This window comes from Gossypium arboreum, chromosome 11, assembly GCF_025698485.1.
Source record: "Gossypium arboreum isolate Shixiya-1 chromosome 11, ASM2569848v2, whole genome shotgun sequence".
NCBI classification, from domain to species: Eukaryota; Viridiplantae; Streptophyta; class Magnoliopsida; order Malvales; family Malvaceae; genus Gossypium; species Gossypium arboreum.
Window position 1 is genome coordinate 11,333,591 of NC_069080.1, and position 54,329 is coordinate 11,387,919.

A 54,329-nucleotide genomic window follows, 5' to 3' on the forward strand; every position below is an offset into this window, starting at 1 on the left:
TTTGTGGCATAGCCACCAAAACGCTTCCTCCATAATATAACCCATGTCCCCATGCTACAGATATATAATCATGGCATACATCATACAGAATCAGATCGTCATGCTTTTCAGTCAAAATTAACCCTAGGGGTATAACGGTAATTTTACACCTAGGGGTATAACAGTAATTTTCCATACATAGGGGTATTATAGTAATTTAGCTACTTTTAGCGTTTTCATGCATATCCTAACTATTTACGTACTATCGAACACTTATCACAAGATACTTATCGAATTGGGCCGTTGGCCCATGAACCCGATCTTTGGCCCATTAAGCCCAAATTATCAAAATGTACGAAATCGCGCGTCATTGCAGTTTATTACTTTAGATTACCAAATATACAAACCCAACTATCTTACGAGCATTCGACTTTCAAGAAATTCCCAAAATACCGACTTTTCGGCATTTCGCTTTTCGCTTTTGCCAATCTAGTCTATGAGAGGGTGTCGATTACACACTTTTGCGACGATATCTTCGATTTGAGATCCACACACGAACCGCCTACAATTGGATTACTAACACGTTAATCTAACTATTCAAATACAAACTACGATTAACCCCTTACAATATTCGCCAACCACACCTACAGATCATAGTAAGCTTATAAGAAATCAATAAGCAACTCATTAACAAATTTTTGTCAATGTTTACCACATAATCATAATTTCACTGCAAGCTGTCTTCCTGAGCAACAGTCACTAAATTATTTATAACTGGAGATACGAAACTCCAAATCAAGTGTCGTTAATTTTCCCTGAAAATAGACTCATATATCTTTTATCCATAAAATTTTCAGAATTTTTGGTATGGCCAATCAATACCAGATTTTTCTTAAAGTTTCCCCTGTTTCACTGTTTGACTAATCTGACCACTCTTCATTACGAATCAAATTTCTCACTGTACAGAATTCAAAATATGTTCTCGTTTATTCCATTTGAAACTAGACTCATTAAGATTTAATTACATAATTTATGCAGCTTCTAACTCAACTCCTACAATTTATGGTGATTTTCCAAAGTCACGTTACTGCTGCTGTCCCAAGCAGATTTATTACCAAATCACTCTTTCACACATACCTTGCAAGCATGTTATTTAAACATGTATATCACCAATCAATCATCACATATCTATGATTTTACTTAAGTATAATCTCCATTTCATCATTTTAAAGCATAACATGTTAGCTGATTTTTCCCTTTAACATCTAAGGCACATGCATGCTCATTTGTTTGGCTCAACTTCACCTATCTTCCATTTTTCATCAAAAGAACATGAAACAACAACCATTTCCTTCATTTTAATTCATGACTAAATGCTCACAACACAACTAAAATCAAAATATACTTCAAGAGTTAAGGTAGAATCAAGAAGAACTTATGAACCTCAAAATAGAAGCAAGGTACCAAGAACTTACCTTCAATTTTCCTCCTCCTAATGACCGAATACTCAAGAGCTTTCTCCTCTCCTTTCTCTTCTCTAACTTTCAGCCATGATGAACAAAGATGGACAAAACTTTGTTCTTTTCACCCATTTTTCTTTTAATAAAACTTCATATTTCATCCATTTAATTCTTTAATACAAAAGACATGAAATTCTTATCATGAAACATTTACCTAACCCATTATCATGAAACATTTACCTAACCCATTATCATGGAACATTTACCTAACCTATTATCAATTTGTATCAATTTGTACCATAAATTATGGATATCAAGTGTACATTTTGTCTACAACAACATGATGGCTGGCCACTTCATGTAAATGGGAGGTTTGTCATGCAAATCCTCCTATTTTGCACTCCTATTTATTTGGCCACTTCAATTTAGCCTATAGCATTTTCAAACATTTTCACATAGGTCCTATTTCATAATTTCACCCCCTTTTTCTTATGGAACAAAAATTAACTAAAATTGTCGGGTTCTATCTTAAGTTTGGGCTTTCTAGAGGCCCACTAACATAATTAAACCTATGCCAACATTCACAGAATTCCCGAAAATTAGGGCGTTACATACGTGGAAACCCTTTCGGGAAAAAACCACGGGTAGAGGAGAAGAAAATTCACTATGTCGAAAAATTGAATCAATACAAGAGGAATAGACTATGTCTATTTATAGGTTTGTAAAGCCATATTCTAGTAGGATTGAAACACCTTATCCTAATCAATATAAAATAGATGAAGTTTAATAATGTTTAAAAAACCTTATTCTAAAATAAAATAAAAGAAGTCTAGTTCTATATGGATTTTACTTTTATTTTATTTTCCATCGTATTTTATTTAAATAAGAATTTGGGTCACTTAATTCTAACAGTGCTAATAATCAGAGAGTGCGCTAAGGATTCCTTAATAGCATGCCACTAATATCCTAGTAGTTCTAAACTCGTCTACTTGGGCAAATTATATAATGCACACATATCACTTTTACACTTTTCGTATAATGTTTTTACATACTTTACAATTTAATCCTTACACCAATAATTCAGTATACTTATATCTTCACTATCTTTAATACATGTAATATATTTCTAAATTCATTATTCATTCATAATTCACTAATAATCCTTATCATGTATTTCACATATCACTTCTATATATTTTGTAATTTAGTCCTTAACACAAAATTTCATGTAGCAAGATATTTTACTTTTAATAACACATATAACATAATTAAATACTTATTAATATTCCAAAATCCACTACAACATCAATGTTCCTCATTCTAAGTGTTATGCACTTCACTTTTCTATTTCTAATATAAAATTTTCCAAATTTACGATTTAACCCTTAATTTCCACAACTTAGGAAATAATTGTAGTTTGGATTACAAAATTCATATATTCTTTTATTTTCCACCATATGCTTTATTATCAATATTTCCTTGTAAACTTTTATAACTTTCCAATTTAATCACTTTTTTTTTAAAAAATTCACTATTCACTATTAAAAATTTTCTTTCACATCTCACTTAATTTACATAATTAATTCCACTATCTCATTTTCCACATCAAATTTCTATGTATTTCACTTGTAATATTTCCACCACATATATTTCTCAAGTCTTTCAATTTAGTTCTTGTTTCCATAAAATTTCACATTTTCCTTAATTTCACTTATCTAATATTTTGTATATTTTTGCTAACACATAACCCAATTATTATACTTTTATTTTAATTTCCTCCTTCACTTAAGAAATTATTTCACACTATAAATATTTTTACTTAATTACCACTTACTTTACAAAAATCACATTTTAATCCTTAAATAACAAAAAAGTGGGTACTTACCTCTTTTCTATCAAAATCTCTTGTTTTTCTCTTCTCCTACCACTTAATTCACTTACTCAACTTCTCTCTTCATCAACATGTCAAAAACACAATATTTCCTCATGAAAATATTTACTTTAACACCATTTTTATGTTATTCTATCACTACTAAGCTTAAAAATAACATAAAACCTTAACATCCATACCTTATTCTCTTGAAACCAAACTTTAGCTTGGCTTTCTCTCTCCTCCAACTTCTATTTTCTTGAATCTAACTTGATATTCTAGCTCCCCATAGTCTCCTTAATATTTTTCTCTCTTGATGGCTATGGAAATTATTTTGATTTCTAAGTGAAAATGGTGTAAAAAAAGACCAAATTGTAAAGAAAAGAGAAAAAATTTCTTTCTTTCTTCTTCTCACGTTAGAACCATGGAAAGATGAAGAGAATTCTTCATCTTTCTTTCCCTGTATGCTAAATAAAAATTAATATAATATAAATAAATGTCAAATCAAAATATTAATAAACTAATATTTTTTATTTAATTAATCTAAAATATCACCAACATCATCATTACTCTTAAAAATTATCTTCCTTGCTAAATGATCATTTTGACCTTTATGATCCTTCAAAATTCCTTCATTGAATCACCACTCATTTTAGTAAAATTATGATTGAACCCCTTATACTTTTTCCACTTATTCAATTTGGTTTTAATTCATCCATTTTCCTTAGTTTCTAGATCCTTCCACCCTTAAAATATTTGCACTATTGTCTTTCAACTTTTCTATATTTACACTTCAACCCTTCAAATTTTGAGTATTTACTCTTAGGCCACAAAATTTTTCGCACTTTTTTAATTTAGTCCTTTCTTGAATTAATATATCATAATATACTTCCTAAATAGATTTTGTTGACATAACTCAAAATTTCCTTTTTTGTCAAATTATTTCCTTATTTTACTATATCAAAGATAATATCTCACTTTCTTACTGTAAGAACTTTCGGGGTGTTACATGGAAGGAGATGACCACAAGTGACATCAACCAGTGCTTAAGAAGGTAGTTTTCAGAAAGATGCCCCCTTTTACTATACGTTTGTTTACATTAAGTACAATTTCTTTTTTATAGATGATGTAGAGTAAAGAGAACAGTATTATCATTACACTAATTATGCATTAACCTTAATTTATTCAACTGCTTTCATTCTAAAGTTGACACTGAATCTGATTTACGGTCATTTATTAATAAAATAGTTAGATTCTTAATTCCTTTATCAACAGCATGATTTTTCTATAGCCATTTGTGTTTCAAATTAAAATAATGGGCAGGCTCTATTATGCAATTATTTTTAGGATTTAGGTAATTTTTTATGAGAGGACATAAAATTTAAATAATTTTATACTTCTTCATAAATTTTTATATGATTAATATTTTTTATGGTCAATCCAAAAATTTACATACATAATAAGTACAAATATTGTAACACCTTACATTCGATCTGATCCGATCGTCAGATTCGAATGTGATGCCACATTATGTTGCTAAGGCAACTCAGACTGTCTCATTATATAATCACAAAATTTACTTCATAATTATTAATCAATTCAATTTAAACACCAATCATATTTATACATATGTATTCATAATGTTTAAGATTCAAATTTATTATTTTACGAAGTTATGAGTGTCAAATTTAGTGTTAGGACTCGACTCCAAAACTCAATTGTCAACTTTCAATTTTGTGTCTCAAAACAAGAGTCTTCATGTCTTGAGACAAACCTTTTTTTTATTTTTTCAAAATTTTAGCTTCAATATCGACATGTCTCGAGATACTAGAAGTTGTTTCTTGAGGCAAGGTCCCTTATATCTCGAGACCAACCTCCCCTGTTTTCTATTTTAACTACGGGATTTGAACGTCTCGAGACAGAGGCCACTCTATCTTGGAACATAAATGAGGTTGTCCCAAGACTAGTTTAATAAGTTTCGAGACATCAAACTCTAGATTGAATAATAAGGGAAATTTTATTCTCATAATCTCAAAACTTGTTCTTTCTATCTCGAGATTGAATAAAAAATTCACATAAAAGCACACATTTTAAAACCTTCAAACCATTCTTATTTATACCTAAAACTTACCCAAAATTTCACCAATATTTAATCATCCATGTGCACATGCCAACACAATTAAGCATTATAATATCATAGCAATCCATGCATCAATGCCTGACTAAATCATTTGCATAACCAACCTCATATCAACTAACAAAATTATCTACTAATCACAAAATGATATTCAACTTTATAAACCTTATATATCAAATAGCCAATATACCACATTACCAACCAAAAAAAAAACAAGTTGAAAACCAAGCTATACATATACAAACACACAAAGCAAGCAACAAGTTGATTTTTGAATTGAGCTATTGACTTGATGTATAACTTCTATTTTACGATAACTCTCGTCCGAGAGGTATGCACAGAAACAAATATTATCATACGCCTAGTATTGGATACTCAGTGATATTAATATAATTCAAATTCAATGTAATAAAATTAAGCTAGGCCAAATATACGAAGTAAACATCAAATACATTTACATTATCTTAACTCGTCACAAAGTCAATAATCACATAATTTCAAAACTTTCTCCTTCAATACTTGTATGAATGTCTCTTAGTTTCATATATTGATATACTTAATATTCTGATGTCTTTCATTATCATTTTTAATATTTATTCTTTTCAGCCCCTATTAACCAACAATAGACAATAGAACTAATACTTGGATCTATATAACAATTAAGTCCATGACTCTTTGGGCATTAAGACTATTTTATTCAGCCATCCCCAGTTGCCCAACAATGATGACTTTTAGTATTTGTTCGGACTATTTTATTTTGCCATCTTGGATTACCTGACAATGATGACTTTTGATATTTGTCCATAATCCTCTAAGAATTGGAGCTAATAAATCACTAATAACGATGACCTTATGACATGCCAACTATACTCAAACTACGTCTAACATCGTTTAACGGGGCTTTATCACATGTAACCATCATCGTAATACATATCATCACAATTAAGTATCAATATATGATATTTATCGTCAAACACATATATGTGTATATATATATCTTCTATGTCAAATATATATATAACACAATTTGAATAAACGTAATATTAAATTCATTATCTCAAGCTTTAAGGTGATATACAGTTACCTCGATACATATTTCGAACTTGTTTATATTAACTAGCTACGCAATGAATTAAAAAACATAAACTGCAGTAGCTATTGGACGCTCGCCTTTTTTTCTCTTTTCGCCTTTGATGTTCCGATGTCATCTTTCGTTATGTTCGATAATACAGTTTCAAAACGATATCAATTTCTCAATCTGTAACACCCCTAACCCGTATCCGCCATCGAAATAGGGTTTCAGAGCATTACTAAAATTTACAGATCACTTAAAAAAAATTCAATTAAATACTTACAGATTCAATGCATCATATAAATAAATATATTACCATTCAATCAACAGCTTGGCACTTGTCTAAGCATCAAACAACAACATTCTTAGTATACTAGTACATATTTCAAATAAATTCAACATTGATATACTTAATTTCTCGACATGTCACACTTGAGTTTTAATAATTGTTTTACTTACATAATTTCCTTGTTTCAACATATTAAAGATAATCATATATGTACATGTCATGAAACATATCATTCTCTTACTATTTCTTCATAAGTATATATCATTCATTTCATTATATCAATATTTTATGCTCCATCATTTCCATATATTTTATGTATATTTATTAGGTAATAGTTTATATCAAACTTAACATAAATTATATTCCATGTACTTATACTTATTTCGTTTATCTATCTTCGAATTATTTCATACAACTATTTTGTACATATATTTCCATATGACCAGTTCTTGTAAACATTTCACACAACCATTTCATATAACCATTCGTCATCTGATACATATTACCTGAATATTCCTGAATATCAATTGTTCAATAGATGTCATAGCGTCTCCCATCCACGGTCTTATTTATCTTTGACATGATGCCATAGTGTCTTTCAACTATGGTCTTACTCATTTTCTGTCAGGTTGCCATGGTATCTTTCAACCATGGTCTTATTCATCCCCGTCATGTTGCCATGGTATCTTTCCACCATGGTCTTATTCTTTTCATGTCACATTGCCATGGTATCTTTCAACCATGGTCTTACACATTTCATTTTAGAAAGCACACTCCCGCGAACCTCATCCTTACAATAGGATTACTAGTCCAAGCTAAATCCCCTGTAATATAAACTCATAGAGTATTGTCGAGATTACCAGTCCAGGCTAAATCCCCTGCAATGACAATTACTCTAATGAGCTTGGATCTGAATTACCAGTCCAGGCTAAATTCAGACCTTAATTCGGATTACCCTTCCGGGCTAAATCCATTTTCCACATATTCTTTGGGTGAGCTATATCAGAATAGGATCACCCATCCGGGCTTGATCCTTTTTACCGTCAATTCCTTTTCCAATGAGCCATCAAATTCCATTCCATTCAATCGGGATTTATTTTCAATTTATATCGAGTATTATCAATATTTCATCAATTATCATGAATTGAACATTCAAATCATATTTTCATTACATAACCACATATTTCAAGTATTTAAAAATACAATTCAAGTTACACAAACTTACCTCATTGCTTGTTTGTGTTTATAATTTCATTAATCCCATATCTTTTCTTTTCCACGATCAAGTCTCTTATTTGAGTTGTTCGGATCTTTATAAATAAATTTGATCATCATTTTCATTCATTTCATATCCTAATGCATTTAATTAATGCTCTAGGCAAAATTATCATTTTGCCCCATAAACTTTTATTTAATGACGATTTCATCCTTAGGGCCAGAAATAAAATTCTTGCAATTTAATCCTTATTTCCAGCTATTATTCTCATACATATTGATAACAGCCCATGAATTCTATAAAATATCAGAATTTTTCATAATTTCAACACTTTTTAATTTAATCCCTAAAACATGTTTTTCCCCGATCTTGAACTAAATTAATAATTTCATTCAATTTTGTAATTTAAATAATAAAATAATCCATTTCATACAATTTGGTCATTTCTGAAATTTTTACAAAATTACCCATAAAGTTTTACTTTTATTCAATTTAGTCCCTGAGCCTAAAACATGCAAATTAGCCATGCTAGATGAATATTCATACATATTTTCCTCCTCCTCCTCTCCATTCCACATCCTTAAATTTATATAATATGCTTATAAGTAACATTATCTATAATCTTTATTATTTACTTTTATGAATATTCAAGTTCTCTATCTGTGTCATAGTCACTAAATTATTTATATCTGGAGCTATAGAACTCCAAATTAAGATCTGCTAATTTTTCCTGAAACTAGACTCATATACATTCTTACCATAAATTTTTTAGAATTTTTGGTTTAGCCAATAAGTATAGCTTATTCTTTAAAGTTACCCCTGTTCTGCTGTTTGATAGTTCTGACCCTTCTTCTCTAAAAATTAATTATCTCCTCATACAGAATTCGAATGATGTTCCTGTTTATTTCTCTTTAAAATAGACTCATTCAGAATTCTAAACATATAAATTTAAGCCCCTAATTATTTTTATCCAATTTTTTATGATTTTCCAAAGTTAGAATAGGGGAACCCGAAATCATTCTGACCTTGTCTCACAAAATTTATTATATCTCATGATTTATAATTTCATTGCTTACATAATTTCTTCTATAAGAAACTAGACTCAATAAGCTTTAATTTCATATTTCATTCATCCTATAATTCGATCCGAAAATCTCTACAGTAATATATTATCCTTGATATAATAAAATAAGGAAAAAAAGTGACAAAAAGGGAAGTTTTAAGTTATGACAACATTGGGAAGTAAATTATGATATCTTGATTCAGGAAAGGACTAAATTGTAAAAGTAAGAAAACTTCTTTTCTTCTTCTTCTCTCACGTTGGTTTGCATGGGAAAGGAAATATGATGATAATTCTTCATCTTTCCTTCCTTTTATACTAAATAAATAATAATAAAATAAAATAATAATACTAAAATATCTTATTAAAATATTAATCAAATAATATTTATCTAAAAATATCAACATCATCATCATTACTTTCTAGATTTCTCTCTCTTCTAATGGACCATTTTACCCCTCATCATCTTTTAAAATTACATCCTTGAGTCATCATTTAATTTGGTAAAATTACAATTTAGTCCCCCATAGTTCTTCACCTATTCAATTTGGTCCTAATTCATCCATTTTCCTTAGTTTCTAGATCATTCCACCTTTAAAATATTTACACTATTGGTCCTTCAACTTTTCATATTTACACTTTAAACCCTTAAGTCTTGAGTATTTACTCTTAGGTAACAAAACTTTTCTCACTTTTATAATTTAGTCCTTTCCTAATCAAGATATCATAATTTACTTCCCAATGTTGTCATAACTCAAAACTTCCCTTTTGTCACTTTATTTCCTTATTTTATTATATCAAGGATAATATATTAATGAAGAGATTTTAGGGTATTACACAATCAAATTTCGATATTAACAATAATTAAATATTAATGTATTTTATTTATTTTAATCCTTATAAGCCTTAATATTTGAAATTCTCATATCTCCGATATTTAGTATTAAATCAAAATTTGATTTCATATTCTTTTAGAAACCTTATACTTTTAATCTATAGCATAATTTCTTAACAACTTCCAATTTATAACATAGATTTTCAACAACTTTCTATCAATTCAGTTTAGTCCCTAATAACATTACCATAATTTCCATCACAAACACCAAGTTTTAACCTAATTACAACTTCACCACTTTAATTCTATCATGTTCTTTTCAAAACTAAACTAATCCAACTAAGTATAACATGTTTTCAAGTTTCAAAATAACTAAGATTCATTAATGGCAATTCGATAAAAACTCAACAATTGAAAAATCCATCACTTGGGTTAGCTAGACCAAATTCAACTAATCAAGAATTCATAAAAATTCAAATGAAAATTCATATCTATCTTATGTAATTGAAACGGAAAGGTTGAGAAAACAAAGAGAGATGAAATGTTTGTGTTTACATTCTCTCTCATTGTCATATATATATATATATATATATATATATATATATACTAACTTTTATAACTTCCTCATTAAATTTTTTCTATGGTTCGATTTAGCAAATTCAGTTTGAAATTGACTTTTTTAATACTAACGAAAATTGGGTCATTATAAATATCTTGATAAATTCAATGATTGAATTATTAAAATATTAAGCTATATAAAAATTACTAAAAAAAAAGTAAAACCACTTAATTTTTAAGTTGATGTAAGTCAGCTTAATTTAGATTTATATAATATAATGCATCAATGCATCAAACGGTATTTCATAAAGCAATTTATGCAAATTAATCTCAACTATGGGACTGGGAAGTCCAGCTAATGTGATATATGGCCAACAAATTTGCTCCACCAATTAAGCTTTGGTAAACGTATGAATTTTGAGATTGATTTGTGGCACACTTATTAAATTGTGGGCCTCAAGCTTCCACAAAAGGGGGTCACCTCCGTCAACCACCAACAGGGCATTGTGTCAGTCCCACATCCGCCCAGCCAAGCCGAGGACGTTAACAAAGAAGGGAGAAACTCGGAAATTTATAAAAATGAAGGACCAGTTCACAAAAATCCCCACACCTATATATGGCTCTTGGTATTAAAAGAAGCTGATCGTTTTAAACTACACAATTCATTTCAGTTCAAGTGCAATGCTCAGTTAGGGGGTCAAGTAAATTGCAAATTAGACCACATGGGAGAGGAAAAGTTGCCATGTGATTGAATGGCAACAATTAATGGAAATATCTGTAGTTTACAACAGTATGAGCACGCCAGGGGTATATATGTCTTAGTTTTCTCTGCAGTTTAATACTAAGTTCCTTTGCCTCTTTTCTAGGCAGAAGTCACATATTGTTACAGAAGAAGTTGAAGCTAAGTTGAGGAGTGGAGTAATGAGTAGAAAGAATTTTGGAAGTGAAAATGGCGTTGGCCGCTTCCGTGTAGTGAACTCCATCCCAGCTTATGAACTTGGATCCTTCATGGCAGACAGTGTAACCAGTTCGGCCACAATTGATGTTGGCGTTGTAGTTGTATGGCGGCCCCCCATTGCCACAACATGCCATTAATGGACTTTCAAAGCCTGTCAGTCAAAACGGTTCAATCAACTTGAGACTAAAATTCCCGACTACAAGTAACATGAAACAGAAGCGGTGAGAAGTGAGAGCATACCGTAATTAGAGGCATTGGCAATGAGATCATACTTGATGGAATATATGTCGACATAGACAATGGTGACATTAATCAGTTCACGTCTCAGTTGTTCACATAAGACACGCAATTGTGCGTTAAATGTTTTCGCAGCATTGTTGAGAGGCTGAAGGCAGCCATGCTCATCAAGTTCAGTGGCGTTTCGGGCAAGCAAAGCAAGTTTTTGGGGCAAACATCCGAGTGGGCCAGTGTTGTGTACCCAGAATTTCTTCCCTCCCTTCTCATATATATTCTGCAATTAAGATTACACAGAAGAATAAAATAAACATCTTAGGTAGACACATGAAACAGGACAAACCAATCTGATTTCCGCGAGGACTCACCCAAATAGCATTTTTGATTTCAGTGATGAAAGAAGGGATTCTCTCAATGACTTGTGAATAGGTAAGGTTATCAAATGATGCAGCTAAATCATTCTGTCCAATATCAATTGTATAAAGTGCATTTTCGAAGTCCTCGTTACCAACCAAATCTTTGTAACCTGACTCGAGAGACCAAAAAAAGAAACATATTGTTAGGTGAATTATCTTATAAATAGAGTTGTAAATAAGTAGCTAATTTTCATGGTTCATGTAAGAATATACCGTTCAACATGAGTGCCGGGGAGCGAGAGCGGAATCGAAGAAACTGAGAAACTTGGACGAACAAACTAAAAGGGACATATCTAGGCAGAGTGGCTGACCCAATAATTGCAAAGTTGACGCCGTTTGTAAAATTTGGTCCCAAAGAATTCAGATATGGAGTCAAATAATCAGTATTCAAGCTTTCACCTGCACAAATATTCAGCATCCAGGTCAACATAGAGCAAGCAATTTCTGACCTTGGTTTCCAAAATGATCCATTTCCAGACAAATAATTGTCCGTCGGTGGAGACCCAAAAAATCTAAATTTCCTGGAAACAGTGAGCTAAAGATTGGGCTGTCTATCTTTTTCGATAGTCGGATTTTGAAGATAACAAGCCCATTTTCCAGAATCAAATTATGGGTTTATCAGCCCAACTGATTTGGGGAAGAAATCCATCTAAAAGAAAAGGTTTCATCATAGATACAAGTAACAAGGCACCAAGTAGAAGTGATGTGGCACTGTGCCCTTCCTACCGGTAATGCTCAAGGCAGAAAGGTGGCCAAATGCAGAGTTAGCAGATAAGCATAAAAACAAAAGCTATTTGTCTTATTATATATGAAATACTGCGAACTTTTTGTCACGAGGAAAGCTTGTTTGTATGCAAAAAAATAGCAATTTATGAGTTTTCTATATGTTTCATGCATTTTCTGTCACGAGTTTCCATACATCTCTAAGTATATGTTGATCTTTGGTTTTGAGATAAAAGAAGGACCGATTTATTGTTGAAGATGTATAGAGCGAAAAAAGGCAAACGTGAACTTACAGAGGAAATCAATCATCAATCGGCCATCGGATAAACGACGAGCTGGTTGATGGAAATAGGTACGGCCGTTGGGAGGTGCAAAGTTGAGTCCTACACCATCTGCATAGCCACCGGTGTCAGAGTTAGAGTCGCCAAAGTTGAAGATAATGGGGGTTTTGGTACACTGGCAGTGGACTGAATGGGGAAGTAGCGGGAGATAGAGGAAAAGAATCATATAAAGTGTGAAAAAGGGAACCAGAGGATAACGTCCTACCTTTACGACTCCCATATCTAGCTTGCTTGCGTTTTCTTTGACTTCAATCATAAATGATGGCCTTGTTATACACACACACTCTCTCTCTCTCTCTCTCTCTCTCTCTATAGTGGGGAAAATTACAACTAGCAAGGGAGATTTAATCTCATCCACCCGGCATTTATTCTAAGGGGAAAAAAGAAATCGAAATCTATTGTCTTTTCGCAAGAGATATTGACTGATGGTTTCAGAAAACATATTTGGAATATACGAGCCTATGTTATATAATGAAGTACAAAAAAAAGGAACCCCAAAGACCATTTATGGAATGAAAACCTAATTTGAAAAGATATGCAGTATGGTCCAAGTGGATGGGCCTAGGAAATTTATGTGATGAATTCCAGGCCATAAAACCAGAGAAGTCATAGTACTTTGCACCAGCATATACAGCTGCTGTGATGCATGACATACAATTATCAAGTGGGATTAGTCATTTCCATTACAGGTTTGTGGCACTAACTTTTTTGTTGTTTAGACAGAAGCAGCTTGATGGATGAATTGACAGAACCAAAGGCGGAGTGGTAAGTGGAGATTATAAAATGTCGGTCACAATAGGTAAATCTGATGTAATACATGCATAAGCAGTGTCAGAACAAACTGCTAAACAATAAAAAAGATGTTAAGGTTTTTGGTTTTATTGGCATTTTTCCTTTCCGAGTGTTTTAATAATACAGGGAACGTGACAAGAATAATGATGATTTCGAAGAACCTGGTAGCTTGTGTCCACTTACCATTATCCGCTGAACTGGAATTGATTCTTATCTTCACAATGTCACTGTCCAGTGGATTCTCTGCTAGTAATAATGGCACCGTTCAAGTTTTACAGGGATTTTAGACCCATATTTTTAGCAAGAAACTTTTACAGGCTGAGAAAACAGGCTCAACCTGCTTCTTTACTGCTCAAGTAAATTGACTCAAAAATCGAAATAACAAAATTCTTCAAGCCCTGATACAGGGTGTGAACAGAGATGGAGTCCCAGAAGTACAATGGATAAAACCACAACTAATACACACACACCATTGCTATTATTAGGAGTGAAGTATTACAATGGCATAACATTGTATAGTTACATCCAAATCCAATGTGTACATTATCTCCACACGATGGAAGTGCAGGAAGCTGTTGAATCATCAGCGCTAATTCAGTAAACTGCAGCTCAATTGGCCATCTACTACCGATAGCTTCTCAGCTTTTGTAACTGCATCTAATGGAAGAGGAGCAAAGCTTCGAGATGGGCCATAGAAGTGCGGGAAGCTGTTGGAACTATCTACAACTTCATATATCAATCCATCTCCAAGCTGCAGATGTTAAAAAAAGAGCTCATACACATCAAGAAGTTGAGGTGACTAACAGACGCTCAATGCTTGCGAATGCAGTGTTTGTATATCATTATGTCACTGATTCAAGGACAGGGAAATAACAAGGCCTGTAACATTCCTCAATATATGGAAACTTGGTTACAGATTTTATTTCTTTAGGTACGAAATAACAAAGGTGTTATGATTAGAAGATGAATGGATTTTTAACCCATGTTTTAAGCAGAACTCCCATCATTTCCAGAAATGAACAATTAAACCAACCTTCCTACTTTTGCTTCCTTGATAACTAAAATTGTAAAGTTCATTTTAAGGTTTTGCACATCTCTCAATTCCAGACCAAACATCAAGGTATACATATGCCGTGCATAGAGTCAAGTACCTATGAATTTTAGATGTTCATTTCAGCTTGATTTCTAACATCAATTAGCAAAGACAAGAGTAAGATCTGAAGGACTCTTTGTCAAAAAACATGTAGATGTTTTATTTCACCTTCTTAGCATCAATTTGAAGAAGGTACAAATCCAGCTTGACGTTGGAGAAAAAATTCTGCAGTGTCGGCTTCACCTGCAATAATTGTAACCAAACACAAACATGATTCACTGTCATGTATCAAGAAACGATTAGAAAATAAAGTACTGGAGGGAGAGAGGGAGACCTGATGAAGGGAGCTGAGGTGAATGAAACCAGAGGATTTGTCTAAGTCACCGCCAAAAACAGATCCATTCTTTTGCAATGCTTCCCATTCCTCAGCAGTGCTAATTCTGTAGACGAATTCTTCCCCTTGACCTGCGGCCATTGTTTACGCTCAGCAATAGATAATTGTGATAACTGTGTTGTAGCGACTAGGCTTAATAGTATTATTAATTAGCTTGGACGTGTATCCTTATGGGCTTTTTATCTAAATCAAGCTCCGCAGTCCATATATATAAATAAAAGGCTCTTAACTCCAGGCTTTACCTTCTAGCGTTAGTTCGTTCAGCGCCTTCGATTCCAATAGAGATAGAGAGAGAGGAGGAGATCTTCGCTTCTCTCCGTCGTTCTGCTCCATTTGATAACCGCTTGCAGTTCTCTCAGGCAACTTTATCTCTCTTCTTATAAGTCAATTTTGATTTTGATTTTACTCTAGTTTAGCTCTCTCTCTCTCTCTCTCTCTCTCTCTCTCTCTCTCTCTCTCTCTCTCTTCAGATCTGCTTTTTACATTTTGACTTCACTTCTGTTTCAAGATTGTGTTATCTATTGAAATTCTCAATTCCATCCGTAATTTCATCCCATCTAAGTCTCGGAAGCGTCGTATGTTCATTAAATTGCTATGATCTGCATTTTCCGGATTGAATTCTTCTCGAAACATTTTGGATTTAGATTTTTACTGGTTGATATGGATCAATTCATCTCTGCTTGGTTTCCGATTGTTCCTTGAAAGATCTTATGTTTGTTTTGATTTAAGACCGTTGGATTTTTTTTGAAAAAAAAATCAAATTCTATTGATGGTTATAGGAATTGATATGTGGATTTTAGTGCTTGACAGACGTGAAAAATGGGGTTGTCTTTCACAAAGCTATTCAGCCGACTTTTCGCCAAGAAGGAGATGCGTATACTGATGGTTGGGCTTGATGCTGCTGGTAAAACCACCATTCTTTATAAGCTTAAGTTGGGAGAGATTGTCACTACCATTCCTACCATCGGTAAAGTAGCTTTTTTCACTTTTGAAGTTCGACATTTGTTATTCAAATGAATTTTGTTTCAACATCGTGATACTTATATTATAATCTTGTAGGTTTCAATGTTGAGACCGTGGAATACAAGAACATCAGCTTCACGGTTTGGGATGTTGGTGGCCAGGACAAGGTACTGAAGTTTAGTTTTCATTCAAAGATGTTATTGACTTAATTTTAAATAGGAAAAAACTCGGGTGTGTTATAATGTGCTCTGTTTATTTATATGATTAGAATTTCATGTTCTCATATATTCTATAAGCATCTAAGCATCTTGATAACCTGAATACATGTAGTTCCATTGAAGGGAGAACACAAGTTGGTGTTCGTCAGGTATTAGCGAAGTTGGATGCTTAGTACTCAAAATTGGGCCTTACGTTTTGAGTATATCTTAGATATATTAGAGTAATGGAAACGTGTTTATAGTTTTTGTTTCTCTATTATTCGACCGGCAAATTTGCTATTTCTGATATAGATCCGACCATTGTGGAGACATTACTTCCAAAACACACAAGGACTTATTTTTGTGGTTGATAGCAACGATCGTGATCGTGTGGTTGAAGCTAGAGATGAGTTGCACAGGATGTTGAATGAGGTACTTGGGCATAAATTTTATTATTAATGGGCAACGGTTCTAATAAATGGATTTGAAGTTAATAAAGCTGCACCCGGGATGGGGTTTTGTACTGAAATCTAACATATTGTGTTATGTGCATTGGCAGGATGAGTTGAGGGATGCTGTCCTGCTAGTATTTGCAAACAAGCAAGATCTTCCAAATGCTATGAATGCTGCTGAGATTACTGACAAGCTTGGCCTTCATTCTCTCCGCCAACGGCACTGGTAAGATGAACAATTCTCTCTTGGTCTCTCTCTCTGATGGTCTCTATTTGTGGATCAGTATTTTAACCCTCTATATAATATGTTTTATAGGTACATCCAGAGCACATGTGCCACTTCTGGTGAAGGTTTGTATGAGGGACTGGACTGGCTTTCGAACAACATTGCAAACAAGGTAAGCTTATGCCTGATGACTTTTGACTTATATTTAAACGATAAGTTGCAGATTATATTCATTTTGGTTTCTTCAGTTTCTCCTTATATTTATCTATGCTAATAATTGCAGGCATAGATGGCATGATTGAGTTGTCAGTCTCACCAATGCTGGCCCCTTTTAGAGTTCCGGATGTTTATCCCGTTCAAGTGTTTTTGGTTGTTCGTGGTCATTTGTTTCTTGCAAACATTGCCATTTGTTACTTGTAGTTTAACAATAATTGATAAATTGTTTGTTTCCTTTATGGTATTATCCCGATAGCTGAAAAAAAAAAAAAAACTTCCCCAAGTTTGGGCAGTTATTTTCTTGGTGGAAATTTAAGGATAGCAAGCTTCTTGAATGCTTCTTTTAACTCGGCAATAAATGAGAGCCTTTCTTCTTTAGTAAATTATGTAGAAATCTGAACTTTTTTTTACCCAATCTTGATCATACCAAGTTCATGCAAATATCTGAAAATGTGAGGACCTGATCAATTGATGAACAGTTTAAAAGTAGCCGCAGTTGACGAGCCTATATCTCAAAGTTATGAACGAGAACCAGAAAATCCACATCATTCATTCTGGTGTCATGTATAAAAAAGTAAAGGAAAGATGATGGTTAATAACCCCACTTCGAGAACAGACTACTGAACGAGACCTTTTTATCAGCTTCCAGAAAATAGACGGACTGCAATAACCCACATGGAGGAGCATATTTGTGAAACCCGGAGAGCAAGGAAACAACAGGAAGAGCTACCCAGAAATGATATACTGGAAAAGCTTCAAATGTTGGTTTCTTCACATGCTACCACCATTGAAGAATTCACAGGATGGTAATTGACTCCACCTTAATTTGCCAGATCTAAAGTAGATGAAGACTAGAAATTGCTGAATCAACTGCTCCTCCAGAATAAAATTTTATTTAACAGTGGAAATGCCATGTCTGTAGCATCTATCAGAATCGGAACAAACCAATTACCAGATCCACATAACAAGTCATAGAACTAGATAAAAAAACAAGTCAAATGGTAGTCCACATAACAAGTCAAATGGTAGTCCACATACGGTAATCAACTGTGCCGATGACCCACGAGCTTGAAGAAAAATGTAGGCAGTCTTCACAGCTTTTTCAATCTTCATATGGTGTATCTTCTTGATTGTCTAGAAAAGCCTCTTTTCGAATATGATTGTACCTCCATGGTTGCTTCATTAGTTAGTTCTGACATGATTAACACTAAGTGAATCTAAATCTAATGTTTCTGTATGATTCTGAGCACCTCCAGAGAGTTGGATTGAAGACCCAAAAACAGACATCTTTTCTATCAAGTTCTTAATAGCCTCATGCTTGTTTGCCAATTCCATGAGCACCTTGATCCTCTTGAAAGAAACATTGCTAGGCTTGTGACCCTTTTCTATCATCTCCAAGAAGCATTTCTCCGCTTCTACCAGCTTCCCCATATCACAAAGCAGATCAAACAACACATCAGATACCAAAGTATAAGACCCAAAACCCTTCTCCACCATGTCCTTCCACAACCGCAGTGCCATCTCCACTTGTTCATGCTTTCTAAACAACCTAATCAGAAACATACAAGATTGTGTATTAGGCAGGCACCCAGAATACATCATCCTCTGATACAAACTCCACGAGCAACTCAAATCGTTCATCCAATAAAAGACCCTAAAGAACAGATTGTAAGTTCTTGCATTGGGACTCAAACCCTTGCTATCCATTTCATCCATCAAACTATAAGCATCACCCAGCCTCTTCGCAATGGTATAATTTCTAATCGCAGCATTATAGGTTGCAACATCTGGGTAACATCCGTGCTCCTTCATTTCCTTCAAAACGTCTCTAGCTTTGTCGGGCTGACCAACCAGTCCTAAGCCCCCAATAATGCTCGTATATGTGATCACATCAGGCCAAAGTTCCTCATCTCTCATCTTCTCAACCACCCTGTATGCTTTATCCATTTCTCTACCCTTGCAATACACATCAACCAAACAATTATATGAAACAACATCTGGTTTAACACCCAATTCCTTCATTTCCTCGAAGAAACCCTCGGCTTCCTCTGAGGACTTCCAACCAGACAAAAGTATATTAAAAGTCTGCAAATTTGGCCTAAAATCATGCTTTAAACTATGATAAACATTCCTAGCGTCCTTCATACTTTTCTCTTGGCACAACGTCCTTAATAATGCATTAAAACAAGATATATCGAATTCAGAAACAAGCTTCTTAAACTTCCAGAAATTCTCTACCGTCTCTCTAACAGAACAAACCTTTGCAATTCTAGCTAAAACGACTTGCATAGTTCTAGGGCTTATCAAAGACGGATCTTTTCTCTTAATATCAATTAAAACCTCCCAAATTTTATCAAATCTGCGGCTCCTACCCAGAACATAAAGCATAGTATCCAAAGAAAATGCGGTGTGATAAAACCCTTTTCTTTTTCCAGTATAGTTAAAGAACTCAAAAGCTTGCAAAGGATTCCCATGGCTAAACCTGACCCTTTTTAGCACTTTATCGATCAAATCATTAGAGAGAAAAACCCCAGTTGATTTTAAGGATTGGGTCAAGTGTTTTGAAGAGGTGGAGGAAGTTATTACGCGATAGACGGTATCGACGTCGTTGTTTAGGGGAGGGTTGGGATCAGAGCAGAAGAATTTAAAGGGAAGAAACGAGAATCGTGAAACGTACCTTGAAACAGATAGCTGAGGGAGAGGGACTCGAATTATCATTGCTTATTTTGGCGATATCTGAATGCTAAGAGTGATGAAAGCGTTTTGCTTTCCTTTTGTGCTAGTGGATTTTGCGGAGAGTGAGGGGAAAGGCAGGTTAAAGTCTTCAAGAAAAGAGGGCGTTTCCAGGCCTAAACTCTGAATCAACCAAGTGAAGCACTATTAGAGCTAACACGACGTCGTCTTATTTTATTTGCACCTAACGAGGAAAAAGGATTCTAATTTCTTCAGCTAAATTATGCTTATATGCCCTTTTTTTTTTTTTTAATTCCCCTTTTAGATTTTTTTTTAAATTTAGGGAAATAAATTATTTTTAGAGGCAAAATGTGTGAAAGCAAGTCTAGCTGGGCGTGTTTTCTTCCAACTGTCATTTTTTTCACTATTTTGTAAACGTTGGCAAGTGTAAAATTTTTAATCAATTTTTAAAAAAATCAATCTAAATAAAAATGTTAAACCTAATTCGGCTGACTTGTCTATATTAAAAAGATTATATTATTTTTATATAAAAATAAATTTTTAAAATATAATACATCAAATATATTAAAAACATTAAAATAAACATTTTCCAAACATTTTTTAAAAAAAATTATACTTAAATAACACTAAGGTAATTGCAACCAAGCAAGCAAATGCCTTTAAACTTGTAGCAAAATTAACAATAAAATAAGAGTCCTACAATATCGTAACAGTAACATGAATAAAAGTTTTAGCCAATTTTGAGTTAGACCCATTTAGAAAACGAATCTTATTTTTTATCCAAACTCATTTCTCAGACTTATAATTTTGCTAAAATTCTCCCACTTTTCACGCGTCATAAGTCTAACCAAAACCTCATTTAAAAAAAAAATTAAAAATAATAACAAATTTATTTATAAATAATAAATTCTAAACTCAAACATACTAAATATCCAAAATTAATTTAAAATGTTATATTGAAAAAAATGGTAGTTTTATCCACATTTATAGTAGGGTAAATGGTTTAGCGAAATAATGTCTAAAAATTAAACGAGATTGGTATCATCCCCGGGAATTGGCCATGTATACAAATACTTGAACCACTCTACTTTACATCTACATGCAGGAATTTGTCATTCCTCATTACTTTGATAAATTTAACCTTTTGAAACAAATGTTAACCACAAAATGTCAAAATTGCTAGATGGTTCATCCATTTTTTAGAAGATTTTAATTTGGTAAAGATATTATTAATTTATGGCAGCACATTAATGAGGAACGAATACCTCTGCTATCTTTCATTAATTTTTGACAGATTATGTTTTAGATCTTTTTACTTTTAACAAGTTAAAGATGCAAAGGTCTAAGTTGGTGAATGGTATAAAAAGGGATATGCAATTATAGAAATTAAGGAAGATTACATTTGTTTAGGTTAAAATAATCTACAATTTCTTAGGAATAAGACGGTCAACGGCTAACAAGAAAATCTCTGATGATTTAAAGACTTTCATATCATCCGCGTCAATTGGTGATGTGGCAATAGGACCATTCCTCCGAAATCCATTATGACAATCAATGACTTTGTTAGTTGCAATTCCCATGAAGTTGACGGCGTCCATATAAGCAGTTTTAGAAGTGGAGCTGAAGCTGCTCTGCAAATTTGTATAAGCCTCGTCGTAATTGGATTTGCATTGGCGAAGTGGACGCAGTGCGAGTGGGTCTTTCAAGTTAGGATGAATTCTGGAGATTTGATCGAGGGTGTCCTGAATTTGAATCGCCTTAACTTGAATAGAAAGCAAAGCAAGGCGATGCAAGTCTGCTGCGGCTGCGCGAGGGTCATTGCCCACAACTGACATGCAATATTTGTAGTCTTGGGACTGTTTGCAGATACCTTCAATTAAGGCACCGTAAGCATTGCAACCATTGATGGAAAAAGTGGAAATGGTTAGGAATATTGTGGCCGTACAAGAGAAGAAGGAAGCCATTTCTATTTTACTTTTTTTGTTTTTTTGCTAAAGAGATTAAGATTGCATCATCATTATATAATGGTTTAATACTCTTTTTTTGTAATATTGGTTGCATTAATTACCGGAAATAACCAGAAAACCAAAAAACAAAAGGAATATAACCAGAAATTTTAGCAAACTCTTCCTTTAGAAAGCTGATGAGTCATTTACCTCTCTCTAAAAATCAATCATGTTATTGCTCAATATTTGGAATTAGTTTATATCAATAGACTTTTTAATATGTATGTATCACTTCCTAACACAATGTATCAAATCTTCACTACTTTTTATTCAAAATAATTATATCAAATTAACACAATAAGACATACATTGTTTATCATATATATATATACACCCAAAATTCATGTTTTTTTAAACAAAACAACCTTACTTAAATATTTTATCAATTTATTTTGATTTAATTCCATAACACAAAATTAGTTCATGCATCGCATAGGTACACAAACTAGTAAATATATATATAATAACTAGTTTGTTTTTTTTAACAAGGCACAGATCGATTACATATATTAAATTTATAATACCTTTTATAACATTAGTTTTATTAAAATTTTAATAAATTTATTTAAAAATAATTAATAAATTGAAAATGTAATGTAATTAAAAAGTAATTTTAGAAATGTTTAACTAATTTAAAAATATTAAAATAATATAAAATTCCATCATCTTTAAATATTAAATTTTAAATAATATTTATTAATAATTTCTTGCATGTTATTTATTATATATATTGTTAAATTTGTTAATATTCAATTTTTTGGAATTTTATATTTATCTTTGCTCTACTTTAATCAATAAATTTAATTAACTCTTAATATATTTGACAAATATAATTTTAATTTGATAAATATTATTAATACGTGTTTTTAAAACTATATTTAAGATTAACAATTTACCTTTATTAATTTTAATATTATAACATTAAAAGTTAATTCTATTAAATAAAATATTAAAACAAAGAGATAATTTATTTAAAATAAGAAATTATAAAGAAGAGTTTTAAACAAAAAAAATGAAATAACTTAAAATTTTAAAAGGTAAGGAGTAAAAGGTTAATTTATCTAAAATGTAAAGAAATGCTTTAAATAGAGAGTGACGCAAGTAAATATGAGTACGGCTATTTATTTTATTTTATTTTATTAACCTCATATTGCTATATTAAATATATATATATATATATATGTGATTATAAGTAATTATACTCATTCAATTATTAAGTAGTTTTCTAAATGTATCCTAAAAGTAAAAAAAAAATATCAGAAAGAAACAAGATAATTTAGGGAAAAATCTGAATATGAAAAAAAGAACCATGGACAGAAAAAAAAAAGGAACTTTGAATTTTTCTTTTTAAGATTGAAAATTAATGAAATGAAAAAAAAAAAGTTATAAGATCCATTGTGTGCCACCTTCTTTTCCTTTCCAATTCTGTGGTTTATTTGGTGTACTTTATTAGTTTTTAGGGTTTTTTTTTTCTTTTATGTCTTCTCAAAGCTGAAATCATGTAATTGTTTCTTGTATTTTCATTTTAACTATTTATTTACAGTTAATTGCATTAGGTAACAGGTCTCTAAACTTGAAAACATTTTAATTACACCCTGAATTATTAATGTTATACCCTAGAAAGATACATTTTCATGGGCGTGCATGGTTCAACAGTGAAGCCACTTTTGGAGCTTACAAGTGATATCATTTAGATGGGGTTGTTTTGGGGAGATTTGCAGGTAATATGGATTGATGTATATTATGAGGAGCGTTATTGGTACAATGCAAGAGTTTATTAAAGATGTCATGGATTCTTAAATGGTGTTGATAACGCAGTTGCTGGGTTTTAAATCTTCTGCGTGTATGGTGATTTAGGTGTTGGAGTTGATAATGAAAATTTCACGATGCTGCTTTCTTGCATTGTCTCTTTGAGAGAGATGGTTCAGCTCATTGAAATTCAAAATAAACAAGCAATTACTGAAACTAAATAATTGACGTAACTATTACAATTTCTTGGGAATAAGACGATCAATGGCTATCAAAATAATCTCGGATGGTTTGAAGACCTTCACACCATTTGGCGTCAATTGGGGAAGTGGCAATGGGACCATTCCTCCTAAATCCATTGTGATAATCAATAACTAGGTTAGTTCCAATTCTGGTGAAGTTGATGACGTCGAAATACGTATTTCTAGAAGGCGCTCTGGAAATTCCCCAATGCCTCGTTGTAATCTGTTTGGCATTCCCGAAGTCGAGTTTGTCCCAGCGGGTCTTTCAGGTCTTGCAGAAGTCGGGGGATTTCATCCAGGGTGTCCTGAATTTGAATGGCCGTCACGGAAATAGAAACTAAAGCAAAACCATGCAAGTCTACTGCGGCTGCGCGAGGGCCGTTGCCCACAACTGACATGCAAAAATTGTAGTCTTGGGACTCTTTGCAGATACTTTCAATCAAGGCAGCATCAGCATTGCAACCATTGAAGGAAAAAGAGGAAATGGCCTGGAATATTATAGCCATACAACAGAAGACGGAAGCCATTTTATTTTTCGTGATTTTTATTTCTTGCAATTGAAACATAGAGAAATTAAAATCATATACACTATGATAGGGTATTAAAACACGTATGGACATTATCCTAAGTGTAAGCGCAAAATATTGACAAGCATTACCCTCCTTCTTGGGATTGTGCATTCAAAATATTTAATATATTTAGTAAAATTTGTATTTAAATGTAAATTATTTCTTTATTTACTTTGAAATTTTAATTCAATTAGTTTTTACTAATTAAGTTACTAAACATACTTGGTTTATATATAGTAAATACAATTAATATTCATGATTTTCATTTGAACATACCATTTTTTTTCTGTCAACAATTAATACATATACCATGCATATAATTTAGTTCCTCAAATAAAATTTTAAATTAAAAAAACGAAATACTCATAGATTATTTTAATATTTTCAGAACTAAAATATTTTTCTTCTATGATCAAACACATTAAAATTCTTTTTTAAAAGAAAACTCATGATAACCAAAAAAACAAGAGCAATTATTTCAATAGTAAAGAGATTTCTAAAATTTCAAGTCAACAAGTTTACCCTATATACTCAACCTTATGTCTTTCCAACCTACTAAACTCAAAAATAATAAGATCCAACTCTACAATAAGATGAAGAGACGTGGGCAAAGCATCCCACACTTGACGACTAGCAGTGACAAAACTACTTGAGCAAGGTTATAAGCCACTTTGTTAACGAACCATCTAATCTACTAAAAAGACAATTGCTAAAAAAAAAGGCACAGAAGAAATTACAATCATCAAGAAGCAGACCAAATTAAAAAAATAATGAAAGAAGAGGCATTAAGAGCCATAATCACATCATTACAATCCGATTGAAGTACTACATTATGCATTATTATCTTTTACTCACTATTAGATGATTACTAAGAAGAATTTTAATAAAATACTTAGGTTTTATAGCTTCTACCGCATCATATTCATGTTCTTAGATTTGTTTTATTTTTTAATAATTTTGAATATATTTCTTTATGAATTATTTGAAACAATGAATAAACCGATAATTTTATATTTTATATTTGATTGAATGAGAAGTATTATGTATATGTAACATGTAGGCTGATTATATATAAATTGCAGTTAAGTAAATGATTTCCATGTGGCATATCTTACAAAGTTGTCACGTGTAAATACAATAAAGATTAAAAAGAATTATGTCTTGACTTCAATGAAACAGTGGTAAGATCTCTTGTCAAACTTTTGTTTAATATGGTTTCAATTGTATTACCCCACCCTTAAATATTTAAAAATTATAACAAGATTAATTACCATAAAAATGGGAAAGGTTAATATTTTATTAAGTAAATTAAAATAGTTGATGTTAAAATATTGGATAAGTAAATGAATAATTTAATTTAGTAAAAGAGAAAGATTAAAGAAAATATATTTCAAGTAATAAAAATAGTTAGGGATATTTCAACACAAACTGCAAAGGGGAATATTAATTACAAAAAAGAGTAAAAAGAATATAGCTTTTCAAAGCTTGACTTCCATTGGTATCGTTGGTTTTATCCTATAATTACTGTCTCTCCATACTAAATCCAAATACATTCATTTTCTTTCTCCTTGTTTTTTAGTAGATATTTGCTTACCACTGTGCCACGGAAGTGGAACACAAAGAAGTAGAAATATGGAAATGTACAAAATTTATAGATAAACTGATGAAACATAATTGATATATAGAATCAGTCAAGTATAATTCATTTAATAATAAATCAATAATAATATTAGACTTTTTTTGTACTTAAAAGATACCAAATTTTAACATGCATTTGGTAATAATTTTGATTAAAATTAAATCTCAGTTTTTAATTAAAATAAAATCATCATAAATTCATACAATACACACTATTAGAGACTACTTGTGTAATCTTTCCTAATTTTTAAATTGAAACATACCATTCAAATCAAATTAAACTCTTATAATTTATTTTTTCTTTTCTATCTATGATTATAAAATACATAATTTTAAATTAAGTAATTATGGTAATAATTTAATAAAACTAATGGAAATTGGAAAGGTAAATGTTAATAGCCGAATATTATGCATAATATGTCGATGCGTGGGGATAAAATGAACTTATGAGAAATTAATGAAAGTTTCAAAGCGTGTATCAATATCATTTTCTTTAAAGTTTTATTCATCCCTACCTATATTTTAATATGTAAAAGAGTTATTAGCAAATAAACATTAAGGATATAATGAAACCTAATGACTGTCTACATTTTGCACTAATGAAAACAGTTAACTGAGCATTGAGTGGAATATGGCAAGAGTATCAATTTCTATAAAGAACTTCTGCAGTAATTATTTATAAAACAATTTAGGAATATTAGGAGATAGAGGGGAATAAAAAGAAACGTGTTTTTGGTGTACCAAACAAATGAATTTCGATTCCTATTTATAGAAATTCTCATATCTTTCTATAGAGACATAACTATCCAAATGAATAAAAACTTTGAATAACTCAATGAGTATTTATAATTTTTAAAATTAAAAATCAAAATAATTTGACATAATTTTTAATAAAATGATAGATAAGTAAACATTATTTTTTATTAAGTTAATGACGGATATGCTTTCCTTATTTTCCTTTTAGAAGATATTGATTACCGCCCAAACTGAAAGCTATATAAAACTTTCTTTTAAAACTTTAACCAGAATTTTCGCAAAAATAAAAATAAAAATAGAATGATTAGGTTACACTTCGCATTAGATTAGTTATTTATTTGTATTAAATTATAAAATAAAAATTGAAAGTTAAAATATGCTCAAGTTTCCTATTAACTTTGTACATTTAAAATTCAATTCTTCTATTTTTATTTTGAGGATTTAATCATCTTAAAAAATCTTTCTTGAAGATACTCATTCAACTTTTCTGTGATAAACTATTTTTTCATTGGAATAATATTTTTAAGAAAACTAAAATCAATATTTTAGTTGAAATAATTAATAATATTATCTATTTAGACTAACTAATTATAATATAAAAATAATCAAATTATTTTAAAATTTTAAAATATATAGATTAAAACTTAAATTTCAACATAATATTGAGAATAGAAAAACAAAACAAAACAAAACAAACTGAAAATCACATCTCAATCTGTAACTCTTAATACATTTAAATTATATAATAATCACCTAATATTTTAATAAAAATTGACAATATTTACTATTTAAATTAATTAATAAAAATATTAAATATTAAATATTAATTTTGAACATGATAAAAATTTTAAAATTTAAATTAACCACTTCTTGAAACTGTGAGCCAAATGTCAATAGAAAAGATCTTTTGACTTCCTGTTTATATATAGTTTAGTTTAAGCTTCCAATATCTAAATCTAATTTTTATACAAGACTTATAATTATTTAGTCCATTTTTATATTAATAATATTAATATAAATCAATTAAAATTTAATTAATCAATTTTTTAACATAATTAATTTTCATTTTTAATTTTTAATGTAATATATATTATCTAATTTATACATGTATTTAATAAAATATATTTTGATATAATTCAAATTTTAATATTTAACTTAATTTAAAGCAAATTTTATAAAAAATATTATTAGCTGATTAAGCCATTAGTTTATAGAATTCTTTTTTTGGCCATTAGTTTATAGGTCGACTCTTTCCATGTTTCAGCATGCCCTGAAAAACAGAACCGTACTCTTCAATTGATGAACAGACAATTTTGCCGACGACAAAAATATAAAAAAAAGTACATATGGAATTCTTCTTTTTTTTTTTTGGGAAATTTGCATGTGTAGTCGTGATTCACAAACTTGCTTTCAATTTTCATGTCACAATTGCTGAAAATTTAAGATTACAATGGCCCCATTTCCCATACACATTTTATCAACAAGACTTTTTGCCAGAGCCACACTATAAACAGACATCCACTTTGACCCCACACTCCACCTTCATTACCATTCATCAAGAAAAAACAACGCCCTAAATAGTTTTAAAAACCCCTAAGAGCTTTTCACCAATTCCTCAACCCTTGTTTAAAACCACCTTTGTTTCCCACATAGGATCGCCCCTTTCTCGATTCTTACAATATTTCTTTACACCTATGGACTGTTTTTTATCGTCGTTACAGAACATATTTACGCCGCAGATGGAGCGGCCACGAAATGGACTGCCCCAGCTTCAGAGAGTGCCGCCAGAAACGGCTGCAGGTTAACGGTCTCTGTCCCTCCTTCAGCCGCGCTGGTACCATAATCAAGTGACTCGTCGTTGTAAACGTCCCACCATTTCTGAACAAGCATCTTAATGTCTTCTCTTTGCATGTTATCCTCCTTCCCTGTGTACCTCCAAGGCTTTGATCCCTGTTTTTAATCCCATGATTCAGTTATCAAGACCCATACCCAACGCATCATCAAACATTAACACCAAGAAATTGATATGGGAAAGCGTAATAGTGAACAACTTAGTACTTACCGCAGCACAATAGTGAACAACTTTCACTTTTTCAAGCTCCACATTCTCGGGATGACGCCATAACATGGCGAGAACAAGGTTGTAAATTAAAGGAATCGGCTTGTAAATGTCCTTAAAGAACATGTTCAAAAAGTCCTGCAATAGACAGAATGTCAAAATCATTATAGTTTTAACCCCACACACACTCATTTTCCTTAAATTTTTTAAATAATAAACAGCTTCCAATTCAAGACTTGCCTGCTCTGCAAATGGGGTAGGTTGTGTGATTTTGAGAGTCTTCAAGAGAGATTCGTAAGTCACAAGGCTGGGCTCAAACACGAACATGCCAGCATTGAAGTAAAGTGCAGGGCGATTTCCCATCTCGGTGGGCCACTTCACCTTGTCAGGGCGTTGTTGGCAGTAACCGATCTTGTATTGTGGGGAGTGGCTCCATGTTTTCTCACAGAAGCAATCCATTACTGCGTAGAAATGCCCATCAGGCAGATCAAATAGGTGATCGATGTTGTCGTATACCTGAATGTCGCCGTCCAAGTATATCATTTTACTGTACTCCACGAACTGCACGCATGAAATTAATACCCCCACTTAATTGAAATGATTAATTTTGATTAAACGTAAATCAACGACAAATCATTGTCACTAAGCTCGGAATCTCAAAATGTAAGTCGGCCTTAAATGACACTCTCAGCTATCGATCAGATCTAACAGTCCTTATCAAATAAGGGGTAATCTCGTAAAAAACAAAGGATTTTCATGGCAGCTCTCGAAAGTTAAAACGTCATGCAAAGACTATGCAAGCCAAAATACATGACATACATGAGAGTCCGCCACGTGTATAATTGAAACCAGAAAATTAGCCACGTGTAATAGTTACAAAACAACGTACGTACCTCCCAAATACGAAGCTTGGAGTAATTGATGACGTAATAGGCCATGGCGAACTGGGTCTGGTTCTCAGGCGGGTAAACAGGTTCGATCTCTCGGACGATACAACCCTGGTTCTCCAGGATCCGCCTATGCTCCTCAGGCACGTCGGGTAAAACAGCAACCACTAAAGGGTACGCCGATTTCACTTTCCTCAACCCTTTGGCTAACCCTACAACTCCTTTGACGTAGTCCCCATTTCCGGCCAAGAACGTAACATATGCACGATTACGCAAAGTGACTTGTTTAGCGAAAACGTTTGATTTATCACTGGGTCGAACCAAGTCAGGGGGGGCCATGGAAATGTAGCTTGCTAGGGAAGGGGCGAGGACAAGGAAGAAATGGTTAAAATAGGAGTGAAGAGAGAAAGATTTTGTGGACTGCCTTTGCCGAGGTCTTTTTTCTTTGAAACAATGGGGATGGTAGGTGCTGTTTAAATAGAACCTCGCCTCTGAACCTAGACGGTAAATGGAAAAAATATTTTATGTTACGGGTACGGTAATGTAGGAAAGTGCACCGTACACGTGTCATTAGATGATCCAACGGTAGGAGTATTGGTTCCCAGAAAGTTCTGGATAGTTGCCTATATTAGCTCTACTTTGTTGCAAATTGCATTGGAAGGCGTTAGAAGGTCTTTGTTTATTAGAGGTTAATTTGTCAAAAAAGGGAGAGAGTTTTAGTCACCTGTGATTCGGTGCAAATGTAGGGGGTCACGGTTTTGTGGCTTAAATCGAATCTATATGGCATGATGATGTTAATTAAAAAAACAAATAAAAGTGTCGATGGTCATGATCTGATCTGACCATATGCAAAGATGGTTTTAATTATTTGGTGGCTAAAAATTAGCAATGTAAGATTTAGTGTTGCTTTGGTGATAAACTAAAATTTCTGACCATAAATAAATAATTAAACAGAAGTGGAAGTGGAACCACAAATACTGATATTGTAACTTTCTAGAATTTCTATTAGGGTCAGTAGGAAAAATACATATTTGAATTGTTTTCATTTTTATTAGTGTTGAATTTGTACTTATATTATTCTTATCTTCCTCTGTTTGAGTATTTGAGGTAAAATTAAATTATCATTTGTATTTGTTATAGCATTATTTTTAAAATATAATCTCTCTTGACAACACATATTCTATAGTATACTTACAGGTTTTGAAGTACTAGCACCACTTGTTCTATGTATTATACAGTCTCTTGGTATTGATAGATCTCTTAAATATAATAATTTTGGTTGAATTTTTGCAGCAAATTTATTAGGTTCAAAAGCTTAATAATTTTATTATTTATTTCTTTAATTTATACTTCTGCAGTATTAGTATATTCATTAATAGAAGTCTAACTTATTGCTAGATCTTCTGCTAAATCATTTATTTCAAAATTTTTTGTTTGAATTATTAAACATAAACACTCTTCTATTAGAGGATCTGTAATAGATTTAAAGTAATTTGGTTTAACTTTAAAACCTATTACACCAGTATGTAAATTAGACTGAATACTCCCAATAAGTGCTTTTATTGGGTTTTCAAACCTTTTATCTAATAAAACTGCCATTGTAGGTATATCATGACCTTTTTTAAATAAAGCTCTAATTGTTATCATAATTATACCTAAATGTATATATCTAACCTGAGGATATTTCTTTCTAATTCTTTCAATTTTATCTTTAATAAATAATGGAATTTCTGTTATTCCATCTGTAGTATCTTTAGCGACTGTATTGCCACTAATTTTTTCTGTGCCTTTGACTCCATATCTTCAATTTAGAAAATTTATATATTTCTTCTTCAGAAATATGATTTTTATTTATTTTTTCTATCATTTTATCAAAAAAGTCTTTTTCTTCTCCGATTAAATTTCCTAATTTTATATTCTGTTGTTCAGATTTAAGAATTTCTTCTAATTAGTTTTTAGAACTACTTCCTACATTAAACATAAATATATATTCTTCATCATCGAATCGAGTCTTTTTGATATTAATTCATATAATATCTCTTGAGATTTATTTCCTCTTCTAAACATATTTCCAAATCTTGTTCTTCAAGAGTTTTAATTTTTTTTTTGCATTTTTCCTTTATTAGGACAATTTGTTGCTATACAACATTCTTCGTCACATATAAAACATTTACATATTTGTTTTTAGATTTTTAGAGGCTTTTTTAACAATTTTTTCTTTTATTATAATCAGTATTTTTTTTATTTTTGGTTTCCATCTAACTAATTTATATTTTCTATTTTTCTTTCTATATTTTTTATAAGTTTTAGGATGTATTGATTTACATCCAAATTTTCACTCATTTTCTAAAATTTTATTACAATGTTTATCACTTAATTTATTTTTAACTTGTTTAGAAGCTTTAGTTTGTAAGCAATGTAAAGTTATTTTTTTTGCAAAATTTATCCTATTACCTATAGAATCTATAATTTTGGTACTACTCTAACCTTTTGCTATGTTATTCTAGATAATTTACATATTTTCAGTATACAAATTTCATTCAATGGTGGTGGTAATTTATAAAAATATTAATTTTTCAAAATTCAATGTTTTTATTTTTAATTTTGATATTTATGAAAAAAATTTTAAATTTTTTCTAAATATTTAATATCACATAATTCAATTTTCGATAATATATAATTAGATATACTATGTTGATCTTTTTATCGAAGATGGTGCCACTGCCAGCAAAATCAACAATGTCATATATGGGCGCAGAATGACGGCTTTAAAACTTGGAAGCGGAACCACAAATACTGAGATTGGTAAGTATTGGGACAGTGTAACTTTGTTTTATGTATATTTGAGGCTAATAAGTATATATTTTATTTTCCCAATTAGGAGAGAGAGACATTTAAGGTTTTAACTCTTTAAAGAAATAGATGTAATTTTGTGTGTGTTTCTTCAAAACATTGAAGATTAAAATATTATCTATATTATTTATAAGCATAATAATTTATTTCACTTTCTAATTTTATAAAAAATTTATTTTATCCATTTATTTAATTTTTATCTTTTTTAACCCTTAAACTTATTATTTTGTCAAGTCACCTCAAAATGGATAGATAAATTAATGTATTTTAATTTTACTAATATGGCATACACGTGGATGACACACTATCATTTAATTATATTTTTAAATTTTAAAAAAATCAATTAAATGTTTACATGTCTTCCACGTGTATGTCACGTCAAAAAAGTTAAAAATGTTAATTTTTTCATCCATTTTGAAGCGATTTGATAAAAAATACAAATTCAAGGGTTAAGAGAGGAAAAAAATTAAATAAAGGGTTAAAATGACTTTTCATATAATTGGAGGGCAAAATAAGTCATTATGCCTATTATATATAATTATTCTGATTGAGTTGATATCATCCTTCAATTGGGTCCCAACTCACTTGTTAAATTACCAATTATTTTCAAGATAAATTCTACTATTAATCCTTGTGCTTTGCAAAAGTTGTAGATTTAGTCCACATATTTTAATTTGATCAAATTTAGTCCTATACTTTTAAATTTATCAATTTTAGTCACTTTACTTTTCAAAATTTTAAATTTTAGTTTTAACCCAAATAGTAGCAATTAATTTTTTCAGTTAAATTCAATTATTAGTCTTGTACTAAGCGTATAGTTGTATATTTAGTCTATATTATTTAATTGGATCATTTTAAGTTGGTATACTTTTTCAAAATTTTAAGTTTCGATCTTAACACAAATGACCGTTGTTGACCATTAGCTGAATTTTTAGTGAACATGTTAAAATAACAAGCTGACATGTCATTAAAAATATGATAATATGTTTATCACGTCGCATTTTGAAATTAGCAGAACTTAACTGAATGAATTTAATAGTTCTCATTTGGTGAGGACTGGAATTTTAAAATTTATAGAAGTATAAGGACTAAAAATGACCAAATCAAAGTATAGGGACTAAATCCACAACTTTGCAAATTATAATGACTAATAGCAAAATTTAACCTTATTATAACAAAGTAATAATTATTATTTTAAGGGCATTTTTATATTTTGTAAAGGAAAAATATATGTATAGAATGAGATTGGAAATAGAGTTGATCATGGGTTAAGCCAGCCCAAATCGGGTTCGGGTTGAATCAGTGCAAAAATTTAGGTTTGGCTCGAAAAATGAGCCTAAAATTTTGCTCAAGCCTGGCTCGACTTGCCGCATTAATTTTTAAGATTATTTTTTGCATAAAAATAAATTTTCAAAATAAAATACATCAAATAAACAAAAAAAATTAAAATAAATGTTTCTTAACAAATTGAAAATACATATAAAAAAGTTTTTATATTTAAATAACGCTAACATAGTTGCAACGACAAGCAAATGCATCTCAAATAGTAATAAAATTAACAATAAAACAATAATTATATAATATCCAAATAATAACAACAATATAATAGCAAAATGATAGCAAAACAATAACATAATAGTAACAAAGCAGCAACATAACAACAATAAACAACATCATTAATTTATATTTTTATTCACACTCTCCCACTTTTTAAACGGATATTCAGGTATGAATGGATGGTCTGACCCATGATCAGAATTAATTTGAATTCAATACAGTATAAAATTTACACTTAATCTTTACTGTTAAACTACAGTCATATTTAATTTTTATCTCAATTTTAATAAATTTATTATATAAAATTTATTAGAGTTGAAAACTAAGGTTTTAATTTTAAATGAACCAACTCTTTCAAAGGCAGATAAAGGCAAAATGTCTTTTTAGCATTTTTAAATTTCAAATCAATAATTAATGAGTTCATTAAAACAAAATTTTATTTCTATTTACTTAAAGTAATTTCTAATTTTGAGAAAAATAAAGATAAAATTATTTTTTTAAAATGAAAAGAAAAGTCAAACCAAACATTAATTTTTACCCAAAGTCATTTGCCACTAAACCACAAGTTTGATTAATTGATTCCAAATCCCAATCATTAAAACTATTTTTTTAAAATATTAATAAATTATATCTTAATTTAAAAATTTTGTGAATAAAAATTGTATTGTTCTTGCGACTTTAATTAGCATGAAATCTTGAGTAATTTTGTATAAAGATTTTGTTCATACATGTGGCCTTTTTTGGTCAAATTTTGTATTAAATTAATTCAGATTGTTTGTTGGGAAATAGGAAATGAAAAGAAAAAAAAAAGAGGAAAAATATATATATGAGAATTGCAAACGGGAAGTGCATGTCTTAATCTTTGTATTTAAAAAACTTACCTTGTTTCCATCAGCCAGAACAAGGTCTAATAATATAATTTGTCCACTACTGCAATTAGTATATGCTTTTAAAAGAGGATCTTTGATTAAATTAAAATCCTTCCTTATTATTATTTTTTTCTTTTCCAATTTGTTTGAGGGTTCATTATTCTTTTTTTACATTTTTTAAAAATGATTTTAAGTAATGTGAAAATATAGTTGGTAGGTGCACCTAGTTTGGTGCAATGTCCGAGCACTACCCTGAATCCTTTTAAAGTATTAATGGTAACGTGTTCCTAAAATTATGCTGTTCTGTCATGAAAATAAGTGTTGAAGATTGATTTTTTTTAGATGATAACTTTTAAACTTATATATTAGAAAACATATGTTGAACAAAAATGCTTTAAAAACGTGCTAATAATATAATGATAAATTACAACATGGACTATTTGACATAACCCTTGATTTGGGAATAATATGAAGGGTAAATTACACTAATAATTACTCAATTTTAGGGTAGTTGACAAAACAATCATCTAGGTCTCATTTCAGTCACGTAACTTTTGAAAAATGACAAAACAGTCTTTTGTGTCGTTTTCCGTTACAAAAGTAACGACAAAGTGACATGGCAAATGACGGCTTGCTTAGTGTCATTAACCGTCCAACTGGCCAGTTAGCACTAATTTAAACACCCTTTCAGCAGCCATTTAGGGTTTGAATAGTAGATTTAGAAGAGAAGAAGAAGAAGGAGAAGAGAAAAAAATGGATATGCCTAGACTAATTCTGGTGTGTTACTGTGGAAACCCAGCCAAATTAAACACGTCTTAGTCCAATGACAACACAGGTAGGAGGTTTTTTGGGTGTAAGAAATTTGGGAGTGGGTTTTGAAAACCATGTCATATTTTTGTAACACTCCTAACTCGTATTTGACGCCGGAACCTAATTACAGAGCATTACCGAACTTATAATTGAACAAATAGACATTTCAATTTCATCTTGCATTCAAATAAAAAAACCATTTATAATCAATCATAAAGTATCTTATATGGGCCCTCGAGGCCAAAAATAAACATTAGAATCAAGTCGGAACTAAACCGGAAGCTCGGAGAATTTTTTCGCGAAATCACAAAATTTCTCCTAAGTGCAGGGGACACACGCCTATGTGCTAGGCCGTGTGTCACACACGGCTAAGACGCATACCCGTGTCTCTGCCCGTGTGAACGAAAATAGGCCATTTTCCAATCCATATTTCTCACTCAACTTGGTACCAACCTAAACACCTCAACTTACATATAATCATGGCATATTTAAACATCCAAAAACAATCAATAACAAGTTTATAAGATCACACACAACCATGATACTAATAGGCACTATAATTGGCTACTTTAAAACATACCAATTAAACTTCCAAAATCTACCTAAATGGTCAAACACATATATGAGACTTTGTGCCAAAAACTTAACATGTATACCACATCTCAAATTCAACCATTTGGTACACAAATACCAGTTTACAAACAAGACATTCACTTGGCAACCATACACCACATATCATAAAGCCATTTACACATGTTTATGTAACAAAACAAATACCATTTTCAAGCCAAATCAAATGGCTAAATACACAACAAGACATATAGGCTACCATTTGTCAAAATGACCTATACATGTCATTATAACCAAAATTATAAAACCGCAAATACCAATATAGTAGATAAATAATGTGATGAAATCTCTGCCAACTTTCAACCTTAACGAGCTTCCGATATCTAAGTACAGAAAGAAATTAACACAAATTAAGCATGTAATGCTTAGTAAGTTCATAATTCAAAAATAAAGCTTAACACTTCAATTTATAAACATAATCCACTTTAGTCAATCCAACATATCTTGGCCTTAGCCTAAACAACATTAGACTCTCAATTTTAATTATCACATAAACTAAAAAATCATCTCAAAACATCGTAGCATAAGTACACACTGCTTAAATGCATTCACATTTTCAAGCATGTGTCTAAGCATATTTCGATCATCTAATAACTCGTACCTTTTCATGCTTTTATAGCAATTTTAATTGAAGCATTTGAGGATCTTTCCTTCTTCTCATACTTGTTTAACCACAATTTAAGCAAGTAAAACATGGTATATCACAACTCAATTTGGCCCAAAAGCCTAACACATAATCATTAACCAAGTTAGCCATGCCATGTATTCATATGTCATAAGTATATATACCATTTCCACGTATTTCGTATACATACCTGTACTAGTTCGTATTGAACTCATATAACCTCGTAACAGAACTGTGCCCATTGAACCACTTAGAATAATACCAGATACACGGGTATCTCGCATACTATGTGCCAACATGTAAATCAATTCACCATTAATAGGTTTCATTTATTAGCTAAATACAAAAGCAATCAATATTAGAATGAAATTATAACTTAATCAAATAAGATTTCAGTTCTTTTGATAATTCAAGTAACCTTAACGCAAGATCTATTAGTGATGTGGCACCCGGTGCTTAGCAGAAAATCGCAGAGGAGGTTGCACCCAGCGCTAGTCGGATTAATCGACGATATTGAATGTGAGCCTAGCTCTAGTTGAATAATCCAACGATATCTGCACCCAGTGCTAGTCGGATATATCGACGATAATAATTGTGAGCCCAGCTCTAGTTGGATAAACCAACAATATTTACACCAGTACTAGTCGGATATACCGACGATAATACTTGTGAGCCCAACTCTAGTTGGATAAACCAACCATATTTGCACCTAAAGCTAGTTGGATATACCGATGATAATAATTGTGAGCCAAGCTCTGGTTGGATAAACCAACAATATTTGCACCCAGTGCTAGTCGGATATACCGACGATAATAATTGTTAGCCTAGCTCTAATTGGATAAGTCAACGGTAATTGAACCCAGCGCTAGTCGGATAAACCGACGATTATGTGACCAGCACTAGTCAGACAAGCTGACAAAGATTGCGCCCAGCGCTAGTCATACATATCGACGAATGTACAATTATTAACTTCCATAAATCCTTATTCATTTTCCTTATCATTAATTTCATAATATGCATACATTTTATATCAAGAGCTAATTTAGTATTAATTAATTTAAATAGTAATTAGAAATAAAATTTAGTTTGAGTACACGAACTCACCTCTAACTCGCGTGGAGATAACAAACACTTAATCCAATACTTTGTCTTTTCCTCGATTTAAATCCGTACTTTTCTTTTCTTGATTTATATAATTAAATTTAAATAATTCCAATATCATTCTATTCAATTCAATCCACAAATCATGTTTTGGCAAAATGACCATTTTGCCCCCATACTTTTGATTTCTTTACAATTTAGTCTTTAGGCTTGGAAAATGAAATTGATTCAACTTTATCCCTACCCAAGCCTAGCCAAATTTTATACATGCTTAAAACAGCCCATATATTTCATAATTTCACACTTACCACAGAATTTATCACATTTCTCAATTTAACCCCTAATTGATAATTTCATCAAAAATTCCTTTACAAAAATTGTTTATCAAACAACAACCATTATTTTTTTCTACCATTAAACTTCAAAAACCTAACATATTCATCAATGGAAAAACTCACATACTTTAATAGTTTTGTAAATTGATCCCCGAGTTAGCTAGGTTAAACCACAACAATCCAGAAAACATAAAAATTATTAAAAACGGAACGAAAAATACTCACAAGTAAGCAAAATAGTGATGGCTGAATGAAGGTTCATCCATGGCTTCTTTTTCCTTTCATATACAATTGAAGAAGAAAAGAAAAAGATAATGCCTTTTAATTGTTTTAACCTTTATTGATTATTTACTTATTTAACCTTGAAAACTAACCAAAATTTCAATATTGCCAAATCATTGCCATCCACTGTGACAGCCCTAATTTGACTCTAGTCGGAAAGTGGTTTCGGGACCCCAAAATCGAGTCACAAGAATAATTAAATGTTATATTCTATGCTTATTATAAGTGAAAGTGTATGTGTGAAAATTTTATGCTTTGATTTTGTCTTTTAAATGTGAAAATAATTAAAAAGGACTTATGTGAAAACATTGAAATAGTGATAGGTTGAAGTGTAGTGGTCAAATATTGCATGGCTTAAAATATGGGGATTTGCATGTCAAATTCCCCATTTTTAAGTAAGTGGCCGACCGTGGTGATGGTGGAATAGCCATATATACCTTACATATTAATATTATAATAGTTAATAAGTAAAAAGAAGAAGGCCATACATCCTTGCCTGGTTCTTGCCGAATGTTGGAGAAAGAATGAAGAAATATACTTTGAGGATTTCGGCAATGGAGCAAGCTCAAAATCGAAGGTAGAACAAAATGGCTCTTTGATATTTGGCCTTGGTGATTTTAATTGGAGCTCAAGAGCAAAGAGGATCAAAATCAGATAAGGGAAAAGAGAAAGTAATAGAGTAGCCTTTCCGCAACCGTTCAAATATATCCGAGGTAAGTTTTGAGTAGTCACCTTTAGTGTATAATTGATGATGCCTTGATATGTGTATATTAGATGAATTGTGACCTTTTGTTTCTACTTGAATTAAGTTGTGTGATAAATAATTTATGTATATGACTTATAGTCGAATAGTCACTATGGGTTAAGCTTAATTGGTGAAATGGATATGTGATATTTATGTATGACTTTTGAACCGAAATGTAAATGATGGTGTTCATTTGGAGCTTATATCCGAATGTAGCAAATGACTACTAATGTGATATGTTGAATGAGATGTATTAATATATGATTAAATATGCATGATATTTGATGTGTATCCGGGCTTAAAGACCCGAGCTATATCTTTGAAATATATCCGGGCTTAAAGACCCATGAGCTTCGTCTTTGGAATTGTATCCGGACTTAAGGTCCATGAGCTTCGTCTTTGGTACTATATCCGGACTTAAGGTCCCGAGCTTCAGATCTTGGTACTATATCCGGGCTTAAAGTCCCGTAGGCTTTGTGTTGGTGATTGAATTTGGGGTTTAAACCTAGCAGGCTTAACACCGATGATTCGAATAAGATTATGAATTTGAATGTTCGAGGTAAACTACTACTGATTATGTATGTTACATTATGAGGGCCAGGTACGTATTATGTACTCGTATGCGATTTTGATTTGGATTGAATTATAAGTGTATAGAGTGATGCATATGTGAATAAGTGTTACAGCTATAAATGTGATCGTGATACATTCAGTAAATTTGTGAAGTTATGTGGAAGTATATGATTGTTATATGTGATTATGATCATGGAAAATTAAATGTGGATATGATATTGTATATTGTATATTGTATTTTGTTTGTTTTGATTGAATTGAGGTTGATAGTGAAGCATTTTAAATGCCTACGTTATATAAGTTCAATCTTGAATGACATGATATACATGTTTAAATAATATGAAAGCAAAGAATGTGTGAAAGAGTAGATTGTAAAAAATCTGCTTGGGACAACAGCAGTAACATGATTTTTAGAAAATCACCATAAATAGTGGGAGTTGAGTTAGAGGCTAAATAAATTATGTAATGAAAGATTAATGAGTCTAGTTTCTTATAAAAGAAACTATGTAAGCAAAAGAATTGCCGATAATGAGATGTTTGAAGTGGTGTGGGACAGAGTCAAAATGACTTCGAGGTCCCCTGTTCTGTTTTTAGAAAATCATTTTAAATTTTACAATGATGGTTATAAAATAAAATTTATATGCTTAGACTCCTTAATGAGTCTAGTTTCAAATGAAATAAACGAGAACATGTTTTGAATTCTGTACAATGAGAAATCTGATTCAAAGTGAAGAATGGTCAAAATAGTAAAATAGTGAAACAGGAAAAACTTTAAGAAAAATTTGGTATTGATTTACCAAACAAAAAATTCTAAAACTTTTATGGATGGAAGATATATGAGTCTATTTTCAAGAAAAATTAACGGTACTTGATTTGGAGTTTTGTAGCTCCAGTTATAAATAATTTAGTGACTGTTGCTTAGGAAGTCAGCTTGTCATGAACTTGAGTATATGTTGTAAACATTGATAAAACATGTAAATGAGCTGCTAATTATTTTCTTAAGAACTTACTAAGCGTAAAGCTTACCCCCCTTCTTTCTCATGTTCTCTAGGGTTGTCAGGCTTGCTCGGGTTGGAGTTCGCCGAAGATATTATCACACTGTCGAGTTAACGCTATTGGTGTAGTGATTTCGAGTACTTTGAGTCTATGGCATGTATAGGTGTGTAAATATTAGAGTTTGTGATATGGCTTTAACCATATGTGTTGGCCTATTTTGATTATGGGGTTGTAAACCCATTTTAATTATGCATGTATGTGCTATGGTATTACGTGATGAGTTCATAAAGATTAAAGTATGAATTTTCCAAGTTTTCTTAAATTCCCCGTTTAGTCCCGAACCACCCCAGATATATGTTTTGGGTCTCGTAAGCCCATATATGGGATAGATTGCATATGAAAAGAAAACTTTTAAATTGATTGAAATTTTACGGTACGGTTTTTGTGTGATTGATTGAGTTTAAGTCGGGTAACACCTCGGACCCTATTCCGGCGAGGGATATGGGCGAGGGGTGTTACATTTAGTGGTATCAGAGCTATGGTTTAGTCGGTTCTCGGATTAACATAGCAAGTATAAGAGTCTAGCTATACATGCCGTAAGTAAAGTGTGATAGTGTGATATCTCCCGGCTTTTATAAATTGTTTTACTCAGGTAATGATGTGTTCCAACCGAGCTATTACTAATTGATCTGAAAATGCTATTGAACTGATTGTAATATATTTGTGATATGACGGAATTGGAAAGGTATGAAAAGAAGTTTATGATATGTGTGCATCAGTGTAAAGATATGTATGAGATTGTATAAAGCAAATGGTAATGAAAGATCAAATTGGGTGGAACGCAGGGAATGAGTACGATCGTTCACTAATGAATTGACGGAAAAGACCATGGTCGGACCATGGCAATACATGAGACAGAAGAGCTAGTATAAGACCATAGTTGGACTATGGCATTAAGTAAGCGATGTACTCAAATCCGTAAAACGTTTTCTAATTTGATAAATATTGACAAGTGATCAAGACTAAATGGGGAAACTTGATAAGACATTATTGTAATTTGAGTAAGAGAAATGAAAGTTTGAATCGTGATAAATTCACTTATGTTTTGCTAATATTCACATGAAATAAAGTTGCGTGTATTACTAAGATATGTGAAAATGTATCTGTAACGAGTTGGAAATTTAAAATGTTTGAATCAATGTGCTTAATACTATGATGATGAGTGATAAAGTTATCTGTGTATACAAATATGAAAGTTCCTTTCGAGGCTTAAAAATCTCGCCCCCTTATCAGTGTTATTATTATAAGGTCTCAATGGAACGAAATACAATGAGTTTGCGAAAAAAGGTTAAAGAGTTAAATAATGAGATAATGGTAATGTAAACAAAGTTCAGAATAGGTTGGCAGTGAATTAAGGCTGGAAAGAATAGTAAAATGTTCCGAAAGTTCTTCAGATTGAATATTGTCCTTAGTAACGAAAAGCTAGTTCGGTAAATTAATTCAATCAGATATGATGTCTAAGTATGTATCTGCTGGGAATTCTTCCTGAGTGGTTTTTGTTAGTGAAGGAGATAGAATGGAATTCATTATGACAAATGAATAGTAAGGGTGTCTGAATTGGATAATTATAGTCAGGTGAATTCTGATGATTCTTCTGAATATTCTGTATATTTCTTATTCTTAAAGACACATGTGTGATTGTTCCTTTTTCCTGATGAAAATGCTATAAAGTGAGAATGTTATCTGACTTTGATGTTTAATAAAAATATTGTTATTCTGATTGGTTTATAACCGGTATTATCGTATTTCTCTATTGGAGATTTCATTGTAGTATGATCGGAATGAATTTGAGGATAAATTCATACGATGTTATTCTTCTGTCTCTATTGAATGGTATTCCATCTTATAAAAGTATATGAGATGTGATAGTTCAAAATGAGTTCAGAGTAACAGTTATTTGATTTTGGATGTCTGGACATATAAGATTTCTGTTAATGTTATTATTGTTCTGTTATGGAATAAGTATACAGATGGGTTAAAGGTTATGTAAAGGATCTTTATATGAACTGCGATTGTGAAATGTTTGTTTATCTGAGTTGTAATAGATTATGCAGGTATATGGAATAAAAGTAATCAGTGGTATTATAGAAGTGGTTGTGAGATAGAATTTCCATCCAAATTGGATCTAAACATTTATCATAGGGTTGAGACATTTTTTTTTCTATTAAGGCCCAAAGATGTCTATCTGGTTAAGGTGACTTCAGTATAATTCAGAGTTTCGATGATTATTATATGAGACAATTTTATTATAAACTTTTTCCTAGTTATTATGAAAGATTCGACATCATTAAAAGTGAAAATGATAGAAGATCAAGATTAAATCTGTATAGTGATATTTCGGAGGTTATCTTTCTAACAAGAAGAAAAATGTGATTTGAAAGATAATCTAGAAGAAGAATCTGTATTCGTGAAGATTTGGTACAAAAATTATATCTATCAGAGCAATTCTATGAGAAAGGTTAAAGTTAGTTCGATTGTTGAAGCTTCATTTTGCACGAAGATATTATCAACCGAAATGTCAGTTCTGGTTCAGCTTGAGTTGAATAATGAGTTTATGATCTTCAACCATATGTTAATGAATAGTTGAATTGTGTTCTAATGAAAGAAGGATACCCTAACTTATTCACTGGTAAGATTTTCGGGGACGAAAATTTCTAAGGGGGGAGAGTTGTGATAACTCTAATTTGACTCTAGTAGGGAAGTGGTTTCGGGACCACAAAATCGAGTCACAAGAATAATTAAATGTTATATTCTATGCCTATTATAAGTGAAAGTGTATGTGTGAAAATTTCATACTTTGATTTTGTCTTTTAAATGTGAAAATAATTAAAAAGGACTTATGTGAAAACATTGAAATTGTGATAGGTTGAAGTGTAGTGGTCAAATATTGCATGGCTTAAAATATAGGGATTTGCATGTCAAATTCCCCATTTTTAAGTAAGTGGTCGACCGTGGTGATGGTGGAATAGCCATATATGCCTTACATATTAATATTATAATAGTTAATGAGTGTGATTAAAAAAAAAAAAGAAGAAGGCCATATATCCTTGCCTGGTTCTTGCCGAATGTTGGAGAAAGAATGAAGAAATATATTTTGAGGATTTCGGCAATGGAGCAAGCTCAAAATCGAAGGTAGAACAAAATGGCTCTTTGATATTTGGCCTTGGTGATTTTAATTGGAGCTCAAGAGCAAAGAGGATCAAAATCAGATAAGGGAAAAGAGAAAGTAATAGAGTAGCCTTTCCGCAACCGTTCAAATATATCCGAGGTAAGTTTTGAGTAGTCACCTTTAATGTATAATTGATGATGCCTTGATATGTGTATATTAGATGAATTGTGACATTTTGGTTCTACTTGAATTAAGTTGTGTGATAAATAATTTATGTATATGACTTATAGTCGAATGGTCACTATGGGTTAAGCTTGAATGGTGAAATGGATATGTGATATTTATGTATGACTTTTGAACCGAAATGTAAATGATGGTGTTCATATGGAGCTTATATCTGAATGTAGCAAATAACTACTAATGTGATATGTTGAATGAGGTGTGTTAATATATGATTAAATATGCATGATATTTGATGTGTATCCGGGCTTAAAGACCTGCAGGCTATATGCTGGAAATATATCCGGGCTTAAAGACCCGCAGGCTTCGTGCTGGAATTGTATCCGGACTTAAGGTCCGCAGGCTTCGTGCAGGAATTGTATCCGGACTTAAGATCCGCAGGCTTCGTGCTGGTACTATATCCGGACTTAAGGTTCGTAGGCTTCGTACTGGTACTATATCCGGGCTTAAAGTCCCGTAGGCTTTGTGTTGGTGATTAAATTCGGGGTTTAAACCTAGTAGGCTTAACGCCGATGATTCGAATAAGACTATGAATTTGAATGTTCGAGGTAAACTACTACTGATTATGTATGTTACATTATGAGGGCCAGGTACGTATTATGTACTCGTATGCGATTTTGATTTGGATTGAATTATAAGTGTATAGAGTGATGCATATGTGAATAAGTGTTACAACTATAAATGTGATCGTGATACGTTCGGTAAATCTGTGAAGTTATGTGGAAGTATATGATTGTTATATGTGATTATGATCATGGAAAATTAAATGTGGATATGATATTGTATTTTGTTCGTTTTGATTGAATTAAAGTTGATAGTGAAGCATTTTAAATGCCTACGTTATATAAGTTCAATCTTGAATGACATGATATACATGTTTAAATAATATGAAAGCAAAGAATGTGTGAAAGAGTAGATTGTAATAAATGCTTGGGACAACAAAGATAACATGATTTTGGAAAATCACCATAAATAGTGGGAGTTGAGTTAGAGGCTGAATAAATTATGTAATGAAAGCTTAATGAGTCTAGTTTCTTATAAAAGAAACTGTGTAAGCAAAAGAATTGTCGATAATGAGATGTTTGAAGTGGCGTGGGACAGAGTCAAAATGACTTCGAGGTCCCATGTTCTGTTTTTAGAAAATCATTTTAAATTTTACAATGATGGTTATAAAATAAAATTTATATTCTTAGACTCCTTAATAAGTCTAGTTTCAAATGAAATAAACGAGAACATGTTTTGAATTCTGTACAACAAGAAATCTGATTCAAAGTGAAGAATGGTCAGAATAGTAAAACAGTGAAACAGGAAAAACTTTAAGAAAAATCTAGTATTGATTGACCAAACCAAAAATTCTGAAACTTTTATGGATGGAAGATATATGAGTCTATTTTCAAGAAAAATTAACGGTACTTGATTTGGAGTTTCGTAGCTCCAGTTATAAATAATTTAGTGACTGTTTCTTAGGAAGTCAGCTTGTCGTGAACTTGAGTATATATTGTAAACATTGATAAAACATGTAAATAAGCTGCTAATTGTTTTCTTAAGAACTTACAAGCGTAAAGCTTACCCCCCTTCTTTCTCATGTTCTCTAGGGTTGCCAGGTTTGCTCGGGTTGGAGTTCGCCGGAGATATTATCACACTATCGAGCTAACGCTATTGGTGTAGTGATTTCGAGTACTTTGAGTCTATGGCATGTACAGGTGTGTAAATATTAGAGTTTGTGATATGGCTTTAACCATATGTGTTGGCTTATTTTGATTATGGGGTTGTAAACCCATTTCAATTATGCATGTATGTGCTATGGTATTACGTGATAAGTTTATAATGATTAAAGTATGAATTTTTCAAGTTTTCTTAAATTCCCCGTTTAGTCCCGAACCACCCCAGATATATGCTTTGGGTCTCGTAAGCCCATATATGGGACAAATTGCATGTGAAAAGAAAACTTTTGAATTGATTGAAATTTTACGGCACGGTTTTTGTGTGATTGATTGAGTTGAAGTCGGGTAACACCTCGGACCCTGTTCCGGCAAGGGATATGGGCGAGGGGTGTTACATCCACTAACTCATTAATGGACTAATTATCATATAAGGACTTCACATTAAAGTTCTATAGCTATTTAACACCTTTAGCTAATAGAACACAACTTTCGCACTTTACGCGATTTAGTCTTTTTTATCAAATTGAACATGTAAACTGTAAAATTTCTTAACGAAATTTTTATACTATAATAGTATTATGCTGTAGATAACAAAATAATATTAAAATAAATTATTCAACCTCAAATTTTTTATCCTAAAATCACTGTTCCGATTTCACTAAAAACGAGATGTTACATTTTTCACCTGATTTGATTCACAAATTGTGTTGTTAGGTCTTTTGAAAATAGTGAGGGCATTGGAGGATGCAAAGAAGAGGGAGAGAAAAACATGGTTTTTGGTGCTCGTATTTGTAACCGTGTTGCTATTTTTTAAACTCTAAATCAGCTTATGTTGTTGTTGTTAGCACTAAAAATCAGCTTATGTTTTGTAATACTATTGCTGGTATATTGTTGCTTATGTTGTTATACATGGCTGCTGGTATACATGGCTAACCAGCTTATGTTGTTGCTTACAAACTTCAAAGTCGAAAGACTTGAAATAGAAGAATATGTGGTTGTTGCTTACAAATTATTTTGTAATATTGTTATTGCTTACAAATTGTAATGGAAGAATATATGGTTAGAAAGTTATTTTGTAATATTTGATTTCATTTCAAAGTTGAAAGACTTGAAAGAATGTTTAATTTTCATTTTATTTCATTTGTATTTCTGAATTATCACACATTTGATTTCTTCGCCAAATTGTATGGATCAATGCTCATATATTAAGGCCAAACGTCAAACTGTTTACAAAAGGAAGGAAGGGCAATAATCAAATTTCTTACAATTCAACACAATTTAACAGAAGTGAATTGTAAGCAAATTTACAAAAAAAAAAAATCAGTGATTATATGCTTAAGTTTATATAACAGTAGCAATCATAGACAAATTTACAAAAATTAATCTGCCTAAATTAATAAATAAACAGCAGATATAGGCAAATTTACACAATTTCAAAAGGCTAACAAAATAAGGTCTGTTTATAATACCATCATTGGTCTGTCATAGAAGACTCTTGAGTAGGAGGCATCCATCTAACAGTGGTTCGTTTCTTCTTGAATGAGAGCTTTTCTTTTAGGGCATCATCTTTTTAGTGAGTTAGGGTAGATTTTTAATGAGTTCGGGTAGTTTGTAACTGAGTTGGGCAGTTTCTTACTGAATTGGGGTACTCTCTTGCTGATTTTGGGTAGCCTGTTGCTGAGTTGAGACAACCATTTGGTTGTGAACACCAACTTTGTGTCTTTTGACCTACAAGAACAAGTGAAATCCGTCAAACAAATTCATAACTTAAGTAATATAATAAACAAAGGCAGATAACTTACTGGAATGTTTTGGCCAACTTCCCTTTTACAACTCTTCTTATTGTGACCCTTTTTTTTTGCATTTATTGCACTTCATGTCCACCCCTCTCTTGCTCATACTTTCTATTGTTTGCGGCTCATAAGGTTTTTTTCTTCTTACCTTAGTAGGTCTGCCAGGTGACCTACTTAGTGTAGGAGGCAATATTGGCAGCATGTTTGACAAAGACACCCATTGTTTAGGATCCCTTACTGGCCTTATGAAGTTGGAGTAAATGTCAAGCTAGGTTTGCTTGGTGTACCAGGTTTGTACATAGGTCTTTGGGAACTCATCTTTTAGATGAATGACAGCCAGTGCATGCATGCAAGGGATGCCAATGAGATCCTAATTCTTGCAGGAGTAGGAATTCTCAACTAAGTCCACCACATGCTAACTGCCTAGACCACATTCAACCTGATACTTGTCCCCACTAGCATGTGATGGAACACATTTAAAAAACAGTTACTAAAAAAACATTGTGACCATCCCCACCAACAAACAAACACACACACACATACACCCATAAAAAACAGTCACTGCATGCAAATTAAAAAATAGTCAATAGCATGTGACCATCCCCAGCAACAATCATACACACACATCTAAAAAACAGTCACTGCATGCATATTAAAAATAGTCAACAGCATATGACCATCCCCATCAATAATCATACACAGACAAATTAAAAAACACTGCATGTATATTGAAAATCAGTCAACAGCATGTGACCAACCCTACCAACAATCATACACAAATAGATTAGAAAGTATTGCATGCATATTAAAAAACCCTCACTAAAACAACATGTGACCAACAACATAAAAGTAGAATAAATGCGTAAGAAAGATTAAAAAGTGTAACTTTACCTCAATGAATCTTTGATATTAACATCTAGCATTTTCCTGATCTTTGGACACAACATTCCTTTTTATTTTTCAACTTCTTCTTTCTTCTTGACAATCAACAATATAATCTTGGTCCTTACAATTTCCATCATGGTCAGAATAGATTTCCTCTTACTTCCAGTATCATTTATTGGTAAACAACATAAAAGATTAGTGAACTGCTAATGATAGTAAGAAGCATAAAAAATAGAGGTTTACCTTGTTAAAAGATTCAGAAAGATTATTTACCAACATGTCAGAATGACTCTTAATTGAGAAGTGAGACCTTAACTAGTAAGTAAGTTCTTTTCCTTTAACCAATCATAAGCATGCTAATTGTTTTCTTTAGTTCATCCATGATATCCTTAAAATCGCTTAGAGTGCTTGCTCTGACAGCTTTCCAAAGCAAAATTTTCAAATCCTTTGTTCGGAAGCCAACTTTCTTAAAATTTGCATTTAGGTGTCTAACATAGTATCTTGTTTTTGCATTAAGAAATAGCATATATATTGCTTCTAAAAAGTCTATGCAAATAGAACAAATACAGTTTAATTCTTTGAAAAACCCTAAACCCTAAATAAAAATAACATAAAAAAATAAACAAATGGAGTTTTACCTTTTGTTTGTCAGTGTAATGGCCCATTTTCAGTAAAAATCAGAATAGTGGTTTCGTGACCACAAATCCGATCTAGAAAGAAAAATTATTTTAATATTGTGGCATAGTCTATATTACGGTAGGAATACTGCATGAAAATTTTGATAGGAAAATTTTATTGATTATATAGTTAAATTGTTAAAAAGGAAAAAAAGAAAGAAAAAAATGCATTCTCGGGACTCCGTTCCGATAAATCGGATTCGTAAATATTTATTACAAATATTTACGAAGTTAGTTGTGTGTCTAATTAGGTTTTGATTAGGTGAATTTGACTTAACTAGAAGTAATTAGGAAAAAGGATTAGATTGAAATAAGTGTGAAAGTTTAATTATAGATTAAAGAAAATAAAAAGACCTAAATAGGTAAATATGCCCTTATTATTAAATGAGTCGGTTTAATGTTGAAAGAAAAAAAATCTAAGATATTTTTATATAAAAATATATATTATATATTATATTAACTTAATATTTAAGTATTAATATATAGTATATTATATTATTATATTATATTATATATAATATAATATATAAAACATAAGAAAAGTAAAGAAACAGAATAGAAAAAAGAAACAAACAGAATCGCAGGGACGAAATAGAGAAAAAGGAGAAAGAAAAAAGAAAAAAGAAAATTTGATATTTCAAGGGTTCAAATTCAATTTGGTAAGTCAATTTAATTCATTTTCTTGTAATTATTGAGTTTTTATGATTCTAGAACAAAATACTATTAGGTATATGTTGAAATTTTGAGAGTTATTAGATTTTTTTATATATAGTTATTGTTGAATTTATGGATAAATTAGAGATTGAACTTATGAAAATTCAAATTAGAATTGAGAAAAAAAGATTGAATTGTGAAATAGATTGCAATAAGGAGTAAATTATAAGAAGTTTGAAATTGGGGTTTATTAGTGAAAATTTGGGAGTTAAACTAAGTTATAAGTAGAATTTAAATAAAAATAAAGCATAGATTATAATAGAAATGGAAATAATTTTAGTTATGGAATAAATTGAAATGTAAGTTAATGTAAGAAATGATGAATTTATTATATCATACATGTTTATTTTTTTAATAGCATAGGAAAGTCATTTAATTATTTTCTCTAACATATAAATGTTATATGTTTTATATGAAATTGAAGAGAAAGAAAAGAAAGGAGAGGACCTAATTGAAGAAAAAGGAAAAGGGAAGGCTAAGGAGTGAAGGAAGACATCATCTCAATCTTTTTGTTGTAAGTACTACAAGATTTTTTTTAAATTAATTTTATTTAGATGTTTATATTGTAGTATAGAATTATTTAGAAATAAAATGTAATATATATGTATATATTTAAATTTATAAGTAAATAAATAATAATAATAATAGATTATGGAATTATGAAATTTGAAGAGAAAATTATAATTGGAGAATATAAGAAATTATATTGTTTGAACATTAAGTAATAATGTTGTGACAAAAGTATATGTGTGAAAAAGATGTGATATTTGTGAATTGTGTAATATGTACTAAATTGTAATGATGAAGAAATGAAAAATCTTTTTCGAGATATTTATGTAAAGTATTTAAATGTATGAAATTCAGTTTTAATGCCCAAGTAGATGAATCTAGAACTACTTGGATATTAGTGGCATGCCATTAAGGAACTCTAGCGCGCTCTCTGATTATTAGCACATTAGTGCTCTCTGTACTATTATTAGCACGTTAAGTGCTCTCTATTTAGCACATCTGTGCTCTCTGTATAGCACTTTAGTGCTCTCTGTTCGTTTGTGCATAATAATGCACTTCTGTATTTGTTCCGTATATCCAGTGTGTTCTATTAAGTCTACTTTGGGCTAAAGTTATAAGTTGTGAATCAAAGCAAATTATCAATGTACTAAGGTAAGTTTTATAACTTATTAATAATAAATTAAATTTTGTTATTATAAGATACAACTAAAGAAACTTATATGCATATAAATATATATTGATCAAAATGGATTATAATATTTTAAATGGGATTTATTTGCCTATTTATTCTTGTAGTGCTTACTAAGCCTTCACCGGCTTAACGCGTTTAATTTTAACGCGAGAGTGCAGATTAGACTCGAAGAGGTAGCGTCGACTAGAAGATCTCTCATCTCATCACATCCTCAAGAGCTTCATAAGTAGGTACCATATTTTGAATTAAAAGTGGCATGTACAAAGGTGTTATTTTGATCACATCAGAACGTTACAAGACTTTTGTTGTAAAAAAAAAAAATGGTAATTAGTATTTTTAATGTTTATACTAATGAAATGGTACAAAAGTTTATATAGTATATATGGTATTGGTTGTTTTTGGTTTGAACTTGCAGGGGGTTTTATACAAAATAAGCGTAAATCTTTGAAATTTTGAAAAAAAAAATTGTTCCACTCCTAATACGTATTTTGGGCCTCGAGGGTCTATTATAAAGACTTAAAAGTTAAACTATGCTATGAGTGTTATTTATTTATGAATTATTTCTAAGTTGTCCAATATGTCCGATAATGCTCCGTAACCCTGATCTGGTGATGGTTTAGGGTTAAGGGGTGTTACAGTCAGACCTGAAAGATATCTGGTATGAGCTCACAATTTCCAAGTCTATTGCAAGCAACTCCAAGAACTAAAGCCATGTTGCTTGGTTTTCACTTTCGACAGCAGCATATGCAATAGGATAGATACCATTATTTACATCTATCCTGATAGTTGCAAGTAAGTAGCCACCATAGTAGCCTTTCAAGAAACATCCATCTAAACCTACTATCCTCTTACAACCAGTCCTATAGCCATTTTTGCATGCTTGCAGACAGACATACATCCTTTGAAACAACCTATTATCTAGATAACAAATTGTTGTTGTTCCCTCATTCTGGGTCCTAACCTTCAACAAATACTCATAAATCTTCTCATATTGAGCCTTATGAGCTCCTTCAATTAATTCCAATGTTTTAAGTTTAGCCCTCCTACATTTGGTTAGTGAAACTATGCAACATAAATCTTTTTCGACATCTTGTTGTAATGATTTTAGAGAATAATTAGGATTAACAATAAATTTTTCTTTATAATGTTGACCTATCCAAGTTGAGGTTATATTCTTATTTTTATAGACTTTAGAACAAATATGGTTAGGGTTTGAACTCCTAATTTGCCAAGTCTGGTCAGTAGGGTCATTAGGGTTTAATTTAGAGGCCCATATGAACCGAGAACATTTTTTACTGCAAACTGCCTTTAACCTTTTTAGATCATTTTTGGAAAATTTAATACAATAATTATTCAACCTACCATACTACTTGACAACTTTTTTTAAACTGTCTTTGGACTTAAATAACATTCCAACCTTAAGTTTAGGATTACTCATGTCATTCTCTAGGTTGAACTCAAGTCAATTTTGGTCATCTGAGTCAGATGCATGTGCACTATCTAACCTCCCAGAATCATCATTATCACATAGTTCACCTACTTCTATATCATCCATGTTTAAATCATCTAAATTAACTTGTATCCTATTAGACACATCACTACCAGACACATCAGTTTCAAACATTTATTCTTCACTCTTATCAAAATTGTCATCAATTAAACCTGCCAAACAAATTACTCATCAATAAAGGCATACAACAACCAAACCATTTAATACAACATAGGCAAACACTTTAACTCTGTCAGACAATAACCAATACAAAAATAATTTAATACAAACACAACCTTTTCTGTTATGCACATGGCAGACAATAACCAAACACTTTAACCCTTCACCTAGGCAATGGTAGACAATAACCAATACAATATAGAAGGTAAATAACAAATTTGATATTGCCATTCAAACAATATAACATCTAGGATACAAACAATGGCAGATACAAACAATAAGCATCAGTTTGATAATGCCATTTATACAATGGCAGATACAAACAATAAATATCAGTTTGATACAAACAATAAGCATCATGCACATGGCATACCATACACATTATCTGCCATTCACTTTAATAACCAAACCCTAATCTGTCATGCATATTAATAACAAATGAAACCAAAATCGAAATAACCCTAAATCCAAAATCAAAATCAAAATCAAAATCAAAATCAAAATCAAAATTAAAATCAAAATTGAAATCGAACTAACCCAAAATAACCTTAAATCAAAATAACCCTAAATCCAAAAAAAAGAAAACTAAATGCAGAAACTTACCCGTTACAGTGGATGTAACAACATTGGTAGCTTCTTTTCTATTGACCATTGTTGCTGAGAACTAAAAACATTGATAGGTTTCTGGTTTTGCCTTCTTTTCTCCCCAAATGGAAAAGACCAATCAATTTCTAACCCTATGCCTTGTTAATCGATTATCGAATCGATATTCTAACCCTAAAACAACCTTGTTAATCGATTCCCAAATCAGTTTCAAACCTAAACCAACCCAAATCACAATTAATTTTTTTCCCAAATCG

The 54,329-nt window shown here is 31.3% G+C and overlaps 7 protein-coding genes across 8 annotated transcripts; 1 reads left to right on the top strand and 6 right to left on the bottom strand.

The window, feature by feature from the left end:
- Window positions 1-11,067: 11,067 nt before the first annotated feature.
- LOC108472574 (GDSL esterase/lipase At1g09390-like) lies at window positions 11,068-13,730 on the bottom strand. The gene is made up of 5 exons (XM_017774117.2): window positions 13,101-13,730; window positions 12,298-12,483; window positions 12,037-12,194; window positions 11,675-11,945; window positions 11,068-11,585 (listed from the first exon to the last, which is right to left on the bottom strand). Exons 1-5 carry the CDS (start codon window positions 13,402-13,404, stop codon window positions 11,350-11,352), a joined length of 1,155 nt encoding a protein of 384 aa, XP_017629606.1. The 5' UTR covers window positions 13,405-13,730; the 3' UTR covers window positions 11,068-11,349.
- Window positions 13,731-14,234: 504 nt separating this feature from the next.
- LOC108472421 (uncharacterized) lies at window positions 14,235-15,606 on the bottom strand. The gene is made up of 3 exons (XM_053020849.1): window positions 15,368-15,606; window positions 15,202-15,276; window positions 14,235-14,691 (listed from the first exon to the last, which is right to left on the bottom strand). Exons 1-3 carry the CDS (start codon window positions 15,506-15,508, stop codon window positions 14,530-14,532), a joined length of 378 nt encoding a protein of 125 aa, XP_052876809.1. The 5' UTR covers window positions 15,509-15,606; the 3' UTR covers window positions 14,235-14,529.
- Window positions 15,607-15,639: 33 nt separating this feature from the next.
- On the top strand, window positions 15,640-17,864 carry LOC108472419 (ADP-ribosylation factor-like). 2 transcript variants are annotated; one of them, XM_017773935.2, is made up of 7 exons: window positions 15,640-15,786; window positions 16,238-16,394; window positions 16,487-16,557; window positions 16,900-17,019; window positions 17,147-17,265; window positions 17,356-17,437; window positions 17,549-17,864. In XM_017773935.2, exons 2-7 carry the CDS (start codon window positions 16,247-16,249, stop codon window positions 17,552-17,554), a joined length of 546 nt encoding a protein of 181 aa, XP_017629424.1. In that variant the 5' UTR covers window positions 15,640-15,786; window positions 16,238-16,246; the 3' UTR covers window positions 17,555-17,864. The 2 variants fall into 2 exon arrangements, with proteins under 2 accessions (XP_017629424.1, XP_052876808.1); XM_053020848.1 differs by having other exon boundaries at window positions 15,664-15,786; window positions 16,228-16,394.
- A 475-nt stretch (window positions 17,865-18,339) lies between these two features.
- Window positions 18,340-20,378, bottom strand: LOC108472414 (putative pentatricopeptide repeat-containing protein At1g02420). Its single transcript, XM_017773927.2, has one exon. The coding sequence runs from the start codon at window positions 20,197-20,199 to the stop codon at window positions 18,664-18,666; it is 1,536 nt and encodes a 511-aa protein (XP_017629416.1). The 5' UTR covers window positions 20,200-20,378; the 3' UTR covers window positions 18,340-18,663.
- A 1,144-nt stretch (window positions 20,379-21,522) lies between these two features.
- LOC108472372 (pectinesterase inhibitor 5-like) lies at window positions 21,523-22,163 on the bottom strand. The gene has a single exon (XM_017773854.2). It carries the CDS (start codon window positions 22,137-22,139, stop codon window positions 21,597-21,599), a length of 543 nt encoding a protein of 180 aa, XP_017629343.1. The 5' UTR covers window positions 22,140-22,163; the 3' UTR covers window positions 21,523-21,596.
- Window positions 22,164-24,354: 2,191 nt separating this feature from the next.
- LOC108472371 (pectinesterase inhibitor 5-like) lies at window positions 24,355-24,699 on the bottom strand. Its single transcript, XM_017773853.1, has one exon. The coding sequence runs from the start codon at window positions 24,697-24,699 to the stop codon at window positions 24,355-24,357; it is 345 nt and encodes a 114-aa protein (XP_017629342.1).
- A 3,831-nt stretch (window positions 24,700-28,530) lies between these two features.
- On the bottom strand, window positions 28,531-30,575 carry LOC108472415 (galactinol synthase 2-like). Its single transcript, XM_017773928.2, has 4 exons — window positions 30,088-30,575; window positions 29,435-29,755; window positions 29,198-29,332; window positions 28,531-29,085 (listed from the first exon to the last, which is right to left on the bottom strand). The coding sequence occupies exons 1-4, from the start codon at window positions 30,418-30,420 to the stop codon at window positions 28,864-28,866; spliced, it is 1,011 nt and encodes a 336-aa protein (XP_017629417.1). The 5' UTR covers window positions 30,421-30,575; the 3' UTR covers window positions 28,531-28,863.
- Between the last annotated feature and the right edge of the window lie 23,754 nt (window positions 30,576-54,329).

Coding starts and splice junctions, on each gene's coding strand:
- LOC108472574 (XM_017774117.2), bottom strand. CDS start 13,404: ATGATTGAAGTCAAAGAAAACGCAAGCAAGCTAGATATGGGAGTCGTA. Junction 12,484..13,100: donor ATTGATGATTGATTTCCTCT/GTAAGTTCACGT, acceptor ATATTTGTGCAG/GTGAAAGCTTGAATACTGAT. Junction 11,586..11,674: donor TGCCAATGCCTCTAATTACG/GTATGCTCTCAC, acceptor TTTGACTGACAG/GCTTTGAAAGTCCATTAATG.
- LOC108472421 (XM_053020849.1), bottom strand. CDS start 15,508: ATGGCCGCAGGTCAAGGGGAAGAATTCGTCTACAGAATTAGCACTGCT. Junction 15,277..15,367: donor ACCTCAGCTCCCTTCATCAG/GTCTCCCTCTCT, acceptor CAATTATTGCAG/GTGAAGCCGACACTGCAGAA. Junction 14,692..15,201: donor TTCAAATTGATGCTAAGAAG/GTGAAATAAAAC, acceptor TAACATCTGCAG/CTTGGAGATGGATTGATATA.
- LOC108472419 (XM_017773935.2), top strand. CDS start 16,247: ATGGGGTTGTCTTTCACAAAGCTATTCAGCCGACTTTTCGCCAAGAAG. Junction 16,395..16,486: donor CACTACCATTCCTACCATCG/GTAAAGTAGCTT, acceptor ATAATCTTGTAG/GTTTCAATGTTGAGACCGTG. Junction 16,558..16,899: donor ATGTTGGTGGCCAGGACAAG/GTACTGAAGTTT, acceptor TTTCTGATATAG/ATCCGACCATTGTGGAGACA.
- LOC108472414 (XM_017773927.2), bottom strand. CDS start 20,199: ATGATAATTCGAGTCCCTCTCCCTCAGCTATCTGTTTCAAGGTACGTT.
- LOC108472372 (XM_017773854.2), bottom strand. CDS start 22,139: ATGGCTTCCTTCTTCTCTTGTACGGCCACAATATTCCTAACCATTTCC.
- LOC108472371 (XM_017773853.1), bottom strand. CDS start 24,699: ATGGCTTCCGTCTTCTGTTGTATGGCTATAATATTCCAGGCCATTTCC.
- LOC108472415 (XM_017773928.2), bottom strand. CDS start 30,420: ATGGCCCCCCCTGACTTGGTTCGACCCAGTGATAAATCAAACGTTTTC. Junction 29,333..29,434: donor CTACCCCATTTGCAGAGCAG/GCAAGTCTTGAA, acceptor TGTCTATTGCAG/GACTTTTTGAACATGTTCTT. Junction 29,086..29,197: donor TTGTTCACTATTGTGCTGCG/GTAAGTACTAAG, acceptor GATTAAAAACAG/GGATCAAAGCCTTGGAGGTA.